Source organism: Phoenix dactylifera, chromosome 10 (genome assembly GCF_009389715.1).
Source record: "Phoenix dactylifera cultivar Barhee BC4 chromosome 10, palm_55x_up_171113_PBpolish2nd_filt_p, whole genome shotgun sequence".
Taxonomy (NCBI): Eukaryota; Viridiplantae; Streptophyta; class Magnoliopsida; order Arecales; family Arecaceae; genus Phoenix; species Phoenix dactylifera.
This window is the reverse complement of record NC_052401.1, coordinates 12,361,853-12,433,941: the sequence shown is the minus strand read 5'-3', so window position 1 is coordinate 12,433,941 and position 72,089 is coordinate 12,361,853. Positions and strand designations below refer to the sequence as shown.

General features: G+C 42.4%; 1 protein-coding gene across 1 annotated transcript; it reads right to left on the bottom strand.

Annotated features, from left to right (window-relative positions):
- Positions 1-28,334: 28,334 nt before the first annotated feature.
- Positions 28,335-66,016, bottom strand: LOC103697481 (L10-interacting MYB domain-containing protein-like). The gene is made up of 4 exons (XM_039131026.1): positions 65,951-66,016; positions 62,525-62,532; positions 29,225-29,554; positions 28,335-29,127 (listed from the first exon to the last, which is right to left on the bottom strand). Exons 3-4 carry the CDS (start codon positions 29,489-29,491, stop codon positions 28,615-28,617), a joined length of 780 nt encoding a protein of 259 aa, XP_038986954.1. The 5' UTR covers positions 29,492-29,554; positions 62,525-62,532; positions 65,951-66,016; the 3' UTR covers positions 28,335-28,614.
- Between the last annotated feature and the right edge of the window lie 6,073 nt (positions 66,017-72,089).

Here is a 72,089-nt window from a genome sequence, read left to right as displayed (position 1 = left end):
ACAAGCAATCACAAACACAAAGCTTTTATAGTGGTTCGGAGCTAACCCTTGCTCCTACGTCCACTCCCCAAGTCTCTCTTGGGAATTCACTATAACCCCTTGGATTACAGCCGGTTGTTTTCCAAGCTCACAACCAAACTTGTTGTTTTACGAGCTCACAACGAACTCGGTCGGTTTTCCCAGGCTCACCGACTAGAACCACCCCGATTGTTTTCTCGAGATCACAATCGAACCCTTACACACGTTGGTTTTACACTCGGCTCACCAACCAACCTCAATCCCCTTGATTCAATCCCCCGATTGAACCAAGCAAATACAATGTGTAAATAAAAAGAAGAAACAGAAAAATACAGCTTCTCAAAAGCAGATAAAAGACAATATGAACAATAAATGAAGTTAAGAAGCCTCAAACGCTTTTAGGTTGGAGAAGAGGAATGGCTTCTTAAACTTCTGGTCTCCTCTTGAGTGAGTAGTCGACTTGAATACAGGAGGAGAAGGCTTTAATTGCTGGGAAGATGTAGGTGGATGCAGTAAATGCAGATCTTCCTCTTTTTCGTTGAAGAACACGTTGCAGAGCTTGAATGCTTGATTAGTTGGAGTGGAATGGTTCTTCTCTGCCTTGCTACAGTCTTCTGTGGCTATTTAAACCAACCCCCACGTAAACTAGCCGTTAGAGAGCTTTTTCTGCCCGTTCTGCACACTCTGCGCAGCCTGACAATGTGTCCGTTGGTGGGTTAGAGTCGACTCGCGCGATCAGGAGTCGACTCGGCTGTAGCGGGAGTCGACTCAAGCTTTTCCGGAGTCGACTCGGCAACTGTTCCAAATTTGAATTAAAGTTGCCTTCACGACTGGGAGTCGACTCGTCTTGACCTGGAGTCGACTCGCCAACTTCTGGAGCTGACTTGGCAATTTCGGAGTCGGCTCATCCACTGAAGTCCGTGGATCCAATTTTGAATTTGATCCACTCGAGTCGACTCGACTATCCTGGGAGTCGACTCGAATCTCAGAGCCCGAACTCCCGATTCTCTGTCTTTTGGCTCGTCCAGTCTTGGAGTCGACTCGAACTTCCTCGGAGTCGACTCGGCTCTCAGTTTCCGAAACTTGGTCTTCTGCCTTTTTGATGTGAAGCTGTCTTGGAGTCGACTCGAGCTGTCTGGGAGTCGACTCGAATCTCAGAGGCAGTAACTTGGTCTTCTGTCTGTTGATGGTCGCGGAGTCTTGGAGTCGACTCTCATATTGCGGGAGTCGACTCGAATCTCAGAGTCCGAAAATTGCTCTCTGACTTTTTCTTGTGTTCTTCTGAGAGTCGACTCTCACCTTCTTTGGAGTCGACTTGCTATCCATCGGAGTCGACTCGCGTTTCACTGGAGTCGACTCGAATCTCAGACCCGAAAACTGCTCTCTGACTTTTTCTTTGTGTTCCTCTTGGAGTCGACTCTTACTATCCTGGAGTCGACTCGGTGAACATCGGAGTCGACTCGCGCACTTTGGGAGTCGACTCGTTGACAGGTTCTGAGTTGAAGCTTTCTGTTCTTCTGTCTGTTCTCAGTCGGAGTCGACTCGTACAGATCTGGAGTCGACTCGAGCCCGTGCCAGTGAACTTGATACGCTTGGAGTCGACTCGTGATACTCTGGAGTCGACTCGAGTCTCAGACTTTGGTTCAAGCTGACTTCTTAACTTATCCAAAAATTATGAACCAAGTCTTGAGACACTTAGACAAGATTTTCACTGAAACACTTAATTGAATTCATTAGTAAACAAGAAATATACTCAAATGCTTTGAGCTCATCAAAATCAAATAGGGTTTTAATCAATCACTCCACAGGTCAGTCGGTTGGTCTCAAGAATACGGGTCAAAGTGTTTGAGGCTGACATTGTGATCTGCAGAGAGTAAAGATTCTAGCTAGATTTTTGTACTTGATCCTAATTTATTCTAGAATCTTTTTAGAACAAATGTACCTCCTACTAATTTCTCGAATTCCTCACACTCTCCTGGTAGGAAAATAGAAATCCTACGCGACTAGGGTTTCTAGTGGGTACTGTTGGGAACCCGCCCATGCCGCAGAAAATTTAAAAAAATTCAGATGGTAGCGGAAGAGGCATAAGCGGGATCAATCGTTCATCACATGAACGTTGTTCAAATACCGTTCGTAGATAGATTAGAATTAAAAAATTTTAAAACAATTATGAAGATTAGATCTTCACCTTGTGCGGGTAGATGATCACCGCAAACTAATGATCGTGGTTTTGGAAGAAGGCTCGCTTGAAGCCGCACACGCGTCCGGCCTCTACGGGTATCCACACGAAGCAGAGAACCGATCTAGGCTTCTTTGTCTCCCCGGGGTGCTAGCTCCCTTGCAGAGACTTCTTTTAATGGCTGATGTCCTCCCTTTGAATCAACTCTTGATTGTGCTTGAGAGGAGGAAGAAGAAGGATGAAGATTTGAAGAAGAATCAAACCAACTTGCAGCCCTTTTGGATCCCTTGCGTTGGATGAACCAAGGAGGAGGGAGGAGGCCGCCAAGCTTTCTTTCTTTCTTCCCTTGCTTGCGGCTGAAACCAAGAGGAGAAAAGGGGGTTGTCATTTTGATCCAATGTGGGAAGATCCAAATGGGGTTGTCATTTTGATCTTTTACTCTTAGGGTAAAAGAGTTCCGGCTCTGATACCACTTGTTGCCCAGATAGACAACCCAAGAGGGGGGGTGAATTGGGTTTTAAAATAATTTTGCAATTAAAACGTTTATGGATAACTAATTAATACTTTTGCAAGATGATTAATTAGTTGCTATGTGCTGTGAGTGAAATGAGAGTAAGAGAGAGAGACACAAGCAATCACAAACACAATATTTTTATAGTGGTTCGGAGCTAACCCTTGCTCCTACGTCCACTCCCCAAGTCTCACTTGGGAATTCACTATAACCCCTCGGATTACAGCCGGTTGTTTTACAAGCTCACAACCCAACTTGTTGTTTTACGAGGTCACAACGAACTCGGTCGGTTTTCCCAGGCTCACCGACTAGAACCACCCGATTGTTTTTCCAGGATCACAATCGAACCCTTACACTTTGGTTTTACCCTCGGCTCACCAACCAACCTCTACACCCTTGATTCAATTCTCCGATTGAATCAAGTGACAAGAAAACAGTTTATAAAGAATACAGGAATAGCTTCTTGAAAAGCAAATATAAACAATATAACTAAAGAAGAGTTAGAAGCCCTCAAACAGATTTTTAGATTTGAGGAAGGAGGCTTCTCGAACTCTGCAATCTCCTCGTGAGTGGGAAGAAGATTTGCTATCAGATGAGGAGCCTTGAATGCGAAGAAGACGTTGGGAGTATGGACTTCAATGCACTTCTTCCTTCTTTCTCTTGTATTTACTCTGGAGAGGCTTTGGTAGGTGAAAATCACTTTAGCTTTGAATGGAGTCTCTCGTTTTTTTCTTGCTACAGTCCTCTGTGGCTATTTAAGCCATTCCCCACGGAAACTAGCCGTTAGACACACTTTTCTAGCCGTTCTGCACATTCTGCACATCCTGACAATGTGTCTGTTGGGATCGGAGTCGACTCGCGCGATCTGGAGTCGACTCGACTGTAGCAGGAGTCGACTCATGCTTTTCTGGAGTCGGCTCGGCAACTGTTCCAGATTTGAATTAAAGTGGTTTTCTCGACTGGGAGTCGACTCGACTTAACCCGGAGTCGACTCCCCAAAGTCTGGAGCTGACTTGGCATTTTTGGAGTCGGCTCATGCCAAGGAATCCATGGATGTATTCTTCAACTTGGCTCACTCGAGTCGACTCGTGAATTCTGGGAGTCGACTCGGTGCCCAGAGCCCGAACTCCCGATCTTCTGTCTTTTGGCTCGTACAGTCTTGGAGTCGACTCGAACTGTTCCGGAGTCGACTCGGCTCTCAGTATCAGGAAAACAGTTCTCTGTCTTTTTGGAGTAGCGCTGCCTTGGAGTCGACTCGAACTTTCTTGGAGTCGACTCGCGTCTCAGAGACACAAATACTGTCTTCTGTCTTTTTGAGGTCGCGCTGTCTCGGAGTCGACTCGGCCCTCAGTGTCCGAAAGTTGCTCTCTGACTTTTGCCTTGTATTACACTGAGAGTCGACTCTTACTTTCTTTGGAGTCGACCTGCCAACCATCGGAGTCGACTCGCGTTCCTCAGGAGTCGACTCGGCTCTCAGGATCCGAAAACTGCTCTCTGACTTTTTGTCTGTAAATCCCTGAAGTCGACTCATACTACCCTGGAGTCGACTCGGCTAGCATCGGAGTCGACTCGCGCACTTCAGGAGTCGACTCGCTGACAGGTTCTGAGTTGGGTCTTTCTGTTTGTCTGTCTGTTCTTAGTCGGAGTCTGTTGCCCAGATAGACAACCCAAGAGGGGGGGGTGAATTGGGTTTTTAAAATAATTTGGCTAATTAAAACTTTGTGGATGATTAATTAAAAACTATAGCAAGTTATTTAATTAAAGCCTAGTGCTGTGAGTAATGTGCGGGGAAGAAGATGAGAGACAATGCACTACAAACACAAAGTTTTATAGTGGTTCGGAGCTAACCCTTGCTCCTACGTCCACTCTCCAAGTCTCACTTGGGAATTTCACTATAACCCCCTTGGATTACAGCCGGTTGTTTTGCAAGCTCACAACCAAACTTGTTGTTTTACGAGCTCACAACGAACTCGGTCGATTTTCCCAGGCTCACCGACTAGAACCAACCCCGATTGTTTTTCCGGGCTCACAATCAAACCCTTACACACGTTGGTTTTAACTTGGCTCACCAACCAACCTTAAACCCCTTGATTCAATCCCCCGATTGAATCAAGTAAATACAAGAGATAGAAGAAAACAGAAAATAGCTTCTCAAAAAGCAGATTTAAAACAATATAATCGTAAAGGAGTTAGAAGCCCTCAAACGCCTTTAAGCTGGTGAAGAGGTATGGCTTCTGGAACTCCGGTCTCCTCTTGAAAGAGTCGTCGACTTGAATGCAGGAGGAGGAAGCTTTGATTGTTGGGAAGAAGTTGTTGGAGCAGTAAATGCAGATCTCCCCTTTTTCGTTTAAGAGCACTTGGAGAGCTTAAAAACTTGAATGCTTGGAGTGGAATATCTGTTCTCTGCCTTGCTATAGTCCTCTGTGGCTATTTAAGCCAACCCCCACGGAAACTAGCCGTTACTCTGCTTTTTCTGGCCGTTCTGCACACTCTGCGCAGCCTGACAATATGACCGTTGGTGGGTTGGAGTCGACTCGCGCGATCAGGAGTCGACTCGGCTGTAGCAGGAGTCGACTCACACTTTTTCGGAGTCGACTCGGCAACTGTTCCAAAATTGAATTAAAGTTGCCGTCTTGACTGGGAGTCGACTCGCCAACTTCTGGAGCTGACCTGGCAATTTTGGAGTCGGCTCATCCACTGAAGTCCGTGGATCCAATTTTGAATTTTGTCCACTCGAGTCGACTCGACTGTCCTGGGAGTCGACTCGAATCTCAGAGCCCGAACTCCCGATTCTCTGTCTTTTGGCTCATCCAGTCTTGGAGTCGACTCGAACTTCCTTGGAGTCGACTCGGCTCTCAGTTTCCGAAAGTTGGTCTTCTGCCTTTTGACGTGAAGCTTGTCTCGGAGTCGACTCGAGCTGTCTGTGAGTCGACTCGAATCTCAGAGTCCGAAAATCGTTCTCTGACTTTTCTGCCTGTGACTGCTTGGAGTCAACTCTTACTTTTCTGGAGTCGACTCGGTGAACATTGGAGTCGACTCGCGCACTTCAGGAGTCGACTCGTTGACAGGTTCTGAGATGAAGCTTTCTGTCCTTCTGTTTGTTCTCAGTCGGAGTCGACTCGTACTGATCTGGAGTCGACTCGAGCTCGTGCCAGTGAACTTGATACGCTTGGAGTCGACTCGTGATACTCGGGAGTCGACTCGAGTCTCAGACTTTGGTTCAGCAGACTTCTTAACTTATCCAAAATACTATGAACCAAATCTAGATACACTTGGACAGGATTTTCACTGAAACACTCAATTGAATTCATTAGTAATCACAAGATATACTCAAATGCTTTGAGCTCATCAAAATCAAATGGGGTTTTAATCAATCACTCCACAATCTCCCCCTTTTTGATGATGACAAAACTTTGAGTATATGTAAAATGACTTGCTCAATAAATAATGAAATAAAATCCATAAATGAATTCAAATGTCTGATAATTTAATTTATCCAAGTTTGAAAGGAGTGAAACAGCAAATTTCGGAGTTAAAGCTCCCCCTTTCATTTGGAATTATATAAGCCTTCATAGTATGCAATCAATTGTTTGGCTTATATGTCATTAATGATTTAGCTTGATTAAAATTCAGATTCTCCCCCTCAACATATGCATTCAACTATGTTTTGATTCTCTGAATTTTCTTTTAATGCTTTGAAGTTTTTGAACTGAATTTTTTGTTTTTAGAGGAAAAATCTGTCAATTTGTTCTTGAGTAGGATTCAGCTAATCTCCGAATATCCCTTGAATAGATTCTGGAGATTACTCCATTAGGAGCCCCAAAAGAGAGATAATGAGCCTCGAGGTACCGAATCCACTTAGAACAAATTTGAGTGTGTTTTTAAGAGTTTATCTTTTTATTTATTTTCATTGATTTCTTTTACATATTTTTTCATATTTCTCCCCTTTTACACATTTTATACATATTTCTCCCCCTTTTTGTCATCATACCAAAAAGGAGGTAATCAACCACAATCAATGGCACAACCAATCATCAAATGGCACATAATTGAAGATAAGATGTCTACTCATTGTATTGATATGAATTGAAGTATATTTGAGCATACAATAAGTAAAGTAAAACAATACAAAACAAAACTCAAACACATCTATGTCCTCCTCGAGGATGAAGCTCCCCCTCTCAAGGATGCATCTCCTCCTCTGGAGGATGAAGCTCCCCCTCTCGAGGATGCATCTCCTCCTCTGGAGGATGTGGCACCTCCTCTCGAGGATGGTGCTCCTCCTCTCAATCGGCTCTGCTCCATGAGGAGGGTGACTGCATCTGTCACATGTCCGAGCTGCATGATAATAGACGTGGTGGCTCTGCTATGTGTAGTGGAGAGCTCTGTCACCGACGCCTGAAGCCCAGTCACCGATGTCTGAAGTGCGTCCAGCTTGTCGATGAGTACATTCGCCAAGCGCTCGGCCCCCTCGGTGGTGGTGTGCATGTCACGACCTATCTCCTCTCGCATCTGTCGAGTGGAGCTCGTGACCTCACTCATGCTGTGGAACTGGGCCTGGACCAAACTCCGGACATTGTAGATCTCTTCCCGTACATGAGCCGTCATGTCAGTCACGGCTGTCAAGGAAGGGACCAACTGAGAAGATACGGGTGCAGGAGTGGGGGCAGGCACCGCACCTCGGAGCTCCCGAAGCAGCTCATCCCTCAGATCTCGGACGATCTCCTGCCGCAGCTCCCGGAGCTGCTCTGTATCAATACGGACCTCCATAGATGGTGGAACTGAGGAGGAAGGTCCGGCAGAGGTGGTAGGAGCAGGAGGAGTGGATGGGAGGTCTGGATGGTCTGGAAGGTCTGGGTAGTCTGAATCTGGCTCAGGACTGGGTGATGGTCTGGTGGTCTGAGCAGTGAGAGTGGACTTCCTAACCCAGATCCCTTCTCTCTTCCGAAACCCCATCCTGTGCATAGTCCCCGTACATAAGCGATCAGTCCATCGCAAGGCACGAGAGGGTTCCCTCTCAGGAATGGGAATCTCGTACTGCCTAAAAAGAAGAGTGAATAACATCCCGTATGGGAGTGAGAGCCTAGGTCTATCTAGGGGCTCACACATATACCTATAAATGAGCTTTGGGAAGTTGATCGGGGTGTCCTGAAGGATATAAGACATAATAGCTAAGTCCCTCTCATTCACAAAATCAAATCTCCCTGTCTTAGGGAAGATGGACCTGGACAGAATGCTCAAAAGGATTCTCACTTCAATAGGAAGTGAGCTAGCAGATACCTCATCTAGGGGGGACTGAGGTGGATGCCCTAAGACGACCGTAAGGGCCGCAACTCTATCCTCAGGGTGTGCGGGAGCCACCCCTACTAATGGAAGGTGAAGGATATGGGCAATGAGGTCCTCTGTGACACGCAACGGGACACCTACTACCGTGCCCTCGATACCTCCATCTCCCCGATGGACGGTACTGTAAAACTCTTGAACTAGGCCAGGATAGGTGGGAAGGTCCAAGGTGAGGAAGTACTCTAGGCCCTGGGCTCTAAGCCTATCGCCTATGGTGAACCCCTCCCGGGAGAGATAGTCGAAATCGACAAACCTCCCGGAGGTGATGGCCTTCCCGGCTAACGGCCTAACGAGAACCACCCTAGGCGGGGAACGATCCGGAGGTGGTTGCCTCGCGGGATCGTGCCGCGCCTTGGAGCGCCGCTCGGGACCGGCCTCGAGACGGGACCTCTTCCTAACGACGGTCTTACGAGGCATCTTGACCTAAACGGGAAGAAAATACCTAGAGGACGGTGAAGGACCGACAGAGGAAGCTCGGGACGGACCGGAAATGACCTAGAAACGAACGAAAACTCAATGTCCGGCGAAAAATCGACGGGAAAAGGGCTTGGAGACGATCGGGGATGACCTAGGAGTCGGCTCTAGGGCTTTGTGAACAGTGGCGGCTTGAGGAAAAGTGTTTGCGAAACGACAAACCTAGGGTTAAAAAGTCGGATCCCGACTGCGAGTCGACTCCCCTGAGTCGCGAGTCGACTCGACCTCGAGTCGACTCCAGAATATGCGCGAGTCGACTCCCGACAGTGTGCGAGTCGACTCCCCCTCAGCTGCCAACTTTGCGAGTCGACTCCCGCAAATGCGCGAGTCGACTCCCCCTTAGGAGCCGGCTCTGAAACTTACTCGAGTCGTCTCTAACCTTGGCACGCACCTAAAAACCATGCCATAATCGTGCCAAATGAGGAAAAATCACCTAATTAAGGACTGATTTGATGATCACTGCATAGAAACTCTATTTTAACCTCATTCTAATCATCAAAATCAATTAATCTAGTGAAAAACCCCACTAGGATGGATCAATCACTCCTAATCCCCTTCTAAGCACACTAAACCTCTCTTCACTTAGGGGTTTTGTAAAAATGTCTGCTAATTGATTATCAGTACACACAAATTGGAGTGACACATCACCATTCAATACATGATCTCTTATGAAGTGATGTCTTATCTCAATGTGTTTAGTTCTTGAGTGTTGAATTGGATTTTTAGTGAGATTTATGGCACTTGTGTTATCACAATTAATGGGGATTTTATCTTGTTTAATGCCATAATCTTCTAATTGTTGTTTAATCCATAAGATTTGAGCACAACAACTCCCGGCTGCAACATATTCAGCTTCTGCAGTGGATAATGCAACCGAGTTTTGTTTCTTGCTAAACCATGAGATTAGATTTTCTCCTAGAAATTGACAGGACCCGCTGGTACTTTTTCTATCAAGCTTACATCCAGCGAAGTCTGAATCTGTGTACCCTATTAAGTTTAGGCTAGATTCTTTAGAGTACCACAGCCCTATGTTCTTAGTTCCAATTAAGTATTTAAAGATTCTCTTAACTGCAGCTAGGTGTGATTCTTTAGGATTAGCCTGATATCTAGCACACATGCACACACTAAACATAATATCAGGCCTACTTGCAGTAAGATACAGTAAAGAACCTATCATACCTCTATAAAGTTTTTGATTTACAGATTTACCTGATTCATCTTGGTCTAACTTACATGATGAGCTCATGGGGGTGCTGATTGACTTGTTTCCCTCCATATCAAACTTCTTGAGCATCTCCTTGATATATTTTGCTTGATTGATGAAGATGCCTCCTTCAGATTGTTTGATTTGAAGCCCGAGGAAGTAGTTCAGCTCTCCCATCATGCTCATCTCAAACTCACTCTGCATCAAATCAGCAAATTCCTCGCAGAGGCGATTGTTAATAGCACCGAAAATGATATCATCAACATAAATCTGTACTAATAACATATTCTTATTTTTCTTTTTCAGAAATAATGTTGTATCTACATTTCCCCTAGAGAATTCATGTTCTAATAGGAATTTACTAAGTCTCTCATACCATGCTCTAGGTGCTTGTTTTAGTCCATAAAGTGCTTTGTTTAGTTTATACACATGATTAGGGTATTGATGATTTTCAAAACCAGGAGGTTGTTCTACATACACCTCCTCATTAATAAACCCATTTAGAAAAGCACTCTTTACATCCATTTGATATAGTTTGAAGTCCTTAGAGCATGCATATGCTAATAGAAGTCTAATTGCCTCAAGTCTAGCTACGGGAGCAAAGGTTTCATCAAAATCTATGCCTTCTTCTTGATTATAACCCTTTGCTACTAGTCTAGCCTTATTCCTTATAACAATTCCATTTTCATCTAGCTTATTTTTATATATCCATTTAGTACCTATAATTGGATATTCAGAAGGTCTCTCCACTAGATCCCAAACCTTGTTTCTAGTAAATTGATTTAGTTCTTCTTGCATTGCATTTATCCAATTTACATCATTTTCGGCTTCTTCTATATGTTTGGGCTCAAAGTGTGAAACAAAAGCTAGATGATTATTCAAATTCCTAAGGGATGCTCTAGTCCTAACCGGTTGTGATGGATCATCTAGAATTAGTTTCTTAGGATGCCCGTGAGCATACCTCCAAGCTTTAGCTAGCCCATGATCCACTATAGGCTCTTGGTTTGACGATTCTCCTTCAATCAACTTTTGATTATCATCTTGTAATCCCATCTCATCTATCTTTTCTTCAAGTATTTCAATATCATCATCAAAATTAACCTTCTTACTAGATGAGATGTCACTAGAGTCATCAAAAACAACATGTATAGATTCTTCTATAACTAGGGTTCTTTTATTAAAGATTCTATAGGCTTTACTAGTTGTAGAATAACCTAGGAATATTCCTTCATCAGATTTAGGATCAAATTTCCCTAGATTATCTTTCCCATTATTATGTAAAAAACACCTACATCCAAAAACATGAAAATAGTTAACTTTTGGTTTTCTGTTTTTCCACAGTTCATAAGGTGTTTTCTTTATAATGGGTCTTAATAAAACTCTATTTAATATATGGCAAGAAGTATTAATGGCTTCTCCCCAAAAGTACTTAGGGAGGTTACTTTCACATAACATCGTTCTAGCCATTTCCTCTAGAGTTCTATTCTTCCTTTCCACAACTCCATTTTGTTGTGGTGTCCTAGGTGCAGAAAAATTATGGGTTATCCCCTTTTTACTACAAAATTCATCAAATAATTGATTTTCGAATTCGGTACCATGGTCACTTCTAATGGCTATGACTGAAGACTCTCTAGCGTTTGTTACTTCCTTATGAAACTTTTTAAACATTGAAAATGCTTGGTCCTTATGTGCTAGAAACATGACCCATGTGTATCTAGAGTAATCATCTACTATGACTAGACCATATTTATTTCCACCTAGGCTTGTTGTTCTAGTTGGACCAAATAGGTCCATGTGTAATAATTCTAGAGGCCTAGAGGTAGAGACACATTTTATGGATTTAAAAGAGTTCCTAGATTGTTTGCCAAATTGACATGCTTCACATATTTTGTTCTTTTCAAATTTTAATTTTGGCAAACCTATCACGGAGTCTCTTTTAACTAATTTAGTTATTGTGTCCATGCTTGCATGACCTAACTTACGGTGCCATAACCAACTAGCATCATTATCTTTAGTTTCATTTACAACTAGACATTGGTTATGTTTTGCAAGATCTTCTAGGTCTACAACATATACATTTCCACGTCTAATCCCTTTAAAAACTAAGCTATTATCATTAGGATTTGTTATAATACGTAGTGATGGTTTAAACATAACATCATATCCTTTATCACATAATTGACTGATGCTTAACAAGTTATGCTTAAGACCATCAACATATCTAACATTATCTATAAAAGTAGAAGGGGTGATTTGAACTTTACCAATACCAATGATGTGACCTTGGTTGTTGTCTCCAAACGTCACAGCACCTCCCTTCTTAGCTTCAAGGGTGAAAAATTGGTCTTTATCACCCGTCATGTGCCTTGAGCAGCCACTATCCAAATACCAGCAATTTTTGTTGACCTTGGCTGCAAGACACTCCTACACAAGCAAATCATGTCATCTTAGGTACCCAAGTTTTCTTGGGTCCTTCATGGTTAGTCAAGTTGGTTCCTTTTGGAACCCATACCCTTTTAATTTTTTTTTTAGTTTTACTTTTCCTAAAATTACATACATTTGCTTTATGGCCTACTGTACCACAACAAAAGCAGGTTATTTTCTTAGTTTTTATTTTTCCAGCTTTAACAAAGAAGTTACTAAGAAGTTTTTGCTTATTCCTTGGTTTATATCCTAAACCGGCTTTATTAAACACTGCACGTTGACTATTTAGTATCATGTTTAATTTTTCAGAACTATAGGTAAATCTTTCAACAAAGGGTTTGTATTTGTTAAGTTCTTTAGTTAGTGTCTGATTTTCGGCTTTTAGATCATTAAGTTCTTTAGTAAGATCCTTATCTAAGGTTTGTTTATATTTTTTAAGTTCTGAAAATTTTTTAGTTAGTTTTTCATTTTCTTTAGTTAAGGTGTTGGTCTTTTGAGTTAAAAGTTGGTTGCTTGTTTTAAGTTCTATATTTTCTTTGGTGATTAAATCCTTATCCTTAACTAATTTATCGTATTTATGTAGGTATGATTGATTGGTTATTTTCAGTTCTTTATTCTTAAGATTTATAGCCTTATATTCTACCATTAATTCATTAAATGCATCATAAAGTTCATCAAAAGAAAAATCAGGATGCGTGTCGGAAGTTACCTCGTTTTCGTTGGCCATGAAACAGAAATTAGCCTTCTCTTCTTGTTCATCATCTGATGAGGAGGATGATGAGTCGGAGTCCGATAGGGTAGTGACAAGTGCCTTTTTCTTCTTGTACTTACTCCCCTTCTTCAGTAAGGGGCACTCCGCTCTTATGTGACCCGGCTTCTTGCACTCGTAACAACCAATCCCCTCATTTTCCCTTTCCTTACCTTTGTCTTTGCGGTAGGAATTTGAGGGGCCTCTCCTTTGATGATAGGACTTCTTGTGGTTGATGAATTTCTTGAACTTGCACACAAGAAGAGCCTCACCACCATCTTCCTCATCTTCTTCTTCTTCACTGCTGCTGCTGCAAGACAAGTCCTTGTTAGAAGAAGTAGATTTAAGGGCTATTACCTTTTTCTTATGGGAGGACTCTTCCTCGTTGTGTTGTTTCATGGTGAGCTCGTGCGTCATGAGGGATCCAAGAAGCTCCTCAAGTGGTAGCTTGTTCAAGTCCTTGGCTTCTTGGATTGCTGTCACTTTAGCTTCCCACGACCTCGGTAGACACCGAAGGATTTTCCTGACAAGCTCACTGTTAGTATAGTTCTTGCCAAGGCTTTTTAGACCATTGACAATATCAGTAAACCTAGTGAACATGGATGTGATTGTTTCATTTGAATCCATTTTAAATAGTTCATATTTATGAACCAAGATGTTTATTTTGGATTCCTTGACTTGATTCGTGCCCTCATGGGTCACTTCAAGTCTGTCCCAAATTTCTTTTGCTGAATTACAAGTTGAAATCCTATTGAATTCATTACGGTCTAAGGCACAATAGAAGACATTCATTGCTTTAGAGTTTAATTGTGCCTTCCTCATGTCATGTTCATCCCAGTCCATTTCTAGTTTAGGTACCTTAACACCATCTACGTAAATGGATGGGATGTATGGCCCATTTACTACAATGGACCACATCTCATAGTCTTGGGCTTGGATGAATATTCTCATCCTAGCCTTCCAGTATGAGTAGTCAGATCCATTGAAGAAAGGGGGTCTTTGGGTGGACTGACCCTCAATGTGAGAAGATCCAAATGGGGTTGTCATTTTGATCTTTTAACTCTTGAGTGGAAGAGTTTTTGGCTCTGATACCACTTGTTGCCCAGATAGACAACCCAAGAGGGGGGGGTGAATTGGGTTTTTAAAATAATTTGGCTAATTAAAACTTTGTGGATGATTAATTAAAAACTATAGCAAGTTATTTAATTAAAGCCTAGTGCTGTGAGTAATGTGCGGGGAAGAAGATGAGAGACAATGCACTACAAACACAAAGTTTTATAGTGGTTCGGAGCTAACCCTTGCTCCTACGTCCACTCCCCAAGTCTCACTTGGGAATTTCACTATAACCCCCTTGGATTACAGCCGGTTGTTTTGCAAGCTCACAACCAAACTTGTTGTTTTACGAGCTCACAATGAACTCGGTCGGTTTTCCCAGGCTCACCGACTAGAACCAACCCCGATTGTTTTCCCGGGCTCACAATCAAACCCTTACACACGTTGGTTTTAACTTGGCTCACCAACCAACCTTAAACTCCTTGATTCAATCCCCCGATTGAATCAAGTAAATACAAGAGATAGAAGAAAACAGAAAATAGCTTCTCAAAAAGCAGATTTAAAACAATATAATCGTAAAGGAGTTAGAAGCCCTCAAACGCTTTTAAGCTGGTGAAGAGGTATGGCTTCTGGAACTCCGGTCTCCTCTTGAAAGAGTGGTCGACTTGAATGCAGGAGGAGGAAGCTTTGATTGTTGGGAAGAAGTTGTTGGAGCAGTAAATGCAGATCTCCCCTTTTTCGTTTAAGAGCACTTGGAGAGCTTAAAAACTTGAATGCTTGGAGTGGAATATCTGTTCTCTGCCTTGCTACAGTCCTCTGTGGCTATTTAAGCCAACCCCCACGGAAACTAGCCGTTACTCTGCTTTTTCTGGCCGTTCTGCACACTCTGCGCAGCCTGACAATATGACCGTTGGTGGGTTGGAGTCGACTCGCGCGATCAGGAGTCGACTCGGCTGTAGCGGGAGTCGACTCAAGCTTTTCCGGAGTCGACTCGGCAACTGTTCCAAATTTGAATTAAAGTTGCCGTCTTGACTGGGAGTCGACTCGCCAACTTCTGGAGCTGACCTGGCAATTTTGGAGTCGGCTCATCCACTGAAGTCCGTGGATCCAATTTTGAATTTTGTCCACTCGAGTCGACTCGACTGTCCTGGGAGTCGACTCGAATCTCAGAGCCCGAACTCCCGATTCTCTGTCTTTTGGCTCATCCAGTCTTGGAGTCGACTCGAACTTCCTTGGAGTCGACTCGGCTCTCAGTTTCCGAAAGTTGGTCTTCTGCCTTTTGACATGAAGCTTGTCTCGGAGTCGACTCGAACTGTCTGTGAGTCGACTCGAATCTCAGAGTCCGAAAATCGTTCTCTGACTTTTCTGCCTGTGACTGCTTGGAGTCGACTCTTACTTTCCTGGAGTCGACTCGGTGAACATTGGAGTCGACTCGTGCACTTCAGGAGTCGACTCGTTGACAGGTTCTGAGATGAAGCTTTCTGTCCTTCTGTTTGTTCTCAGTCGGAGTCGACTCGTACTGATCTGGAGTCGACTCGAGCTCGTGCCAGTGAACTTGATACGCTTGGAGTCGACTCATGATACTCGGGAGTCGACTCGAGTCTCAGACTTTGGTTCAGCAGACTTCTTAACTTATCCAAAATACTATGAACCAAATCTAGATACACTTGGACAGGATTTTCACTGAAACACTCAATTGAATTCATTAGTAATCACAAGATATACTCAAATGCTTTGAGCTCATCAAAATCAAATGGGGTTTTAATCAATCACTCCACAGAGTCGACTCGTAATGTTCCGGAGTCGACTCGAGCCTGTGCCAATGCTTCTGATACGCTTGGAGTCGACTCGTACTTTCCAGGAGTCGACTCGAGTCTCAGACTTTGGTTCATATAGACTTCTTAACTTATCCAAATTGTCTTGAACCAAATCTAGAGACTCTTAACCATAAATTTACAAGATTTTTACTGAAACACTAGATTGAATTCATTAGTAAATATAAGATATACTCAAATGCTTTGAGCTCATCAAAATCAAATAGGGTTACAATCAATCACTCCACAAGAAGGACGAAGATTTGAAGAAGATTTGAAGAAGGCTCGCTTGAAGCCGCACATGCGTCTGGCCTCTACGGGTATCCACACGAAGCAGAGGACCGATCTAGGCTTCTTTGTCTCCCCGGGGTGCAGCTCCCTTGTAGAGACTTCTTTTAATGGCTGATGTCCTCCCTTTGAATCAACTCTTGATTGTGCTTGGGAGGAGGAAGAAGAAGGATGAAGATTTGAAGAAGAATCAAAGCAACTTGCAGCCCTTTTGGATCCCTTGCGTTGGATGAACCAAGGAGGAGGGAGGAGGCCGCCAAGCTTTCTTTCTTTCTTCCCTCGCTTGCGGCTGAAACCAAGAGGAGAAAAGGGGGGCCACGACACAAGGGAGAAGAGGACTTCTTGAATGCCCTAATATAGCCCCACGCCTCCTCTTAAATAGCATGTGGAGCTCCTACTTTGTAGGAGCTCCTTGATTATTTTCCAAGAGGGGCGCCGGCCCCTCTTGTTGTGCCGCACCAAGAAGAAAAAGGAGGAGGGGCATGAGCCCCTCCCTCTTGTGTTGCCCTAGTCCTCCTCTAAGGAGGATTAGGAGGCCCCTATTTGGTTTAGTCATAATCTCATTAGGCTTTAACCAAATCATGAACCATTTAGGTTTAATCTAAGTAAGTCCTAATCCAATTAGAACTCAAATCAATTTTGACTCAATTGAACTCTTCAATCCTAATCCAATTAGGAGTCTTGTTAATTCATTAGATTAATAATTAATTAGGACTTAAGAAATTCTAATCCAATTAGGATTTATTCAATTTTAGTCCTAATCCAATTAGGACTCTAATTTGAATCCAAAGTCCTGATCCAATTAGGACTTCTAGGAATCCTATTCTAAGTAGGAATACAAATTGAATTCAAAATCCTAATTCAATTAGGATTGTAGGAATCCTACTCCAAGTAGGACTCCCAGTCCTACTCCAAGTAGGACTTCCAATCCTAATCCAATTAGGACTCTAGAAATCCTACTCCAAGTAGGATTTGTGTTTAAGTCCAATTAATTAATTTCCATTGTTCCTTCTTCAACTGATTATCAATCGGATTGATTACTCGTGATTCATAATCATATTTCAACCATCGGATCAGTCAATACCTCTAGTGTGTGTGACCTCATAGGTTCTATTCTGACTGGTAGTAAGATATATTGCGATCTCTATCACAATATCATTGAAAACTCCTTTCAATGGGTTGGAACGATTCCAACTCAACTCATTAGGGTTTATCGATCATCTAGATATTTCCTATGAGTCTCACCATCCACCAGTGACACCTAGCAGCATGTAGTGGCTACCCAGCAGAATGGAATGATGAACCTCTAGGTGCAGTTATCGTATGATACAGTTCTTCTATCGTAGATCCCTACAGGACGGAGGTCATGGACAACTCGTCAAACCCCATCGTCTGTCATATGTCAAGATTTATTTGACTTAAGTTCGAGAGTGGAAAACTCTTTCTCCACTATGCATACTGCCCCGGCCGAGGTCTTACGAACTCAGTCTTATAAATCACATAGGATCTCTCCTTATCTATCAAGGTCGATAGATTCCATATAGGTGCATACCCTACTCCTATAGTGAACTTACTGCAGCCAATATTGGGGAGATGCCTTACTTACCGCAGTATATCTACTTAATAGAGTTCCCTCTAAATCCGTTCCTACCACACCGTATGAGATATGGCATGGTAAGAAACCAAGTCTTGGTCATCTCAAGATTTGGGGATGTCCGGCCCACATCAAAAGACTACAGGCGGACAAACTAGAGGCTAGGACCATAAGTGCTCGTTTTTTAGGATATCCTAAAGAGTCATTAGGATACAATTTTTACATCTCAGAGGAGCACAATGTGTTTGTGAGCCGTCATGCCATCTTCTTGGAAAACCAGTTTATCCTTGATAGAGGCAGTGGGAGGAAAATTGAGCTTGAAGAGAAAGTCTCTGAAAAGCAACGAGTCATGGATCCTATCGAACCCATTAATACAGAGCCAGTACACGATGTCCCTCAACCACCTCGTAGATCTAGTAGGGTCTCCCATCCTCCCGACAGATACTTAGGTGTACTAGAAGAGGATACCGAGGAAATGTTCCTAGTGGGAGATAGGGATCACATACAGGATTCCAAAACCTACAACGAGGCGATATCTGATATCGATTCCGAGAAATGGTTGGAAGCTATGAAATCAGAGTTAGACTCCATGCATTCCAACCAAGTCTGGATCCTAGTAGAACCACCAAAAGGTATTGTACCTATTGGATGCAAATAGATCTACAAAAGAAAGATAGGTTCGGATGGAAAGGTAGAGACCTATAAAGCAAGACTAGTGGCGAAAGGGTATAGTCAATGCGAAGGCATTGACTATCAGGAGACCTTTTCACCTGTAGCCATGCTGAAATCCATCCGAACATTGCTTGCCATTGCAGCATTTCATGATTATGAAATCTGGCAGATGGATGTGAAAACTGCTTTCTTGAATGGATATCTTGATGAAGATATCTATATGGAACAGCCTTTGGGTTTCACTTCCAGTGATGGAGATCACAAGGTCTGCAAGCTGCAAAGGTCCATCTATGGACTAAAGCAAGCATCTCGGAGTGGGAACACTCGTTTCGATGACGCAATCAAAACGTTTGATTTCATCAAAAACGAAGAGGAACCGTGTGTTTACAAAAAGGTTAGTGGGAGCGCGGTCGTATTTCTCGTACTGTACGTGGACGACATCCTCCTGATAGGGAATGATATTCCCATGCTAACCTCGGTCAAGGTCTGGTTGTCAAAAGAATTCTCCATGAAAGACCTTGGGGAAGCATCCTATATTTTGGGAATTAAGGTCTATAGAGATAGATCTAAAAGGATGCTTGGCCTATCACAGAAAATGTACATAGAGGAAGTGCTGAAAAGGTTCAGCATGGAAAACTCCAAAAGGGGTCTCTTACCCCTTAGGCATGGAATTCATCTCTCCAAGAAGATGTGCCCCAACACATCTGAAGAGATTCAACGCATGAGCAAGATTCCCTATGCATCAGCAATAGGGAGCCTCATGTATGCCATGCTATGTACACGACCTGATATAGCTCTTGCTGTGAGTGTCACAAGCAGATATCAGTCAAATCCAGGTGAAGAACACTGGACAGCTGTGAAGAATATTCTTAAGTACTTGAGAAGAACTAAAGATTTATTCTTGGTCTTTGGAGGATCATCAGAGTTAAAGGTAGAAGGGTACACAGATTCAGACTTCATGACTGACGTCGATGATAGAAAGTCAACATCTGGATATGTGTTCTTATGCAATTGTGGTACGGTGAATTGGAAGAGTTCTAAACAACCGATCATTGCTGACTCTACTATGGAAGCTGAGTACATCGCCGCCTATGAAGCTGCTAAGGAAGGCTTCTAGTACAAGAAATTCATTGCAGAATTGGATGTAATGTCATCAGATGCCATAACACTACTGCGATAATAATGGCGCCATAGCTCTTGCTAAGGAGCCAAGGTCTCATCAGAAGTCCAAGCATATAGAGCAGCGCTTCCACCTCATACGCGACTATGTTGAGAAGAAGTATGTCGAGGTGCAGAGAGTAGACTCCGCGGACAACGTGGCAGACCCGTTCACTAAGCAACTAAGTCAACAAAAGACTGAAGCTCACCTTGAGAAGATGGGACTAAGATATATGACTGATTGGCTTTAGTGCAAGTGGGAGATTGTTAGATGTATGCCCTAGAAGCCAATTTTGGCTGACACATTATTAATTCTGGGACATAATTTGTACTTGACTTTATTATTATTGAATAAATGAAAGGCATCTTTTTCATTCATATTGTTTATGTGTCTATGAATCGTCCAAGAATTAATAAGATGATGATGCATATTCTTAAGAGTTAAAAATTTGAGCCATGCATCATTGATGATTAATTTTTGAATGCTCCTAATCAATGGATCATCACGAGGACGGTGATCGATCCGATCAGTGCACACATTGCTTTCCTTATGGATGGACGAGACTCGAGTCCACAGTGTGGCGACACTGAAGTAACAGTGCAGGTGCTTGTTAAGAACAAGGGTACTGAGCGTGACCAATACAAGAAGTCACTTGGATGTCTATCCACTCGTCAGTAACTTGCTTGATGTTGCAGTAGTGTGACTGGTCCTTTGACCTGCGGTGCTTCGGCTACTCACAATGAGGTTATTGTAGTTTGACTGCACACATACATGGTCTCTAGCCATATGGGACCATGCAGTGTAGATTGGCTGCAGTAGGTTCACTGTAGGAGTAGGGTATGCACCTATAAGGAATCTATCGACCTTGATAGATAAGGAGAGATCCTATGTAATTTATAAGACTGAGTTCGTAAGACCTCGGCCAGGGCAGATTGCACAGTAGAGAAAGAGTTCTCCGCTCTCGAACTTAAGTCGAATAAATCTTCACATATGATAGACGATGGGGTTTGACGAGTTATCCATGACCTCCGTCCTGTAGGGATCCACGATAGTAGGACTGTATCACATATTGACTGCACCTAGAGGTTCACCATTCTATTTCTGCTGGATAGCCACTACATGCTGCTAGGTGTCACTGGTGGATGGTGGGACTCATAGAGATTGTCTTGATGATCGATAAATCCTAATGAGTTGAGTTGGAATCGTTCCAACCCATTGAAAGGAGTTTTCAATGATATTGTGATAGAGATCACAATATATCTCACTACCAGTCAGAATAGAACCTATGGGGTCACACACACTAGAAGTATTGACCGATCCGATGGTTGAAAAGTGATTATGAATCACGAGTAATCAATTCGATTGATAATAAGTTGAAGAAGGAATGGGAATTGATTAATTGGACTTAAAACACGAATCCTACTTGGAGTAGAATTCCTAGAGTCCTAATTAGAATAGGACTGGGAGTCCTACTTGGAGTAGGATTGGGATTCCTACTTGGAGTAGGATTCCTACAATCCTAATTAGATTAGGATTTTGAATTCAAATTAGATTCCTACTTAGAATAGGATTTCTAGAAGTCCTAATTGGATTAGGACTTCAGATTCAAATCAGAGTCCTAATTGGATTAGGACTAAAATTAAATGAGTCCTAATTGGATTAGGGTTTCTTAAGTCCTAATTAATCATTAATCTAATGGATCAACATGACTCCTAATTGGATTAGGATTGAAGGGTTCAATTGAGTCATGATTCATTCAAGTCCTAATTGGATTAAGACTAGCATTGATTGAACCCAATTGATTCAAGCCTAATTAGATTAGGACTAAACCATGAGAGGGACACCTAATCCTCCTTAGAGGAGGATTAGGTTAACCAAATAAGAGGGGCATGAGCCCCTCTCCTTTTACTTGGTGCGGCATGAAGAGAGGGGGCCGGCGCCCCCTCTTTGGAAACTAGTCTAGGGCTCCTAAATTGTAGGAGCCCTAGATGGCTATAAAAAGGGAGCAAAGGGGCCGGCGCCCTAATGAAGGTGAAGCTCTCTTCCTCCAAGCCGTGGCCACCCCTCTCCCCTCCTTGGTTCAGCCGCAAGCAAAGGGAAGAAAAGAAGAAGCCATAGGCGGCCTTCTCCTCCTCTCTTCCTCCTTCCAATGCAGGAAAAGAAAGAAGGCTGCAGGGGCTTTGATCCTTCTCTGATCTTCATCCTTATTCTTCCTCCTCCCAAGCACAATCAAGAGTTGATCAAAAGGAAGGAGATCAGCCACCAAAAAAAAGTCTCTGCAAGGGAGCTAGCACCCCGGGGAGACAAGGAAACCTTGATCGGTCCTCTACTTCGTGTGGATACCCGTAGAGGCCGGACGCTTGTGCGGCTTCAAGTGAATCTTATTCCGAAACCACGAACTTTAGTTTGCGGTGATCATCTACCCGCACAAGGTGAAGATATGATCTTCCTAAAGGTTTTAAAAGTTTTAATCCTTATCTAACTACGAACGGTTCATGAAACAACGTTCATGAGATGAACGTCGATCCCGCACATGCCGATTCCGCTGCCATCTGATTTTGTTTTGAATTATCAGCGGCATGGGCGGGGTTTCCAACAACAACATCTCATGTCAATAGAGAGGTCCAGCCCCCCGATGAAACTTGCCCACTGTGTCCAGCCGAGACAAACCAACACCAGAAAGACCTTAGCAACTATACTACGGTGGAAGACCTGTGGACTTAATATTGGTTAATCATGTCTTAGTGTTTGCAACCTTGAGCTCTTCATAATTAAGTAACCACCTTTCATGCTTTCCTAGACACCAATTAGATCAATTAATCTAATATGACTCGCTTATGTTGGTTCACTCTTGACTGATTGAGGAGGTTTTAGTTTAGGTCTCAGTGGGATTGCTCTACTAGTTTGCATCATATGTAAATCTATCTATCCCGCATACATTCGCATCACATGCAAACAGCACATCGCAGGCAGTCAAAATCGCAGCAATAAATAAAAGCTGAATTTTAAATAGGTGATGATCATGGATTCTAATTAGGTCATATTACAAGCACATGCACGTCAGTCGATCAACTGGTCTTCAACTCTTGAATTGGTCCTAAGCCTCCTTGATTCGATCCTCGATCAACTCTTGATCCAATCGCCATCAACTGCTCAGATCGCCGTTCATCTCATGTACTATCTTCGACTGATCGTTGACGTACATTACATCACAGAAATACAACCAGATATAAAATAAATTACATCTCTTTTAGGAGGCACAGAGGCCCCTCAAAACATCAAATAAGATGCATGCAAGCATCTGAAAGTATTACATAACATTACAGATCACATCGCAGGTCTTTACATTTGATACCAAAAGGGTTTGAATCCTATGATCATCACCACATGCATCTTATGCATGATTTTATCTAATCTGATTTTAATTTTATTATGCAACCATCTGAGATCCAGATCATGCAATACCTTAATTTTAAACATCATAATCATATCAGAATTTTAAAACTAACATCGCATGATCGATCTAACAAAATCAGCATGCTGAAAATTTCAGCAATCACGAAATTTCAGCATGCAGAATTTTTCAGCATGCATAATAATTATAAAATCAGAACTAATTCATAATCAATTAATTATTATCTTAATTGGTTCCCCAAAAACCATGCTCTGATACCACTGATTGGTTCACCCCACAGCGGCGCGACGATCGCGGCGGAATCCGCATGCCGGGCCCGGTGCATCGCATACGCCGGAACAGGATCGGGTGGATTTCAAAAAATTTTTGAATCAGAACGATTCAGAACCCTTTTGAATTCAGATGGGGACTAAACTAAGATCTAATAATTAATTATGAATTGTTAAACTACCAGCAAATCAGAAATCTAAAAATTCAAATGAAGATCTCATCTTCACCTTTGTGCGGGTAGAAGAACACCGCAACCGATGATCGTGGTTTGGTTCCTTGTAGCCGCACAAACGTCCGGCCTCTATAAGTATCCACATGAGGTTGCTGAAAATCAGAGATGGGGCTTCACCGGGGTGCTAGCTCCTTGCAAAAGCCTCTTTTGGATGTCGAAGAAGAAGGAAGAAGAAATCACAAAGATCCCACCTTGTGCAGCCTTCAAAGGAAGAAGAAACTTTTTTTTTTGTTTTGATTCTCTTCTCTCCTTTTTCATTGCTGATTTAAATATCCCAAAAATTCCTCCTTGCTGCCCCACGCCTGGGAGAAGAAGTCTTGAAAAACTTGGGGTGTGGGGCTCCTTTTTTATAGGGTTCAAAACCCTAGGCGCCAAGGGTCCTAGTCCCACTAGGATTCCTTGGCGCCTCCTTTTTTTAATTGGCTGGCCCCTTGATTCTTGGAAAGAATCAAGGGGTGCCGGCTCCCAGCAAAGAAGGAGAGAGGGCCACGCCCCTCCTTGCCCTCTTGGCTGCCCCCTCTTGCTTATTTTGACTCCTCAAAATAAGGCATCAAGAGGGAGGCTCTTCAGGGAAAAAAAGTTGAATTAAGCAGGGTTTTTAGGGACTCGATCTAGCCAACTCTTGACTAGGATTTGAGTCAAATTTTTTTGGGTCAGACCCAACATAATTTGACTCAATTAATCAGCAATAAAAGACTTAATTATAATCTAATTATAATTATTTAATTCTTTTATTTAACTCACTAACTCTTAGTGGGTTATTTCAAACATCAATCTTATTAACAATTGACATTGTGATTCCAAATCACAATTCGACAATCCTAATAATCAGAACCTCTAATGTGTGTGACCTTATAGGTTCTAATCTGACTGGTAATGAGACATATTGAGATCTCCATCTTAATATCACTGAAACACCTTTCAGTGGACTGAAACACTTTCAATTCTACTCGTCAGGGTTTACCGATCATCAGGTAAATGCCCGTGAGTCCCAACATCCACAAGTGACACCTAGCAGTATGTAGTGGCAACCCAGTAGAATAGAACAATGAACCTCTAGGTGCGTTATCGTATGATACAGTCCTTCTATCGTGGATTCCTATAGGACGGAGGTCATGAACAACTCATCAAACCCCATCGTCTGTCATATGTCAAGATTTATTCGACTTAAGATTGAGAGTGAAAAACTCTTTCTCCACTGTGTATACTGCCCCGGCCGAGGTCTTATGAACTTAGTCTTATAAATCACATAGGATATCTCCTTATCTATCAAGGTCGACATATACCATATAGGTGCATACCCTACTCCTACAGTGAACCTACTGCAGCCAATCTACACTGCATGGATCCATATATCTAGAGACCATGTATTCGTACAGTCAAACTATAATAACCTCACTATGAGTAGCCGAAGCACCGCAGGTCAAAGAACCAATCACACTACTGCAACATCAAGCAAGTTACTGACGAGTGAATAGACATCCAAGTGACTTCTTGTCTTGGTCACGCTCAGTACCCTTGTTCTCTAACAAGCACCTGCACTATTACTTCAGTGTCCCCACACCGTGGACTCGAGTCTCGTCCATCCTCAAGAAAAGTAATGTGTGCACTGATCTCATCGGATCGATCACCGTCCTCGTGATGATCCATCGATCAGGAGCATTTAGAAATTAATTACCAATGATACATGGCTCAAATTCTCAACTCTTGAGAATATGCATCATTAACCTATTAATTCTTTAGACGATTCATAGACACATAAACAATATGACTGAAAAAGATGCCTTTTATTTATTCAATAATAATAAAGTCAAGTACAAAATTATGTCCCAGAATTAACAATGTGTCAGCCAGATTGGCTTCTAGGGCATACATCTAACAATTTGAACGTCTAAGACATTGCATAATTCATGGGTTAGCTAAATCAAATCCAATTGATTTGGTCTCAATGGTTGAAATCAAACTTGGTAGAGTAGTTGATCTAATCTAATTAAAGTTGTTTCTTAGATTGGGTCAAGATTACTCTTAATCTTTGCAATAGTTGTAGTTGATCAAGTCCATGTCTCTGATTAGACCAAATGGATGTTGATTTAGGCTTCGTGGTTGAGCTTGAGTTATGATATTGATCGAATTGAAATTGATAAACCAGTTGGTGCCAAAGGCAACTGTAATCAGTAGGTTTTTAATTGGGAGCTACTTGCTTGGTTTCGGTCCAGTCAAGTTAATGGCATACCCTTCCGCTGATCTCACTTACCTAGCCATCTTGGTGAATCTCTTTTGATCAGATCTCTGATTGACTCTAATTAACCCATGCCTGTAAGAAAATCAGTTGGACTGATTTAGGTGCATTGACTTGAATCTATTTCCTATGATACCTGACTTATGAAGTCAGTGGGAGGATTTGGATTGAGTCAACTTTTTATTATAAAAATCCTCTAAATTATTAGGTCCATAAAATGATATGGTTAATGGAGATGACCACGTCATAGCCTCCCATTAGTTGTGTGATAATGAGTCCAATGCGTCTATATACATTGGAGGCGCGTGCGCGCACTGGTGCGTATCAACCATTGGAATTGTCATACAATAATGATGAGTCAGTTGCAACTATTGGAATGGGTGGTCCGGTTGGATACCGGCCAAAGTCGGGTTGGAATATTTTTCAACTTTACAAATCCTGTGACTCCTCACAAGGATTATCCTAGCCAAGATTTTGCTAAATTGAACACAAAGGCATTATCTCCTATCACCAGAAGGGGTCAATTCTATCTTGACTCACACACCGACTTCGCAAGTACTTGACTGCACCCAGTAACCTTCCATCACTAAATTAGAAACTTAGATAGTCTGGTACCAAAGTACAGTGAGTTGCTTGCTAGTCATCGTGGTGATCTCAGGTCAGAGGGACACATACACCCATATCCACTCGAAACATCTCTTGACAGCAGAGCATTCTGGAACTGGTCATGTTCAGTGAAATGTATTCCTACACTTCACCTGTGTGGCATATCAGTGTCTCGACACTTCTTAGTTAAAAAGACAACCAATGACTCATAGACGTATTCTTGATAATACTATTGCCCTAGTAATAGCATATCGTTTGGTCGCGAACAGGTTTAAGGACTCATAGACAAATCCTCCTTTATCTTTTAAAAGAGTCCTACGGACTTCATCACATTACTAGAGTTCAAGAAGATGTACAAAATATATGCGATGAATAATGCCAAATAACCTTTTATTAATTTATTAATTCATATATAATTCAATCATCAACAGGCTGACGATTGACTTTTAGGACACAAATCCTAACACCTACTACTGTCAATCTGCATCACAAGGATCGATATGGCTAGAGACCATATATATGTGCAGTCAAACTACAACAACCTCACTGTGAATAGCCGAGGCACCATAGGTCAAAGGACCAGTCATACTACTGCAACATCAAGTAAGTCACTAACGAGTGGATAGACATCCAAGTGACTTCTTGCTTTGGTCACGCTCGGTACCCTTGTTCTCTAATAAGCACCTGCACTATCACTCCAGTGTCCCTACACTGTGGACTCGAGACTTGTCCATCCAAAAAAAAGCGATCTATGCACTAATCTCATTGGATCAATCACCGTCCCCATGATAATCCATCGATCAGGAGCATTTAGAAGTTAATCACCAATAACACATGGCTCAAATTCTCAACACTTGAGAATATGTATCATCATCTTATTAATTCTTTGGACGATTTATGGACACATATATAACATGAATGAAAAAAGATGTCCAATATTATTAAATAATAACAAAGTCAAGTACAAAACTATATCGCAGAATAAATAATGTATCAGTCAGATTGGCTTCTAGGGCATACATCTAACATCAACAACCTAGAGTTATGCTGTAACTATTTGGGATTGCACTGTATTTAGATAGAACGATCTTTTTCATATGGTGGAAAAATCGGCTGCCAAGGTAAGAGGGCCTAGATCGGCTTAGGATAGATGCCTAGCTGAGAAATATCCATCTGGGCTATATTTTTCTCATTAGGTGACATATGATCTTGGGGTCTATGGGTTTGTTCATCCTGCTATCACCAAGATAGACTTGGTCCGGCTAGGCAGGATACCATATGAGTTATGACTTGGACCAATTCGGTCGTGTTATGCCATCAAACTCATTTTCCACTATAACAATTTTCAGGGGAGCCACCCTAGTTAGAGAATGACCTGCACTACAAGCAATTCAACAGACTTTCATGAATGACAAAATTGTTAGATCTTGCCACTAGTAGATCAATAGTGATGCGGTCTTAATCTCTTGTTTGTGAGATATTACATTCATGGAGCAGTTTTCTCATAATGGAAGAAAAAACAGAAAGATACAGGGAATTAAAAAGCTATCATGTCCCAGGTAAGTCATTGTCTTTAGCATTGTCTCACTAAGATACATCACAAAGCAATCAAGTTGTTCTTGAATGCTCACAACTATGTCAACCTTACAATATTGCATTTGTCTCGGATGGAGTAACATTTCTTTTCTTTTTTCAAGCACAGAGTTATCTAAATTTAAACTAGTTTGCACTAAAATGCTTGCACGGGTACCATGGACATTTGTTTGGAAATTAGAGACCAGTACTCTGCTCAGAATTTATATAGAACTGTTCAGAAATATACAACTTGGGCACTTCAGCGTGGCATGAACCGTACAGTTCAGAACAAGGAAATACAGGCAAGTTATTGTCATGATGTCATTGCTAATCCAGCTTAATTACACCCTCTGTTAGGGGTTTCATTAAAAATACCAGTAATAACATTTTGCACGTTGAAGGACTTCATATGAAAATGCCCCTATGTATAGCAGCATGAACTCATTCATCCCCCCTTAATTGCACATAGATGGGGAGGCCTCCAAAACTCCCCCTCCCGAAAAGTTCAATTGTCAATTTTGCAGACTGACCCAGATTTCATCCTCATATATAATCAAATCAAAACGATCCAAAGCATAAATTACAAATTGAGTGCAAAAATAACTTGGAACTAGAAGTAGGACGATAATAAAATGGCAAATTAAGACATCACGAAATTTGAAGTTGACATTCCACCATCCAGTGTGGTGAACTATACATAACTGAAAAACAAAAACTTTGTCAAAATCAAAGAGTCTCCCGTCTTTAAGGGGTAGTAAGTTTCGCAGCATTGCTGCTTGTGGTCTGACCAGAACCACTAAGGTGACTGCTGCTGGGAGGGTACTACCACCTGGACTGCTGATATGGAGTGCTTAGCAACCTGCCTATCGATCCACATGTTAAGCAACGGTCCATGAAGTCGCATAAAAATGGACCTATCATGCTCGTCCTTGAAAGCCTCGCAGGCAGAAAGGAATGCTTCGGAGGAGATGTTAGGCAGTGTTTCCAACTTGTCAATGCAATCTTCAATCGAATACACCCTCGGTCCAGCAACATTTGCACAGCTGATTTGTTCTTTAGTTATCTTTGGTCGCCTCCTTCTTGTCTGCACAGGATCTGGTATAGCTTTTGCCACAGCAGTCCTTTTTCTTTTTCTGGGATTTGAGGAACTAGAGACTTCACGGGATGTGTTAGAGCTAGTATCCCTGTCATTTGCATCTAGAGCCGTTTTATCCTGATGCTTCGCAATTGATGTGTTTGCACAAAGCAACTCAAGGATCGCAAAAGCTGGGAAAGGTCTGTCCTTGCACTTGGCATATTGTGGATTTGCCTATTTTAAAAAAGAACACCAAATAAAATGGATGGTAAAAAGGATGCATAGATTGAACCACACTACTAGCTGGACAACTTAAGAAATAAACACCTACCTCTATCATGTCTTCCCAGTCTGAAAGATCTCCAATTATCAGCATATTTTTATCTGGATCCCATCCCCATCCACTTTTGGTTGCAAGGGTATGGTACAATGAGAATGACTTCTTTAAGACCTTCAAACGATTCTTGATATGGGCCTTAGTGTAAGTTAAGCCCGTCTGAAGATTAAACGTTGAGACTATTTGTGTCCAGGCATCATTTGTGAATTGTCCCCCAACATAGTTTCCTAGCATGTACTCCTGTTTCAATATCCTCAGCATGGTCTCATCAAGTGCATTGGTCCAATTAGAAGTGCGTTCCCTAACAGACTTTGCAGCAACTCTCTTTGTTGGCATGTCTAACATCAAATATTCAGATACAACAGATACAAGAAGAAGTAACCATAGCAGCATTATATAGCAGCAAAAGTAAAATGTATGATAAATCAATCAACATAGAACAAAGATACTAGCTAAACCTCAGGCAGATCTCTCTCTCTCTCTCTCTCGCTCTCTCTCTGTCTCTCTCTCTTTTCCTAAAGGAAAGAATGGAAGACCTAGACAGGGCTCCAAATTTTAATAGTATATATAGCAAAGTATGTTACCAGATTACAGCAAACTGAATTTCATATTTTGCAAAATACAGGAAAATACTTGATCACTAGTCAAGCAGCACAATAAGTGGTAAACTAGCATAAATAGCAGGCTTAGATTGAGTCACAAATAAAATAAATAAATAAATTAAACCAAAGATGTAGAACATTATCAGAATGAAAAAAATGGCAAGGGTATACAATAGATGTGACCATGGATGACATACAAGAATATTCACAACTTCGTAGCATATATAACATAAAACCATGACCACCATAAACAAATTATGTAATGGTATATATTCTCGTAGCACCATGTGGAGATTCTCACATCTGAATTTCACATCACCACATATGAAAACAGCAGAGATACAAAAAATGGTTAGGGTGAGCCCATATAAATGAGGCTGCAATCAAGACTTAGATCAAGCCAATTCTCATTTCCAGCATGGGAACTGGAAATGAGCAATATAAATGAGTTCAAACCACAAAATCTGACAGCCAAAAGTGAACATAAGAGAAGTGTAGATTGAACACAATATTGAGGCTTGGGCTGGGAAAAAAATAAGAATTAAGGCCTGAATTGAATATAAATGAGTTCACAGCACAAAATCTGATAGCTGCAGATGAATATAATAGAGGTGTAGATTGAACACAAAATTGAGGCTTGCATTGGGGAAAATAAGAATTAACGCGTGAAAGAACCAGTTCCTCAAATAAGAACAAAGAAATTCTTTTTCTAGTAGAAAAAAAAAAAAGCAAAAACAAAAGAATAGGATTCCATTGATGCTAAAGCTGAAATGAACAACATAAACAAGGCCAATTCTATTCTCAAAACATAGCAAGGGTGACATTAAGCACTACATTTAGACAGCATGAAAAATTAGACCAGATCTAAGCAAGACCAGAACTTGCTCCCATCCACCCACACTATAGTCACCAAACTTAACTATAAAGAGACAAATGGACATAAATTAGCAGGGAACAGAGTGAGATGACCACTATCTTCCCAGACACGTACATGGTCTTCTCCAATCCCACCTCCAACAGTAAATTTTATTTTGCTGTACATACTGTCATAATGATGCAAATTTTCAACAGCACCAATCATTCTAGCATCTAATAGTCCCAGACCTTTGCATGCACTAATTTAACATATTAGCACTAGAAGACCATATTTCCAGACAAGCTTTCACCATAGAAAATTATAAATAAACCAATTTTCAGCAAGAACAACTCTAAACAGTCTGTGTTAAAACACTCAGCCTATATTAGATTGAATATCATGATCAAAAACTATATTAAAAAAACTAAAATCAGTCAAAAAAGAAACAAAATAAAAAAACCACAGGCTGTAACAGTTCTAACCAAGGTCTGCTGAACCGGTACCGAGATCCGTACTGATCGGCGGATGGGTCGGTACAGTACCGAACATCCATTTTTTTGAAAGTTTTTCAAGTTGATGTCATTGGTAATCAATCTTTTTGAACATTTTCAATGATTTTAAATCTAATTTGATGTTCTTTTGATTTTTTTTACGTTTCTATGATCTCGGTTTAACCTAAATGATGCATCTTATTGTTTTCAAATGAAACAAAATATAAAATGATTAGTGAGATATTGCATGCTACAAAAAGCAACGTAAAATATTCTCAAATCAAGTAGCGAAATAAAAAATATAAAATAATATAATCAATTATATATATTTAAAATACAACATACATACCGATATTTAAAATCTCATTGAGTGGTGATACCTCTCGTAAATATATGGATCATTACCATAGTCAGAAGGCACATCAGCCCATCTCCCTAACCAAGCAGCGTTGTAGTCTTGTATGTTCATCCCATAAAGAACGTGTTCCAAGTTATAAGCACTCTCAAATCTCTCGCTGAAGCTCTAGCTCTGAAAAGTATCTTCTGGTTAATAAACTGACCAATAAAATGGTTGTGAAGGGGCACATCCAAATAAGCCGGCAGCAAAATCCGATCCATAAGATGCTCTAAGCTGCGTAGGATAATAGCCACCGGAAGATGCCTCAGACATACTATATCTATATCCGTATTCGTATGGGTCATAGGTTGTCTGTGGCTGCAGGTAATAGGATCCAATATACGACTCGAAATCTGATACGTCTATGGATTCTACTCCACGTACGAGATCATCTGCAGCTGCATCGTGTCTTCCTAAATGACCTCGAGGAACGCGTCTACTATATGCAATCAGATCCTCGCAGGCTCCACCAAATCATGCACCGTAATCTCCATCCTATGTATGATGCATAAACTGAGACTTACCAGTGAATTGAAGACCATCCTGCAGCTGTCTCATAAATGGTCTCATGTTCACTTTTTTTTGGCCAACAAATCTATGACCACCAGAACTGCTGCTTCTGGTCTTTGAATCTAAGTGAACTACTCGACACTCTCCATTGGGGCTACAGGTGCCTTTTGTTTTTTCTTTCTTGGTGCACTGGCCAGCTACCTTCTTACCCTTCGTGGCCTTCGTTGTCTACTTACCCTTCGTGCCCCTCTATTTGGCTATGTTGGGAGGATGTATGTCGCCCTTCTGACCGACCGAGTTGATTGAGTCGACTGAGTAGCGTAGTGGCCTCGTCTAAGCATCTCTCGATCATATCTCTGAGAGAAAGTCTCGGACAAGAAGTCATATGGTGACTGGCTCTCCTATGGCTGTGGTTAATCAGCTGGAAGGATGTGTAGAATATTATTTTCTACCCATTGCCTTGCATCAACCTTAGCCTTGCAGGCTATGAAACTGGCCAATCGTAGAGGCGATCCTCGCTCATCAAGCTTGAGCTCCTGCTGCTGGCCCACAAGCCATCCGATTGTAGGATCATTCTCATCATCAACGAAAGCACAATGGATCGGATCTATATACTTTAGCACCAATTTCTTCTGAATGCACTTTAGCCTCAACCTCAGATTGTAGTGAACATATACAAGATCGTTGAGGTGCTTCTATGTCAAATGGTTTCTCTGCTTGCTGTGGATGAGGGCGAAGGTGGACGAGTTGCGCTCATAATCACTCGAGAAGACCGTTTAAGAAAGAATTCGAATAGCTAAACGCTTAAGATTTATCGTGGACAAACCAAAATAAATCCACCATTCAACTACAAAAATATTAAAAAAAATATTTATAAAATAGTACCATATTAGTAACCATCTAATTAAGATAAATGTCCTCTTGATGTGTAATATATCTGGATTCATACTTTTCTTACTTACAACAGCTGTCGAGACTCCAAAGCTCTCGGTGCCCTCTCTAAATATTTTAGTCTATGCAAAAAATCGTCTTGTAATATGTTAATAATTGAAGATACCAATTAACTTCCACATCACTTAAGTTACTTACATCTTTTAGACATAGGGCCACGACTTCTGGATCAGGCTCAATCTTATAAATCACATTACGCAGAGCGGCCAGAAGTTCGTCATCCATATCGATCCAGCTATGGTGCACTGAAACCAAGGGTTCAAATAGTATGCTCCAAATAGAGTTCGTTATTGTTTTAGTAAAATTACACAAAGTACAGAAGCAGTCTAATTTTCAGTGTTCTTGCTTACCTGCTAGATGCAAGTCTCTACTCATCTGGTAGTTCCACCGTCGCTCAATGATGTCGATGTACTCCTAGGCATACAATGGATCTGCCTTCATGATCTGAATCTTTGCCATCTCCATCATGTGATACAAGCCCATCTGAAAGTATCTCTCGTTGTCCACGATCCGAAATACTTCATACAATGGTCTAATAGCCTTCACTATCGTAAAGACCCGCTGCGAGAATGTCTATCTCATCACCAAGTCCGTAACAATGCTCCCTTAAGTGTCGGCCCTTGCATATTTACTTTACTACCACTCGAGACTGACAAATATCTGAGTAAGGCTGCTTTTTTCTCCAGAAGACTATCGAGTGCAACGTAGTTGGTAGCAAATCATATGACTCCTAGTCTTAAGATTTCTCTCCCTACATACCTCCTCATCAGTGAAAGGACCCATGCATGGTTATAAATATATCTGGTGATGGTTTTGAACGTCTCCATTGTCTGTTGCACCCTACGAATCTTCGCAATGTCTATCAACATAAATTCGATACAATATGCAGCACATGGGGTCCAAAAAATATATAGCTGCTGCTCCATCAAGATCTGCCCAATGGCCTTATATTGTGGCCCATTATTAGTGATGACCTGCACGATATTTTTCTTTTCTACTTGATCAATCACCTCCTCCATCAATTTCTCTTTGTATCACAATATATCAAAAAGTTGATAATGCTCTATCTAGTAGGACCGGTCCAACCATCACACATCACCGTCATTCCATATATGGGCCACTTGCTCTTGTATGAGGCAATCTATTTTTCTAGCTCATTATTTTCAAGAAGCTCATCGTAGATGTTTTTCGAGCCTGGAGAATACGTATTGTCTGCCAAATTCGCTAAGATGTGGCTGAAGTAAAATCAAGATCCAATAGCTCACCACATATCCTTCTTTTTATCCTTCTTCAGCATTGTGTCAACCCTCTGCTGCTTCAAATCTCTGTTGGAAAAGTCATATGGATCTAAATATGGATTATTGCTTCTGGTGGAATCTCTTTGGATGACTTCTTTTTACTACTAAAAGTCTCTAGCATAGATACAATACGACCACCGCATCTATTGACGTCCTCCTTGACTGAGAAGGTTCTCTGAAACTCTGGATCCGCCCTGCCGCTCGTAGAACCAGAGCCCGACTCGTATTATAAAGGCCCAAATTGAGCCCATTCCTGGCCACCTTATCTTGTTGTCAATGATCATCCAGGCTCACCTATATAACAGCTTGAATCTGTGCCTCCTCGTCATTTAGAGCAGACGCTTCTTCTGACTTCCTAGAGTGATAGGAAGATGGCTCTGCTGCTCGGTGGTCCACCTCCGCCTTCTTTCTGGAAATCCTCTCCTTCGCTGTTCTAAAATCAGCAAAGTACTTCATCAGCTGTCGAGCCTTCTGTGGCCATTTTCGGCAAATAAATATATTGGGGTAACCACCAACTAAAATCCTCTTTTGAACTCTATGTTGCACTTTCAATAGTGCTAATCCGAGAGCATTTACCTATGATCCCAACCAATATCACGCTCTAGCTTCTTTTCTCTTGATGGCTCTATTCATGCAGATTTATCAAATACGTCATTTTATCAATTATTTAAAGATAGAAAAATTTTATTACAATAAAGATAATTTTTTTACGTCAGAAAGTATATCTGATTTATCTAATATATAATATTAATTTTTTATTTTTATTTATTTATATATTTTCAATAAATTTAAATTTAAAAAGATGTTTAAATATTATTGTTGGGGGAATAAGATTTTTCCCCCAAGTGACACGAATGCCCCCAAGAAGCCGCACAATCGCCGAACCTGAACAGCCGAAGTCGGCATCCGACCTCAGAACGCCCGACCTCAAGACATCCGACCTAGAAAAATCTTGATGCTCAAGGTCTACCCTTGTCAGCCACCTACTACGGCCGTACTCCTCCGAGGTCCAACTGAGGACCATACCCTGCCACTGCTTCAGCATTTATTGCGCATGGCCGCTGTAACCCTCCGGTTCACTCTACAATTAATGTGGATCTCCGGCTTACTCCACCATTAATGCGGATCTCCGGCTTACTCGACAATTAATGCGGATCTCCGGCTTACTCCACAATTAATGCGCATGGCTTCTGACATCTACGGATCCTCGGCTCTCCACGGCAAGTTAGCCCAGCAGAGTTTAGTCAACCATGATAAGTCCCCGATCTCGGCCATACCTCCGACACCGATGCAATAATTCGCCTGGCAGCGCCCCAATTCAGGTCGTACGACGACCTCACCGCCGACATCGATGTAATAATTCGCCTGACCGTGCGCCGACCTGGACAACATGCCAAGCCGTACTACGGCCTCGCCCCGTTACATCACAGGTACACCGACCCCCGCCTATAAAAGGGAACCTTGGCTTCTCAGGCGGGGGGAGAAAAAAATTACACGCTCTACAAACACTTTATCTCCTCTTTAACATTATTTGCCCCCTCCCTGACTTGAGCGTCGGAGGGCCGGCGCCGGAAGACCCGGCCACCGGCTTGTTTGCAGGCACACCAAACGGAGGACGCCGCTCGCCGACGGATCGCCGCCCCGCCGTGAGGACCCCCAGCTCCCTCTCTCCGGCAACCCCAAGCGGAGGACGCCGCCCCGCCGTGGTGACCCGCTGCTCCCTCTCACTCGACCGAAGATTGCCCCGGGGTCCAATTTCCAGCAACAGTTGGCGCTAGAGGAAGGGACCGAGTAGCAGTCATGAAGTTGAGAAGGGAGCCTCCAACATCTCCCGGCGTCCCCCGCAAAGTCCTGGACGCTCCGTCCAGAATTCTCCAACTCCGGCTGACCCAATTCCTCAGGTCCAGCCGGAACAGTTCAACGCCTTAGTACAGCAAGTCCAGGCCCTGGCCGCCGCCGTTCAGGGCCTGCGACGCGAGGAAGCTTTACCAACGCTTCCCCCGCGGGCCCAGTTCCCGCCGGAATTTCCTCCCAACGGCCCGGTTCTCCCCGGCCAGAATTTACATGGCTCCTCCAGAGCCAATAACGAGGAGCGGACTTCCCCCCAGAGAGAGCTGCCGGGGGAAGATCTCGACAGAAGACTCCAGCCTTCTGAGGCTGAGTCAGCTCCGGACCGCCGTGAGCCGGTGCAAACCACGGCAACAATTCCGCAGGCAGGGGAGCTCGACCGAAAAGTTGAGCATCTGGAGCGCCAGATCGCGGCACTCCACAGCAAGAAGGCGAGGCAAGAGGGAGACTTTGAGTTCACTACCAAGTCCCCCTTCTCCAGCCGGATCGAGGATGAGCCGGTTCCCGCGAGGTTCAAAATGCCTCAGATGGAGCCCTACAGCGGAATCACCGACCCTCTCGACCACTTGGAGAGCTATCGGGCCCTCATGGCCCTACAAGGGTCCTCGGAGGCCATACTTTGCAAGGCCTTCCCAGCAACCCTCCGAGGGACCGCTCGGCTTTGGTTTTCTGGACTGAAGCCGAACACGGTGTCCTCTTTTGAGCAACTCGGCAGGCAGTTCGCCACCAACTTTGCTGCCAGCCGGCGCCAGCCTCCCTCGTCACACCCCTCGGCCTAGGCGCGCGCAAGGCGTGCGCAAAGGGGGCTGGTCCTGCGCTGTCCATATGCAGGAGGCGCAGCAGGGCCAGGCCTGAGGTGCGCGCTGCCTGTGGACAGCCCCCAACCCATGTGCGGAGGCGGGCAGGGGCGCTGCCATTTTAGCAGGGGCCGCGCGCACGCAGCAAGCGCGGCCAGGCGAGGCCGAGGACCGCGCGCTACAGCACGCGCGGCCGAGCGTGGCACGATGGCTGCGCGCAGGCGGGCGCGCAGCCCGGCGACGCAGGTGACCAGGGCGCATGGCCCGGCGGACATCCGAGCGCAGGCGCGCGCACGAACCCGGAGGGCCGGGTGCTGCGGGCGCGCAAGCGGCGCGCACCGTAGGCCCTTGCGCGCGAGGAGGCGCGCGACATGGCAAATGGCAGCAGTGCCATGACTCGGTGCAAGACAGCACCAAGCCATGAAACTGTGTGCGAAGTGATCGCACACTAAGGAGAGACCCCGCATGGCGTAGGCGTGCGCATGCGGGACCTTGCGCGCAGGGAGGCGCGCACTCATTTGGACCGTGCGCAGCTTGGGCGCACAGCCAGGCACTCGGCGGTGCCGCGCGGCAGGGCGCGCGCGGATGTCACAGCGCGTGGGCGTGCGCGCATGGACACAGGCCAGGCGGTGGCTGGCCAAGTCAGCCAACAGTGGCACATGGGCTGCCAGGCAGCTGGGCGCCAGCCGGGCTCCAGCGTGGCTGCCAAGTCACTTGGGCGGTTGACCAGGTGGCAAAACAGTTGGCCATGTGGCTGGGTAGTTGGCCTGGTGGTTATGCAGTTAGCCAACCAGCAAGGTGATTGGCTGGGAGGTTGGGCAGTTGCTGCCAGCAAGGCAAGAATCAGTTGAACAGCAGCCAATGGCAAGCTGACATTTGGACTGTGAGCTGCCACTTGGGCAGGCTATAAATAGGCTGCATCAAGGCCAAAGTGGCAGAGCTCAGTGGTACATTTCTCCCATCCGGAAGAGAAGAAGTCTGGAGTCCATTCCACCGAGAGGGAGTTCTTGGGGGCTGGGCCGAAGGGGATTTCATGGGAGAAAGAGCTGAGTGTATGCAGTGAGGTATTGGGTCATTCGGCCATTGTAAGGGGAGTGATCCATTCAGCCAAAAGGGGCTTGGCTGAGCTACCTGTGTGTGGGTGGCGTGGGGGTTTTGAGAAGGGCTGATTGCAAGGCTATGTTCCTCGGCTTGTGAGGGATTTTCGTTGGAGGGTTCAATGAAGCTTCTTTCCCCATATTCTTGAGCGTATGTGTGTACATTGCTGAGAAGGAATTGGTGAGGCATTGTTATGCCAAACCAAGGTGCACTTGGGCATGATCCTGGCCCGAGAGAGTGCAAGGTAGGCTGACTTGCTGTTTTGCAGGAAAACAGTCAAGTGCCGCACGCCGGGAGGAGGAAGACTCGAGAAAAATTTCGGTGTTTCCATTCCGCTCTCCCAAAGGTGTGACAGGAGGTATCAGAGCAGCGTTCTTGCTGTTCTTGGGGAGTTCTTGAAGTGATCTTGGTGTGCTCTCAGCACCATGACGTTGGCGGAACGAGTTACCCGGCTAGAAGAGATAGTGGGTAACCCGGGTGAAGATGAGTTCCCTGATTTGCTTTCCATCTCCACCGAGCACCAAGAGAGGCTGGCTACATTGGAGGCTTCTCATCAAGATCTGGTCCAAGATGTGGAGGTCCGGTCCGAACACCAAAAGGCTAAGCAAGCCGGTTTGGTGGAGAGCATGTCGAACCGAATACATTCCTTGGAGGAGGTAAGCTTGCTGAAGCGTTACATGCTCAATGCCCCAGCAGCGTCCTCTTCCCATGCAGATCATGGAGGAAGGGTTAAGGTGTCAGAACCCAAACCCTTCGGTGGTGCAAGAAATGCTAAGGAATTGGAGAACTTCCTATGGGATCTTGAAAACTATTTCAAGGCTGCAAAGGTACCCGACTGTGACCAGGTGAATATGGCCACCATGTTCTTGCATGGTGATGCAAAACTATGGTGGACTCGGGTGGCAGATGACCTGAGTGCTGGACGCCCTCATGTGGAGTCATGGAATGCCTTGAAGAAAGACCTTCGTGATCAATTTCTTCCTTGCAATACTTCTTGGATTGCAAGGGAAAGTCTCAAGAAGCTTCGCCATACGGGAGCCGTTCGTGAGTATGTCAAGGAGTTCTCTTCCCTTATGCTTGACATCACGAATATGTCCGAGGAAGACAAGCTCTTCAATTTTCTGTCGGGCTTGCAGCCATGGGCGCAGACGGAGCTTCGACGCCAAGGGGTTCGGGATATCCCCTCGGCAATGGCTGCTGCGGAAGCTTTGGTGGACTACCGCACCAACAATCAAGGTGCTGGACTGAAGGCTAAGCCCAAGCCTTCGGATGCCAAGCCGGCAAAGGGAGGATGGCCGAAGAGAAGAAAGACAAATGGCGATCCAAAGAAGAAGAAGCCTGCTGTTCTACAGTCCAAGAAGCAACAGCAAGAGAAGGGCAAGAGTTCTTGGGGGTGTTTCATATGTGGTGAACCCCATCTTGCCCGAAATTGCCCAAAGAAAAAGACCCTTAATGTGCTGCCGGTGCAGGAAACTGCAGCACATGATGGGGAGGAAGGGGGCACAACTCGTGTCAATCCTTTGCAAATGATAAGTGCAATGGCTGCAGAGCCAAAGATCCCTCCTCTCTACACGGGGCTGATGTATACCATGGTACGAGTCAACAAGGAAGGAGTGCGGGCAATGCTGGACACGGGTGCAACTAATAATTTCATGTCAAGCTGAGCGCATGCGTTTGAAGGTGTCCAATTGCCCAAGCAAGATCAAGGCTGTCAACTCCGGGGCCACACCAGTGAATGGAGTTGCTGACGTTTCCCTTGAGTTTGGCTCCTAGAGAGGTAAATGTACTCTCATGATTGTACTTCTTGATGACTTTGATTTGATATTAGGTATGGAGTTCTTTGTGGCTGCCAAGGTGAGCCTTATGCCTTTCTTGGGTGGGATCTTGATTGGAGATGAAAGATCCCCATGTTTTGTGAAGACCGAAGCAAGTGCTCCTAAGCCTAAGGGCAAGGGGGTGATGATGACGGCCAAACAGGCCAGCAAGGGGCTGAAGTATGGGGAAAACACTTTCCTTGCTGCTGTCAGGGAGATTCAGCCCGATGTACAGCAGGAAATTCCCCAACCAGTGCAGAAATTGTTGGCTGATTTCTTGGACATTATGCCGCCAAGAGAGCTTCCACCTAGAAGACCGGTAGACCATCAGATTGAGCTGCTGCCAGGCTCATTACCACCAGCAAAAGCACCATACCGTATGGCACCCTTAGAGCTGGCTGAGTTGCGCAAGCAATTGGATGAGCTCTTGGAGGCTGGACTGATCCGACCTTCCAAGGCACCCTTTGGAGCACCGGTGTTGTTCCAAAGGAAGAAGGATGGATCCCTTCGAATGTGTATTGATTACCGGGCTCTTAACAAGGTAACGGTCAAGAACCGATATCCTATACCTAATGCTTCAAATCTCTTTGACAGATTGGCAGGGGCATCATACTTTACAAAGCTTGATTTGAGGTCGAGCTATTGGCAAGTAAGGATTGCTGAAGGAGATGAGGCCAAGACTACATGCATTACGAGGTATGGCTCATTTGAGTTCTTGGTTATGCCCTTCGGGCTTACTAATGCCCCGGCTACATTTTGCAACCTCATGAATGATGTTCTTTATCCTTTCCTAGACAAGTTTGTTGTTGTATACCTAGATGATATTGTTATCTTTAGCAATAGTCTTGAAGATCATCTAGAACATCTAAGACTTGTATTCTCATCCTTAAGAACCAACAAGTTGTACATCAAAAAAGAGAAGTGTCAATTTTGCCAAGAAGAGATATCCTTTTTGGGTCATCTCATAAGCCATGGCCGAATCCATATGGAGAAGGACAAGGTGAAGGCAATTCAAGATTGGCCGATCCCTACCAAAGTTGGTGAATTGCGGGCCTTTTTAGGTCTAGCAAATTACTATAGAAGATTCATAAAGGGGTACTCAAGGATTGCAAGTCCCCTTACTGATCTCTTGAAGAAAGACAAGTCATGGGAATGGACTGCGGTATGCAGTGAGGCATTCACTGATTTGAAGACCTCAATTGCAACCGAACCCGTACTCAAGCTACCAGATTTTGATCATCCTTTTGAAGTGCATACTGATGCTTCTAACACTGCCATTGGAGGGGTATTGTCACAGAGTGGACATCCGGTTGCATTTGAGAGCAGAAAACTCAATGCTACCGAACAGCGATATTCAGTCCATGAGAAGGAAATGACTGCAGTTCTTCATTGCTTGGAGAAGTGGCGCCATTACTTGCTGGGTACACACTTCAGAGTTGTCACTGATAATGTGGCCAATACCTACTTCTCTACTCAAAAGAAGTTGTCCCCAAAGCAAGCGAGATGGCAGGAATTCCTTGCTGAATTTTCCTTTGACTGGGTGCACCGACCGGGCAAGCAAAACTTGGTGGCTGATGCACTGAGTAGGAAGACTGTTGAAGGCTATGTTGCTGCCTTAACTTCTTTCCAAAGCACTTTCCTAGCTAAACTCAAAGATTTTGCTGCTAATGATAAAGAGTATGCAAGAATTCTGCAGGATGTGCAGGGAGGTGTAACGCGCAGATTTTGGGCTGAAGAGGATGGACTGTTATATGCACGTGGAAGGAGGCTGTTTGTACCAAAGGGAGGAGGTCTTCGGCAGTCCCTTTTGAAAGAGAGTCATGACCCACAGTGGGCTGGTCATCCGAGGGCTGAACGCATGATGGCTTTGTTGTCAAGAAGCTATTATTGGCCGAAGATGGAGGAGGACATCGAACTCTACGTCAAGACTTGTCACATTTGCCAAATGGACAAGGTTGAACGCAGAAAGGTGGCAGGGCTGCTGCAGCCTCTGCCCATCCCTGAGAGGCCATGGACATCCCTTTCCATGGATTTCATCACTGGTTTGCCGGAGGTGAAAGGGATGCGTTCGGTGTATGTGATCGTGGACCGGTTTTCTATGTATGCTGTCTTCATGGCAGCACCATTCCCTTGTCCAGCAGAGAAGGCTGCAGACCTGTTTTTCAGTGGGATAGTGAAGCATTTTGGAGTCCCAGCTGATGTGGTTTGTGACAGGGATCCACGGTTCACTGGTAAATTCTGGACTCATCTTTTTAAACTAATGGGTTCGGAATTGCTGTTTTCCACAGCATACCATCCACAAACCGATGGGCAAACGGAAAGGATCAATGGGTTACTTGAAGAATTTCTGCGGCACTATGTGACAGCGAGCCAAAGAAATTGGGTAGATTTGCTGGAAGTGGCTCAATTCTCTTATAATGTCCATAGATCCTCTTCCACCGGCATGAGTCCAGCAGAGCTTAGCATGGGGTTTCAGCCCATGTCACCTTTGGAGGTTGCACTCCAGGGAGATGGGGACACATGCCCGGCTGCCCACCGTTTGCTCCGGGAGAAGGAGGAACTCATTGAAGAGGCCAAAGAGAGTCTTGCAAAGGCTGTCAGCCGCATGAAGAAATTTGCAGATCGCAAGAGGAGGCCCTTGGAGTTCCGAGTGGGTGATCTTGTTTTGCTAAAGATCACACCACAACTATGGAAGAAGATGGGGAAGATTAAGCTCCATCGGGGGCTAATGCCAAAGTATGATGGGCCCTTCAAGGTACTAGCAAGGTGGGACTGTGGCGTACCGGCTAGAGTTGCCGGAGAGGTTGAAGATTTTTCCTACATTCCATGTGAGTTTCTTGCGCCCCTACTATGAGTCGGAGGATGCAAGTAGACCGGTGCCAAGGAGGGCACCACCCACCATCAGCAAGGAGTACTCTAAGAAAGTCCAAAGAGTACTTGGGAGGCGCAAGGTGGGGAGAACCAATGAATTTTTGATTCAATGGGAAGGCGAGGAAGTGGCGGACGCTACTTGGGAGCAAGCAGCAAATCTGTGGCAATTTGAGGATCAGATCCTCTCATATGTGCAGGAGGAGTCGACGAGGGCGTCGACATCTTCGGCCGGGGGAGGATTGTCACACCCCTCGGCCTAGGCGCGCGCAAGGCGTGCGCAAAGGGGGCTGGTCCTGCGCTGTCCATGTGCAGGAGGCGCAGCAGGGCCAGGCCTGAGGTGCGCGCAGGCAGCGCGCACCCTGTGGACAGCCCCCAACCCATGTGCGGAGGCGGGCTGGGGCGCTGCCATTTCAGCAGGGGCCGCGCGCACGCAGCAAGCACGGCCAGGCGAGGCCGAGGACCGCGCGCTACAGCACGCTCGGCCGAGCGTGGCACGATGGCTGCGCGCAGGCCGGCGACGCAGGTGACCAGGGCGCATGGCCCGGCGGACATCCGAGCGCAGGGGTGTGCGCGCGCAGGCGGCGCGCGCACGAACCCGTGCGCACGGCCGCGCGCAGGCGCGCGCGCGGCCAGCTGACCAGGAGGGCCGGGTGCTGCGGGCGCGCAAGCGGCGCGCACCGTAGGCCCTTGCGCGCGAGGAGGCGCGCGACATGGCAAATGGCAGCAGTGCCATGACTCGGTGCAAGACAGCACCAAGCCATGAAACTGTGTGCGAAGTGATCACACACTAAGGAGAGACCCCGCATGGCGTAGGCGTGCGCATGCGGGACCTTGCGCGCAGGGAGGCGCGCACTCATTTGGACCGTGCGCAGCTTGGGCGCACAGCCAGGCACTCGGCGGTGCCGCGCGGCAGGGCGCGCGTGGGCGTGCGCGCATGGACACAGGCCAGGCGGTGGCTGGCCAAGTCAGCCAACAGTGGCACATGGGCTGCCGGGCAGCTGGGCGCCAGCCGGGCTCCAGCGTGGCTGCCAAGGCACTTGGGCGGTTGACCAGGTGGCAAAACAGTTGGCCATGTGGCTGGGTAGTTGGCCTGGTGGTTATGCAGTTAGCCAACCAGCAAGGTGATTGGCTGGGAGGTTGGGCAGTTGCTGCCAGCAAGGCAAGAATCAGTTGAACAGAAGCCAATGGCAAGCTGACATTTGGACTGTGAGCTGCCACTTGGGCAGGCTATAAATAGGCTGCATCAAGGCCAAAGTGGCAGAGCTCAGTGGGTACATTTCTCCCATCCGGAAGAGCTGAAGTCTGGAGTCCATTCCACCGAGAGGGAGTTCTTGGGGGCTGGGCCGAAGGGGATTTCATGGGAGAAAGAGCTGAGTGTATGCAGTGAGGTATTGGGTCATTCGGCCATTGTAAGGGGAGTGATCCATTCAGCCAAAAGGGGCTTGGCTGAGCTACCTGTGTGTGGGTGGCGTGGGGGTTTTGAGAAGGGCTGATTGCAAGGCTATGTTCCTCGGCTTGTGAGGGATTTTCGTTGGAGGGTTCAATGAAGCTTCTTTCCCCATATTCTTGAGCGTATGTGTGTACATTGCTGAGAAGGAATTGGTGAGGCATTGTTATGCCAAACCAAGGTGCACTTGGGCATGATCCTGGCCCGAGAGAGTGCAAGGTAGGCTGACTTGCTGTTTTGCAGGAAAACAGTCAAGTGCCGCACGCCGGGAGGAGGAAGACTCGAGAAAAATTTCGGTGTTTCCATTCCGCTCTCCCAAAGGTGTGACAGGAGGTATCAGAGCAGCGTTCTTGCTGTTCTTGGGGAGTTCTTGAAGTGATCTTGGTGTGCTCTCAGCACCATGACGTTGGCGGAACGAGTTACCCGGCTAGAAGAGATAGTGGGTAACCCGGGTGAAGATGAGTTCCCTGATTTGCTTTCCATCTCCACCGAGCACCAAGAGAGGCTGGCTACATTGGAGGCTTCTCATCAAGATCTGGTCCAAGATGTGGAGGTCCGGTCCGAACACCAAAGGGCTAAGCAAGCCGGTTTGGTGGAGAGCATGTCGAACCGAATACATTCCTTGGAGGAGGTAAGCTTGCTGAAGCGTTACATGCTCAATGCCCCAGCAGCGTCCTCTTCCCATGCAGATCATGGAGGAAGGGTTAAGGTGTCAGAACCCAAACCCTTCGGTGGTGCAAGAAATGCTAAGGAATTGGAGAACTTCCTATGGGATCTTGAAAACTATTTCAAGGCTGCAAAGGTACCCGACTGTGACCAGGTGAATATGGCCACCATGTTCTTGCATGGTGATGCAAAACTATGGTGGAGGACTCGGGTGGCAGATGACCTGAGTGCTGGACGCCCTCATGTGGAGTCATGGAATGCCTTGAAGAAAGACCTTCGTGATCAATTTCTTCCTTGCAATACTTCGTGATCAACATGCCAAGCCGTACTACGGCCTCGCCCCGTTACATCACAGGTACACCGACCCCCGCCTATAAAAGGAAACCTTGGCTTCTCAGGCGGGGGGGGGGGGAAATTACACGCTCTACAAACACTTTATCTCCTCTTTAACATTATTTGCCCCCTTCCTGACTTGAGCGTCGGAGGGCCGGCGCCGGAAGACCCGGCCACCGGCTTGTTTGCAGGCACACCAAACGGAGGACGCCGCTCGCCGACGGATCGCCGCCCCGCCGTGAGGACCCCCAGCTCCCTCTCTCCGGCAACCCCAAGCGGAGGACGCCGCCCGCCGACTGGTCGCCGCCCCGCCATGGTGACCCGCTGCTCCCTCTCACTCGACCGAAGATTGCCCCCGGGTCCAATTTCCAGCAACAATTATAAATTCAGAAAAATATGTTTTCTACTTCAGAAATTACTTCTGAATTATGCAATACGTACTACTAATTTTTCATAATTTTTTGTATTAGTTATATTTTTAATTATTTTTTAAAATTTAAAAATAATTTTTGAATATTAATATTTTAAAAAATTAATTTTAGCTCAGATCCATATAGAACTTAATAATGAATGCTACATATATTTTTTTAGGCCTACGGACATGCATCAAAGGCTACTTATTTCTTCATTCTTTTTCAAATTTAGGCCTAGGCCACTATGCGCATGACCGCATACTTGAATAAATGGACACCAAATTTTTCTAAAGAGTAGCTTGTATTTTTCTAAATACGCTTCTAATTTTATATTTTTATGATATATATTTTTTCTCCATTTTTCATTCCAAAATATATTTTTAATTTTTAAAAATTATATATAATCCAAAAATTAAAAATTTTTACGTCATCATGCATCCATAAATCTACAACATATAATAAAATCAATTCTAAATCAAAAATTTTGGCATGATCTCCACTTATTTTGCAAATTTCGAGCTATTTTTTCAAGCCCAAAAAAATAAAGAAAATGAGATAGGAAGAGGAAGTACACATTATTTAATCATGCTGAATCGATGTGATTTTTGCCGTAAGAGGAATAAGGAATGCTCTTCAATTTAGAAACACAATAAAGGCTTTCCTAACATCCTTTTGTAACAAAACAAAGAAAGGGGGAAGAGGCCCGATTCTGAACCAGGTCGACTCAGTAGGAACCGAATGGTTTGCACTGAGTTCGAATGGACCTAGCCAGTTCCGAACGATTTCGGCCTTTTTCGGTCGGCTCGGAACCTTCCGAACGATTTGAGGTCAGAACCGACTCCAATAAGCAAACCAACTCGATTTTCTACCAGGTCGACTCGGTACAGGCCGAACCGAGCGGGTCGGTCCAGTTCGGCCTACCAGAACGTCTAACCAACCCAAGGCTATAGACAATTTCTAATTAGATAAAGGAAATGAACAAACAAATAGAGGAACCGTTACTTGCAAGGTTGGCATGAGGATGATAGTGTTATTTCGATGATTGACACAACCATTCAGAAAATATCAAATTAATAATACAATTTAACGTGATACATCACTAATGAATACGACACCCTCGATAGATTAAGAGAATGAGATCAAGATGTCTTCCAATGATTAACAACGAGATAAAATTTGTACTAAAAAAGAGATAGAGAATTCTTAATTCTAATTGAGCAAAATTTCAAGTGAAATATACTCTTAAAGGGAAAACAGTGATTTTCATTGTTAAGAGTATGTAGCACTACCGTGGTATATACTCAAAATTGCTTGAAATATATTTCATTTATTATATGGATTAGTCTAACCTTAAGATGCAGCAAAATGTGGAATGAGTCGACCCCAACATAAGTAGAGTCGACCCTGGCACATCATGGAACCATCTGGCACACCCCTGCAAAAATGACACAGATGAACAGTAAGTGGAGTCGACCCCATGTATGCTTGAGTCGACCCAGGAGTGGAACCGACCCCAAAGAACCTTGAGTCGACCCCAGCTTCAAGCTTCAAGAAAACAACTCTCTAGAATTTACTGAGAGGGCCGACCCCAAGCTTCCTTGAGCCGACCCCAGCTGGAGCCGACCCCAGGAATACTTGAGCCGACCCCAATGGAGCCGACCCCAACTAAACATGAGCCGACCCCAAGGATATATGCTTAAAAACCATGTCTCTGGAATCCCTGAGAGGGTCGACCCCAATGAAGTTTGAGTCGACCCCACTGTAGCATGGGTCGACCCCAAGATAGGTTGAGTCAACCCCAGTGAGAACAGCCGGAAATACAAGGTTCTATGATTCCTGAGAAGGCCGACCCCATTGTAGCAGGAGTCGACCCCATCACGGGCAGAGGCATAACGGCTAGTTCTGTAGAAGTACTTTTTGACCTCCCAACGGCTAGTAACGGATAGTTTTTCAAATCTGACCAATGGGAAGTGACCAAAAGATGTGGGAAAGTATTTAAAGTGACACTATTCATCAGAGAAAAGTATCTTTTGCAAACAAATCAAAGTTCATTTAAAAAAAAGCAAGCCCTAGCATTCTTCAATCAAATGCTTCATTCAAAGAGCTAAAAGAAAGTGGTTGAGCAGATTCTAAGAGGCATTAAGAGCTCCACCAACCCTTGAAGAGTGAAGCAATCTTGACAAAGAAGAGAAGAGTCTTATCAAAGCGATAACTATATTCTAAACTCTTTTTTGTAGCTCATAATTGTTATATTTGCTCATCTAAGAGTTTCAACTCTCTTCCTCTTAATCAATTTGTAAGGTTTGTTGGTGAGCCCGTAAAACCAACGGTGTAGGTTTGTTGGTGAACCCGTAAAACCAACGGTGAGGGTTTGTTGGTGAGACCGTAAAACCAATATAGATTTTTGGTGATCCCGAAAAACCAAAGTGTAAAGGTTTTTGGATTGTGAGCCCCAAAATCAATCCAACTGTAATCCACGGAATTATAGTGAATTCTCAAAGGATCGCTTGGGGAGTGGACGTAGGTGCTTAGGAGAGCACCGAACCACTATACTTCTTGTGTGTTTGCATTGTGTATTGTTCTAACTTCACTACAATCACTCACTCATCAATTAACTCAATTAAGAAATTAAAAATTTAGAAAAACTAATTCACCCCCCCTTTGGCTTGTCACCTTGGGCAACAAGTGGTATCAGAGCAAGGTGCTCTCATAATATTTGTTGATCTCACAATCAAGAGTCAAAGATCATGACAACCCAAGTAGGATGTTCTATGAACAAGGGGCAATCCGCAAATAGACCTCCTCTGTTTAATGGCACTAATTACACATATTGAAAAGCTAGGATGAGGATATTCATTCAAGCTCTAGATTATGACTTGTGGAATATCATAACTAGAGGACCACACACACCCACAATTAGTATAGAGGGCACAATCATTCCTAAACCAGAAATGGATTGGAATGAGAGTGATAGAAGACTAGCACAATTAAATGCTAAAGCAATTAATGTACTTTACTGCTCACTACATGTAACTGAATTTAATAGAATATCTACATGCATCTCCGCGAAAAAAATTTGGGATAAACTAGAGATCACACATAAAGGAACTAATCAAGTCAAAGAGTCAAAAATAAAAATATTAGTACATAAGTATGAATTGTTTAAAATGGAATCCACTGAGTCCATAACTGAAATGTTCACTCGATTCACGAAAATCATAAATGGACTAAAGAGTTTAGGAAAGTCTTATACTAACTCTGAACTAGTGCGAAAAATTCTCAGGTCTCTACCAAGAGTTTGGAAAGCCAAGGTAACTGCAATTCAAGAAGCAAAGGACCTTAATACACTACAATTGGAAGAACTTCTAGGATCACTCATGACCCATGAGTTGACCATGAAGCAAAATTCAGAAGATGAGGTCAAGAAAAGGAAGACCATTGCCTTGAAGACAACTCCAAAACAGAAAATTGAATCAGAAGAATCTAATGATGAGGAGGAATATGATGAAGAAGGAATGGCTATGCTCGCACGAAAATTCAGAAAATTTATGAGAGGAAAGAAGAAATTTCATAAAAGGAAGCCCTTCCTCAAAGGTAGCTCGAGCAAGGAAAAGGGAAAGGACAAAGAAAAAGAAAGGAAAACGCCAATTTGCTATGAGTGTAACAAGCCCGGGCATTTCAAGATAGATTGTCCAGAATTGAAATGGATGGCAAGAAAGCTTAAAAAGAGGAACCTCATGGCTGATTGGAGTGAAAGTGAAAAGTCAAGTTCGGAAGAGGAAGATCAACAAGAGACGGCCCAAATCTGCTACATGGCCAATGACGATGAGGTAAATTCTGAACTTGAATGTGATTTTACAGTAGAAGAGTTACATGATACATTTTTAGAACTCATGGAAGAACACAAGAAGCTAATCAATAAAAATAAAATTCTAAAAGATGAAAATCAATCTCTTATCAAAGAAAAGCTGAAACTATCTAATGACTATGAAACATTAAGTAGGAGGTTCACTAATAAAACCAAAAGTCTAATTGTTGAAAATATCAAGCTAAAAAAAGATGCAGAAAAATACAAATCCTTAGTGGACAAGTTTACACTTAGCTCAACTAAATTAAATATAATTCTTGATAGTCAAAAGGCTGTATATGATAAAGCTGGATTGGGATATAAAACAAATAGGAAGCAAAAATACTTAAAGAACATATTTGTGAAAGCCAAAACTGAAAATATAACTTGTCATTGCTGCAATAAAGCAGGACACAAAGCATATGAATGCAATTTTAGAAAGTCTAGCTATAACAAATTGAGTGATAAGAGTAAGCTAAAATCCAAGAAAATTTAGGTTCCAAAAGGAACATCAAGTACTAACCTTAAAGGACCCAACATGGTTTGGGTACCTAAAGCACATTTTTGACTTTGATTGCAGGAGTATCTTACAGCTAATAAGAGGGATAAACGATGGTATCTAGATAGCGGCTGTTCAAGACACATGACAGGTGACATAGAACAATTTGTCACTTTGGAATCTAAGAAGGGTGGAGTGGTAACCTATGGAGACAATGGAAAAGGACTTATCATTGGAAAGGGTAAAATCTATATTACTCCATCCACTTTTATAGAAAATATTTTATTAGTTAATGGTCTAAAACATAACTTACTTAGCATAAGTCAATTTTGTGATAAAGATTTTAAAGTCACATTTGAAGCCTCAGTATGCCTAATTACAAATCCTAAAGATAATAGCATTGTACTTATGGGACATAGGCATGGAAACATTTATATGATAGATCTTCATGATGTAGGCAAGAAAAATGGATTATGCTTAATCACTAATGAAGAAAGGAAAAGTGAAACAAGTTGGCTTTGGCACCGTAGACTAGGACATGCTAGTATGGACTTAATATCAAAACTAGTCAAGAAGGATTTGATAAAAGATGTGCCAAAATTGATCTTTGAAAAAGACAAAATCTGTGGACCATGCTCATTAGGAAAGCAAACAAAATCATCCTTCAAATCAAAGAATATAGTATCAACCACTAGGCCTTTTGAACTCATACACATGAATCTATTTGGGCCTACTAGAACTGCAAGTTTAGGAGGAAAAAAGTATGGACTAGTTATAGTAGATGATTTCTCAAGATATACATGGGTTTCATTTCTTGCACATAAGAATGAAGCATTTTCAGCATTCTTGAAATATTATAAAAATATCATAACTGAAAAGAAGCTCACCTTAATTGCAATTCGAAGTGATCATGGAACCGAATTTAAAAATCAACACTTTGAAGAATTCTGTAATGAAAATGGTATTTTCCATCAATTTTCAGCACCTAAAATGCCTCAACAAAATGGGGTTGTTGAAAGAAAAAATAGGACCTTAGCAGAAATGGCACGCACAATGTTGTGTGAGTCAAATCTCCCAAAGTACTTTTGGGTTGAAGCTATAAGTACTACTTGCTAGATTCTAAATCGTGTTTTAATACGACCTATAACCAAGAAAACTCCTTATGAACTTTGGAAGAATAAGAAACCAACTGCTAAATATTTTAGAGTATTTGGATGTAGATGTTTCATTTTAAACAATGGCAAGAAGGATCTAAGTAAATTTGATGCCAAGTCAGATGAAGGTATCTTCTTAGAATACTCTACATCTAGCAGGGCATACAAAGTGTTCAACAAAAGAACTCTTGTAGTTGAAGAGTCAATTAATATCATTTTTGATGAGTCTGATAGTGAGTCTCCTAGAAGAGAAAATACTTTTGATGATGATACAGAAATTATTGAGTTTGAAAAATTGAATCTTAATGACGTGCCAAATCAAGAAAAGAAAGATCGTGTGCCACCACAATCTCAAAACTTGCCAAAGGAATGGAGGTACGCACATGGACATCCTAAAAACCTAATTATTGGTGATCCATCTCAAGGGGTAAGAACTCGATCCTCTCTTAGAAATTTAAATGACTATCTTGCTTTTGTTTCACAAATAGAACCTAAAACTTATGAAGAAGCTGAAAATGACATAAATTGGATTAATGCTATGCAAAAGGAATTAAATCAATTCAAAAAAAGCAATGTATGGACATTAATTGAAAGACTAAAGCATAATTCTGTAATTGGAACAAAATGGATTTTTACAAATAAATTAGATGAAAATGGGGTTATTATAAGAAATAAAGCTAGACTTGTAGCTAAGGGATACAATCAAGAAGAAGGAATAGATTTTGAAGAAACATTTGCTCCCGTGGCTAGATTAGAAGCTATTAGATTACTTCTAGCTTTTGCATGCTTCATGGACTTCAAATTATATCAAATGGATGTAAAAAGTGCCTTCTTAAATGGCTATATAGAAGAAGTGTATGTAGAGCAACCTCCTGATTTTGAGAATCATGAATTCCCTAATCATGTATTTAGATTACATAAGGCACTATATGGATTGAAACAAGCACCTAGGGCATGGTATGATCGACTAAGCAAATTTCTGTTAAATAATAATTTCAGTAGAGAAAATGTAGATAAAACACTTTTTCTCAAGAGAAAAGACAAAAATTTGCTAGTAGTACAAATATATGTAGATGACATAATTTTCGGTGCCACTAATGACAGTCTTTGCAAAGAATTTGCTGAATTAATGCAAGAAGAATTCGAGATGAGTATGATGGAAGAACTGAATTTCTTTCTCGGATTGCAAATCAAGCAAACTAAGGAAGGCATCTTTATTCATCAAACTAAGTAGACAAAGGAAATATTAAAGAAATTTGGAAATGAAAATCACAAGGGAATAGGCACCCCAATGAACCCCACTAGTAAACTAGACAAAGATGAAAAAGAAAAAAGTGTAGATATGAAGCTCTACAAAGGCTTAATTGGATCTTTGCTTTATCTCACTGCTAGTAGGCCAGACATAGTATTTAGTATGGGAATATGTGCTAGATACCAATCAGATCCTAAGGAGTCACATCTAAATGCTGTCAAAAAAATCCTTAGATATTTGAGAGGAACCACAAACATAGGATTATGGTACTCTAGAGACTCCTGTCTAGATTTGCTTGCATATTCTGATGCAGATTTTGCTAGATGCAAATTAGATAGGAAAAGCACTAGTGGAACATGTCAATTCTTAGGGAATAACTTAGTATCATGGTTTAGCAAAAAGCAGAATTCAGTAGCATTGTCAACGGCTGAGGCCGAATATATAGCTACCGGGAGTTGCTGTGCTCAAGTACTATGGCTCAAGCAACAACTAGAGGACTATGGAATTAAACTAGATAACATTCCTATAAAGTGTGATAACACTAGTGCCATTAACCTTACCAAAAATCCGGTTCAGCACTCTAAAGCCAAACATATTGAAATAAAGTATCATTTCATTAGAGATCATGTACAAAATGGGAATATATGTATTGAACATGTATGTACCGAGAAACAATTAGCTGACATATTTACAAAACCTCTAAATGAAGATAGATTCTGTATGCTTAGGAGGAAATTATGTATATGTGATCTCTTTGATTGAAAACAAATGAAAAGAACAACTTGTCACATGATACTCTCCTCCCATTTTGAAAATTCCATGAAACATGAGTAAAATTATTCATTTATAGATTCCTTACTCACATATAAATGTCCCACAGAGATTTGGTAAGGATCAGAAAGGAGAAATTAAAAAAAAAAAAATTGGCTTGAACTGGGGCCGACCCGAGCCAGAATGGGGTCGACCCCTCCTTGAGTCGACCCAAGAAAAATCTGGGGTCGACCCAACGGCGGGACCCGTTTTTAAAAGAAAACCCGTGAGCCATTCTAGGGCACTGTTTCTCCTTGTCCTCTTCCTAAAATCCTATTTTCCACTTTCCAATCCCTTCCAATCATCTCCAAACAGTACTAGATTGCTTCTCTAAGCCGTTAGATCAAGACCTAAGGAAGGACTTGGTGAAAATGGGACCCAAGCGAGCCGTTGCTAAGCGATCCGGGAGAGTCTCACGGCCAACCATTGTTGATAGGCATGCTAGGGATTCGTCTACAGTGCCTCCACAAGGTGAGACATGTGCAGAGCCTCCTCCACCTCCTTCCCCTTCAGTTCAACTTGCTAAATATGCGGGAAGACCGGTAACCACGGGAAGAAGGATCCATTCTGAGTTTTTGGATCAAGAAGGGTTTCGGTTGGGTGGTTGGATCCGAAGGCAAGGATGGGAGTATCTTGCTCCCTAGATTTGGTGACCTACCCGGGCTTAGTTCGTGAGTTCTATGCCTTCCTAAAAGTTGGATCGGGAGGGCTTGTGTCTGAGGTCCGAGGAGTGCGGGTTCGTGTCTCCGAAGAAAGCCTAAGTGAGTTGCTTCATCTCTCCTGCGAAGGAGCCACACCAGAAAGCAAGTTGAGGGCTCTACAGATAATCTTTGAGAGAGATAACTTTGACTACTCCAAAAATGTGATAGCTAGCTCTCTATCAGCTGAGATGAGATTGTTGCACAACTTCATAGGTCGGATTTTGTTTCCGAAGAGTGGAAGATTTGATCACATATCTGAGAGAGACATGGTCATTATGGAGCATGTCATTTAGGATATTTCCTTGAATCTTCCAGCTATGATGATCAGGCAGATGAGAGAGGCCATTTGCAAATCGAGAGTTTCCTTGCCCTACGGTATGATACTCTGATATTCCGACAGCATGACATATCTATGGAGGGAGAGATATCCAGGCATCTGCTATTTACTGACACTTACACTGCACAGTCCTTAGTTCGCATGGGTTATGAGAAGGTGGATGGTCAGTGGGTGCGTGGAGGTGCAGGGATACATGCACCGGAGGGTGATGCACCAGAGATTGGAGACTCTGTCCCTGAGCATGAGATACCTGTGGATCATCCTACAATACCTTCAGAGGCTGGACCTTCGTCATCCATACCTACAGGATGTAGAGAGGAGTTTTGGAGTAGGATGACTGAGCTTGTGTCAGCTCAGGTGAGGACTCTCTGATGGGATGATAAGCAGGGTGGATATTATGACTGCTGAGATTAGAGATCTCAGAGACCAGGTGGGAGCATTACAGAGAGAGAGAGAGGCTCATGGTCCATCTGTGCCCCGAGCAGTTGAGTCGGAGGTTTCGGCACAGAGTCACCCAGCTCACCAAGGTCCACGCCAAACTCAGTCCCATCAGACTCGACCTTCCCTCGCCACTTATGCTAGGAGGATGAGGACTAGATCACAGCCATTAGATTCCCCCTAGGTCCGATGTTAGCACTACATGAGTCTATCATGACTAGTACCTAGGATTTATCTAGTTCTCATACATATTTTACTTGGTTGATGTACTTTGCACCTTAATTGAAGAACATTGTACTTTTGGCATTAATGTACTACAATGTTCCATTTTGATCAATGAAATTTGAATTTTTATCATTTACTGCTTCTACTTATCTATTGCTATACACTCGTTTGATGATAACAAAAAGGGGGAGAAGTAAGAAAAGAAAGAAGTTGCAATATAGAGAGAGAAATAAGTTTGAAAAATATAGGAAGAGATAATATTCACTTAAGAGGGAGCAATATGTAACAATGAAAATTTTTAAAACAAGAAAGTCTGAATTTTCAATCAAAATTTCTGAATTTGGCACATATTTCTCATGCCTCGATACATAACCTGAAACTCTTGCTTTATCTCAAATTTTTGAAGTTTCATCCTTAATAAAATACAAAAGAAAGGAGGAGAAAATCAAAAATTCTAATTAGCAATATTTGGATGAAAGAGGGGGAGTCTTCACTTTCAAATTTGAAAAGCTGAAATTCAGCAACTTGAGCTCTTTCTAAAACAAAACTCCTAATTTTAATATAAGTATCAATCTGTTCATACTCAATGTTTTGTAATCATCAAAAAGGAGAAGATTGAGGATGATAGTGTTATTTCGATGATTGACACAACCATTAAGAAAATATCAAATTAATATTACAATTTAACGTGATACATCACTAATGAATACGACACCCTCGATACATTAAGAGAATGAGATCAAGATGTCTTCCAATGATTAACCACGAGATAAAATTTGTACTAGAAAAGAGATAGAGAATTCTTAATTCTAATTCAGCAAGATTTCAAGTGAAATATACTCTTAAAGGGAAAACAGTGATTTTCATTGTTAAGAGTATGTAGCACTACCGTGGTATATACTCAAAATTGCTTGAAATATATTTTATTTATTATATGGATTAGTCTAACCTTAAGATGCAGCAAAATGTGGAATGAGTCGACCCCAACATAAGTGGAGTCGACCCTGGCACATCATGGAACCATCTAGCACACCCCTGCAAAAATGACACAGATGAACCGTAAGTGGAGTCGACCCCATGTATGCTTGAGTCGACCCCAGGAGTGGAGCCGACCCCAAAGAACCTTGAGTCGACCCCAGCTTCAAGCTTCAAGAAAACAACTCTCTAGAATTTACTAAGAGGGCCGACCCCAAGCTTCCTTGAGCCGACCCCAGCTGGAGCCGACCCCAGGAATACTTGAGCCGATCCCAATGGAGCCGACCCCAACTGAACATGAGCTGATCCCAAGAATATATGCTCAAAAACCATGTCTCTGGAATTCCTGAGAGGGTCGACCCCAATGGAGTTTGAGTCGACCCCACTGTAGCATGGGTCGACCCCAAGATAGGTTGAGTCGACCCCAGTGAGAACAGCCGGAAATACAATGTTCTATGATTCCTGAGAAGGCCGACCCCACTGTAGTAGGGGTCGACCCCAGTGAAAGTTGGATCGATCCCAGAGGAAGTTGAGTCGACCCCAAGTCTGATGAACAGTAAGTTGAGTCGACCCCAAGTCTAATGAACAGTAAGTTGAGTCGACCCCAGGAAAGCTTGGGTCGACCCCAGCACGGGCAGAGGCATAACGGCTAGTTCTGCAGAAGTACTTTTTGACCTCCCAACGGCTAGTAATGGATAGTTTTTCAAATCTGACCAATGGGGAGTGACCAAAAGATGTGGGAAAGTATTTAAAGTGACACTATTCATCAGAGAAAAGTATCTTTTGCAAACAAATCAAAGTTCATTCAAGAAAAAACAAGCCCTAGCATTCTTCAATCAAGTGCTTCATTCAAAGAGCTAAAAGAAAGTGGTTGAGCAGATTCTAAGAGGCATTAAGAGCTCCACCAACCCTTAAAGAGTGAAGCAATCTTGACAAAGAAGAGAAGAGCCTTATCAAAGCGATAACTATATTCTAAACTCTTCTTTGTAGCTCATAATTGTTATATTTGCTCATCTAGGAGTTTCAACTCTCTTCCTCTTAATCAATTTGTAAGGTTTGTTGGTGAGCCCGTAAAACCAACGGTGTAGGTTTGTTGGTGAACCCGTAAAACCAACGATGAAGGTTTGTTGGTGAGCCCGTAAAACCAACATAGGTTTTTGGTGATCCCGGAAAACCAAAATGTAAAGATTTTTGGATTGTGAGCCCGAAAAATAATCCAACTGTAATCCGCGGGATTATAGTGAATTCCCAAGAGGTCGCTTGGGAAGTGGACGTAGGTGCTTAGGAGAGCACCGAACCACTATACTTCTTGTGTGTTTGCATTGTGTATTGTTCTAACTTCACTACAATCACTCACTCATCAATTAACTCAATAAAGGAATTAAAAATTTAGAAAAACCAATTCACCCCCCCTCTTGGCTTGTCACCTTGGGTTGTCACCTGGGTTTCAAACTCGAGACCTATAACTCTGATACCAATTGTCAGGATCAAGCGCTACTATTACACCAAAACCCGCAGGTTTTAGTGAAGGCGCAACTTTATTTCCTTAAACTAGCGCAGGGGCTCATAGCGCCACAAGTCGACTCCGACCAAGCCTCGCCCGACTCCGGACTCCGACAGGGCCTCACCAGTGGGTTCAGGGACCCCCTAGTGGTATAACCCATCCTACTCCAGCGCAACCACGTTGGCAGGCGGCAGGACTGACTCGGCCCTTCAGGCCTCCGCCAACGTTGACTCGGCCCCTCAGGCCTCCGCCAACAATCCCCCCCCAACGTGATGCCTGGGTTTCGAACTCGAGATCTATGGCTCTGATACCAATTGCCAGGATCAAGCGCTACCATTACCCGCAGGTTTTAGTGAAGGCGCAACTTTATTTTCTTAAACTAGCGCAGGGGCCCATAGCGCCACGAGTCGACTCCGACCAAGCCTCGCCCGACTCCGGACTCCGACAGGGCCTCGCTAGTGGGTTCAGGGACCCCCTAGTGGTATAACCCACCCTACTCCTCCAGCGCAACCACGTTGGCAGGCGGCAGGACTGACTCGGCCCTTCAGGCCTCCGCCAACGTTGACTCGGCCCCTCAGGCCTCCGCCAACATGGCAGCAACAAGGGAAGGCAGATTGAGGAGAACGGCAGCCGCAGTGGATATTCTTAGAGAAGGTATGAAAAGAATAGGGATAAGGAGGAACGAGGAATTGGGATTGTGATGAGAGCTCAAGAGGCCATGGGAAAGAAGGCAAGGGTCAGGGCCAAGGATAGTCGTCCTGCCCCAAACTACTCGGTTCAGGATGTACCAAATTGTTCCATCTCAAAAGTCAGGGTGGGATGTCCTTGATTTTGCTTGGGTTGGGTCATTTCAAGCCGGTTCAAGGCCTGTCTTGCCCTTAATAATAGAGGGGAGACGTGAAGAAGGCATCTTGTACCTTCTCAACCCTCCCACTCATTTTGCTTTTCAATGCAAAAATACTGGCTTTCCAAATCTTCGCAGATTTCATCCGAAATCAACTCTTAATGGGAAAATTTCTCTCTTCCCTTTTCTCTCCCATGTTGTGTTTTTATTTTTGAATCCTAAAATAGGTAGAAAAGGAGGAATATAAGGGTAGATCATGCAAAAATTTGGTATTTTGGCATGATTTCGTGACATACTATAAATCTAAGGATGATCTACACAATACTAAATAAATCACAATTCTTTGTTCATCATATAATTTTTTTATATTAAAAATATATTTTTGGATTAAAAATAATAAAAAATAAAATAACATTCAAAAAAATTCTACAAATCAATAGCATACTTAAGGGTATCTCAATTTGATAGCAATTTATTTAAATTTGGACAAGAACATGGCTACACGAATGTAACCCTAAATTTAAATAAATTCAAAAAATATGTTGTGATTAGTGGATTCCCATGGAGTGAGAATATATATATATAGCACCCTATGTTGGGTGCTATAACTAAAACTAATTTTCTAGATATTTTATAGTTGAATATTAATTTATTAATTAAAAATTAACTAAAAATATTGAAAGTTTACAAAAATATTTCATAATTAGTGGATACCCATGGATTGAGAATATATATGTAGTACCTTTTGAAGCAATTCAACCATTTTTTGCATTACAATATAAATTACATAATTTTTAAATAATTATTCAAATAATTATTATTTTAAATAAAAAAATATATGATACGTGTTCGTCAAAAACTTGCAGAAATAGATCCATGAAAGACAAAGCAGGCAGAGCGTGACATAAATTGAGAGCACAAGCTAATGATTTTAGGCCGGCACTACTAGAGATGCAAGTGATGCAATGTGCAGTGGAGAGGGGAGTGACGAGGTTGAAGCAACATCTAGTTGGCAGTGACCCCAACATAATTGCTTATAGAAAATATCCAGAAGAGGTCTGTCAAATGTTTAAAAAGCACTCAGCTCATTTCAAGGAAAGCAAGCACAAGTGTTGAGAAATTAGCGAAAATCAAATGACGCACAGCTGAGTTACCTTCATACTACTTTAGGGATCTAGAGGACTATGAGGCATTGAATTGGGATGATATGGAGAAGGTGCAAATTCAAGCTGCTATACAAGAGATCCTAAATTATCAATGGTAGAGGAAGGAGGTCGCCAAGCATAGGGCTCGGTTTGAGCCATCACAATTCAAGTTGGATGCTGGCTCCATATCCACCAGGGCAAATCCTAGCTAAAGGAAGAGCCAGTCAGTCAAAGAGGTAGGAAAAGGTGGCAGCCAAATTGCATCTATGTTTGAGACCTTCTAAGCAAACAAGGAAAAGTCCTGGGATATACCAAAAAAGGGCCACCATTAATGACGTAGATTCATATGCCTTACTTTGCAAAAATTATAAGCAACGGAGGATAGATACTATGCTTGTGAAGGGCAATAAAATGGACATGTGGATTTAACTATCGCTTCCTAGTTTCACTTCAGCCACATCCCTACCAATGCCACAAACTACATGTATTATCAATATGCTATTAGCCATATATGTGTAGATCCTCCTGGTTCAAAGGATATATATGGTGAGTTGCTAGATCGTAATAAGAAGCTAGAGAGATGGATAGCCACCCACCAAAGCAAGTGGGACACCTGACTTTAATATGTGATGGTTAGAAAGGGCCCAACAGGTGAAGCATCATTAATTTCTTGACATATTGTGATATGATCTTTTTTTCATAAGTTAGTTGATGCTTAGATAAGGTGTAAAATGCTCATTACATCTTCAACTTGATGAAGTAATTGTTAAAAGATAGAAGAACAGCATGTTATGTATGTGGTTACGGATAATCGACCATAGTACAAGGTCATTGGAGATATTCTGATGATCAAGAGGCCATATATTTTTTGGACTTCATGTACTGCCTACTACATAAATCTGATTTTGATAGACATAAGCAACATCCATAAGGTGAAGCAGGTTGTGGAGACAGATCAATCCAATATAAAATTCATATATAAGAACATATGATTCTGTCTTTAATGAGCAAGTGCACTAAGGGTGAGATATTGAAGCTAGCAGTCGCTTTGCTACGTACTATATTGCACTCAATAGCCTTATTAAAAAGAAGGCAAGCCCGTGTCGGAAGTTCATGAGTACTGAATGGCAGGAGAGCAAATATGCCCATACTAGCACGAAAGGCAGTCACATGAAGGGCTTAATACCAAGCCAAAGCAAGCCCAAAAAATAGTTAAGGCTAATGTATCATTATATCAAGAGCTCAAGGTTGTGGATGGCAAGAGATACCCAAAAACGGGCTTTTTGTACCATATGATGAAGGTTGCTAAAGCCGAGATCAGGCATGCATATCTAAGGCATGCCGATGAATACATTAAGACGGAGCAAAATGGGATTACCAAATAGGTAAGGACTTACATCTAGCAAGTAATCATTTGTTTATTCTTAATAACCAAGTAATTTCTTATGGTTCTTTATTCTTATAAAATAAAAGCTAAGTTCAATATCTTGTTTGTTAATTGAATCAATTACAAATATCTTGGTTGTCTACTACCTAAACCCAAAGTTCCAATATGGTGTCCTAAGAATAGACATGGGCAAGAAATTTTTGACCACCCTGTGCAATATCTGTAAGATGGAGCTTCATCCGACCATTGTCGCTCATTGTCTGAAGGATGTAAGTTAGTTTTAACGGGATGCAAGATCATCATTTGTCAATTCAAGTAGATCATTAACATCATATATTGTGTGTTTTACAGGTTAAAGCACTTATGGAGGGTTCTCATAGCTTCAGTGAAAGAGTAACTATGGCAAGCAAAGATAACATGAATCTAGATATTTCTCAACATTGATAAACTGATCTAATATTTTATGATAAATAGAATTTGATAGGCAATTTACTTGAATCCATTCGTGGCTAAATGGTGATTTCACTTTAGCCCATAATCGAAATATCTTAGAAGGCATGTGATCCGGATCCCCTAGCAGATGGTCTCATCCAGTGGTTGTGAGAGCAACTAGTCAACATTTGCCCTAATTCACAACAAACAAAAAAATCGCTTGATGCAGAAGAGGTTAAATGATTCGATATATGTCCATTACAATTTAAGATTCTGATAAAGTGCATAAAAGAAGTGGAGATGAAGTATGATGGTTTACTTCATAATGAGTTTGTATATGATGAGGATCTGATGATTGGTTGGTTGAGGATATGTAATAGTAATCAGAGCTTAATGAGCTAGGATTGCCTCCTCGACCGGCTAGTTTCATAGCAAACGAAGCTGGGGTGGATACAGAATAATGGGCAAAAATGCACATGCCATGATCACAACCAGCCGAGAAACCACAAAGGTCAAGCGAAAACCAATCATCATGCAAGGCTTTATGTTTGAGATATCCTCCCAAATATTTGATAGAGAAAAATACTAAGAAGACACTACTATGATACTCAGTCTAGTCAGTGAGGTAGGGCCAGTCAATGGTGGACCCATTCAACCACCTAGGAATACTAAACAGGTACGGGCACCTAGGGAAAAAAAGCAATTTCTCATATCAGCAAGAAAGAAAAAGGAAATAGATATACGGACCCGTTGGAAAGAGTGAAAAATGAGCTTGTCCACTTTGACAAAATATGTAATAGGCCTTAGCCTGCTTGCTGTTTGTCATAGTTTATTGCAATGTTCAAGTAGTCTTTCTTATAAAGTTTGAGATGTTGGTTAGTCTTTTCCTTAACTAATGGACTTTATAATAATAAAAGTAAAACACAAACACCTCCAAAAAGATTGACCACACATGTATGAGCTCTCAACTATTCTTCTCAATAAGACCTAGTCAAATCTCAAGTATCAGTCATTTTATGTCCATCTTACTTCTTGTCATGAAAACGTAGATGATGTATTGAAAGTAGGAAATAAAGTAATCCACAAACATATTTGTTAACATCATGCTTTCAAAGGTGAGCAAGCAGTCATGATTTAAGATTATTTTCAATCATAACCTATCAGATTGTGTGGTGTTACCTGATAGCTAGCTATGTGAAAGCAGTTTTAAACACGTAGCAAGTGCATGTAAAAGCAGACTCCCATAATCCAAACTGATCCGAACCAAAATTTCCCACGGGAGACATGGCAGGGGAATAAAAAAAAGAAACTTGAAGAAGTGGCAAGAAGACAACAGAGCTGAGAAAGGACACCTGAAAAGCTGACAACAATAGAAAAACCATGAGGAACACTTCAGTGACTGACAGTAAACAAAAGAAATAATATTCAAATCAGGAAACTAAGTGTGTACACCTCCTTACAGTGACAAATTGAGAAGGCACAACAAACATGCAACTGGAGAATGAAAGGCAGCAAAGACTAAAAAAGGCATATAGAATGAGTGTTCGGAGGTTTTATGGGGGAGACATGGAGGGAGGAATATAGCAGCCAATAACATGAGAAAAAGCTATAACTGGATCCCTAGGATAAAAAATCATTGGCCAAGAGAGCCATGGCGCCACCAAGGTGGTAGCCTGGTAGTAAGGGGGCTTGGACTCTACCTGAGTTGTCCGAGTTCGAAACGCGCGGGCGTCGATTAAATCAGGGGACCGCATGCCCCATGCCCGAATGGCTCTGTGTGAATATGCTTTTCTTCCATCAGTACTGAGGTGGCGCTGGGGTGACGTACTCACACGTGGATGGCCCAGTGGGGTTTTCCACGAGTTGGGGAGGGCACGCGAAAATTTGCGACCCACATCGAACATTCCCTAGTGGAAGGGGGGCCCAGTGGGGGCTGCTATGCAGGTGGGGTTCTACCCCTCCCCCTCCCCTCCTATTTTTCACCAAAAAAAAAAAAAGAGAGCCATAACGGTGCAAGCAGAGTAACCTTGGACATTTACAACAAATAAAATTTGTCTTACTTGTAAATATCTAGAAAGTGAAAGACAACTATGAATGAATGGATCTTATCTGTTCTGTTGAGAAGAGATGTGCAGGAAACTAATTGGTGTATTAGAACAACATAGGAAAAATTTCCCCAACCATACAACAATCTTGCTAAACACAACCGGTGTTTAAAAAGCGGCCATGGTATTCGGGCAGTCAAGAGACTGCATAATGCATATGCCATATACGGGTTGCATACGCAGGTACATATGCAGTTAGTATTTTTTAACTATGTAAAGATAAATAAAGTATATTAAGTACAATAAAAACAGCAATGAAGATAGTAATATTTTTCTGGATAATTAATATCAATATTATTAACATAAACAATTAACACCTAGTATTTATTATTTGGTATAAATACTAACAATAATAGTTACAACATAATCAAACCCCACATTTGACTTGACCATCAGTTTGAACATGTTTCATCCACACAAGCACACATAAGAATGGGACTCATATTTGGTTCCATAATGCAAAGTGGGTCAAATATGTAGCCATACAATGCTAATTGAGCCACACATATAGATGTGATGCTAAATCAACTCGTTTCAGCCCATATGCGGTATGAACGTATATGGTAACTGCATATAAGCAATGCAGGGCAGTCAGGGGACAGCATACACATGCGGTGACATATGTGGTCTTATGCACACCACATTTTAAAACACTGAATACAACAAGCAAAACCCGCATAGTATATTAGCTGCACAACATGTAAACAATGAAGTACTACATAAACATGTGTAATGTGTAACTAGTAAACATATTAGACATCAGGGTCATAACCTCACCAAGAAATTTTGTCAAACAGGCAGAGAGTGTTTTTGGACTGGTGGATCTAGCAATAATAATGCACAAAAAAATGTCAAAAAGCCTTAAGTCCATGGCATGGCTTAATCAAAGAAGAGTACCGAAGACCATTGGCGACTCTAGTGGCAATGATGGGATGAGGTTGGAAGAAGTTGTGGATGTGATGAAGCGAGGAAGTTTGGGTTGTTGATGTTGTGGAGAACAATGACTACAGTCAAGGCAGCGCCACCAAGTCAGCAAAGGGAGGCGTTAGTCAGAGAAGAGACGAGAGGCAAAGGCATTGCCATGAAGTCGGAGGAGATGAATAAAAATGGCAGAAACCTCAAAACAGGCAAACAAGAAAAGAGGAAAGTGGAGCCTTCTAGAGAGGGATCTATTTTTGGAGAACTCGGAAGAAGTGATAGAGGGAGGGATATAACAAAGTCCTCTATAATTTTAGACATGACAATAGAACAATCTCCTGATTTCATCTAAACTGGAGAAAAGAAATTAGGAAAAAGAAAATGATAAACATGGAATGTAAAAAGGTCACACAAAGTTAAGGAACTGCTAGTAGTAGTAGTAGTAGTTGTTGTTGTTGTTGTAGTAGCAGACATACACATACATACATATGTATGTATGTATGTATGTATGAACATATGCATATATATACGTATGTATGTATATATGTACATATGTAAGTACATACATATGTTTGTATGCAATATGAATGTATGTATATATGTATGTATTTATGTATGTGTATATATATATGTTTGTATTTTCATAAGTTTGTATCTATGCCACATGATTTGAAGAAGACAAATGATGGGACATTGATTATGAGAATGCATATGACTGATCATATAACTGATTTGCGAAAAAGGAACAATACAAAAATTAGTTCACAGCACCACACATGATAACAGCACAATATAATGAGTTCACAGCACCACACATGATAACAGCAAAGAGATACAAATAATGGTCAGGTTGAGGACACAAATTAGGCTGCAATCATGGCTCAGATCAAGCCAGTTCTCATTTCCAGAAAGGAACCGGAAATGAGCAATATAAATGAGTTCATAGCACAATATCTGACAGCAGCTGATGAATATAAGGGAAGGGTAGAATGAACACAAAATTGAGGCTTGGGTTGGTAAAAAAATAACTAGGGCTTAAATTGAGCCAGTTCCTCAAATGAAAACTAAGAAATTTCGAAAAAAAATTAATTAAGGCTTATATTGAGTCCTAACATGAAATAAACAACATAAGCAAGGCCAATTTTATTTCAAAATATATAGCAAGGGCGATGTGAAACACCGCGGCTAGACAATACAAAACTAAAGTTAGACCAGCTTTAAATGAGACGTGAACTTGTTCTCTTTCCACCCAGATATAATCATCAAACTTAAATTAGAAAGAGACAATAGGACATAAATTAGCAAAAAAGAGAGCCAAATGACCTATCATCTTCCCAGACACATACATTGTCTTATCCAATCCCATCTCCAACAGTAAATCTTATTTTTCTGTACATGCCCTCCATAATGATGCAAATTTTCAACTGCATCAATCTTTCTAGCCTCTAAATTGTTGCGGTCCTTAAAAGTACTAATCTAACATGCTAGCACTTTCAGGACTAAGTTTCACTATTAAAAAATCATATATTCAACCAATCTTCAGCAAGAACAAGCAAAAAAAAACCACAGTTAATATAACCAGCCTATATTATATTAAGCAAGATTTTAAACTCTAAAAAACTAAAAATTCAGTCAAAAGAGATGAACTGGAAAAAAAAACAAAAATTCAAAGGCTGAAACAGTTCAATCCAACTCAAAGCCATGGAAACTTCTGATTAAATAAATAAAATGACAAATAAGGGGAGGAACCCTTACTTGCAAGGTCGGCGGCGGCGAGGGAAGGCGGGTTGGGGAGAGAAATCGGCGGCCGCTGCGAATATTCTCAGAGAAGGTATGAGGAGAATAACGACGAGAACGGGAGTATGAAGAGAGACTGGATGGGATTAGGGCTCCTCGAGGTGGGAGGAGACCATGGGGGAGGGGAGGGGACGAGGGCTAGGGCACAGGGGAATAGGGGAGGAGAATAGAGATGGGAATTGGTAAAGGTATTTCGCCTTTCATCAATGCTTTTTTGCTGGAATAAACCCAGGATGTGCTAGTTCCACCGTACACTTGGAATTGTTATTCCTGGAACTCGGCCCCCCGTTATGCTTCCCATTTCCACCACCCCGGCAGCAATGCAAATGGGTCCGGCGGACCCAGTAGCAGGCCGGAGCCATGATTTCTCCGCATATAGAAATGGGAGGAGTTATTTTTTTTTTCAAAAAGTTCTAAAAATCACTGCTCCATTCTGCAGTCCGACGTGGAAGTAGGTGATTAGCTAAGCGGTAGGCAGTGTTGTTTTGTGGCCCTAATACTCATTATAGATCAGGGTTCTATTTAATTTGCACATAATTTTGCATGTGAATCCGGCCTTAATATTTGTCAAGCTATTGTCCTTCTATTTCCTCAAACTTAGGGCATAAGATTTTAATTTGTCAATAAGATTTATTATATTCATTACATGATAGATTTCCTTGAAAAGTATTGCCACATGCGACACCACTGACCCACCCGTTCACCATGCTAACCCAAACTGCCACCTCAGCTTAGCAAACTGTGTAGTGATTTGATGGGTGATTGGTCGGGTGATTGCGCTATCAAGTGGAATGAGCTATATGTTTATTAACTAATCTGCCAAGCCAATGGTATTATCCTTATAAATGTATATATAATTTAAATATAATTTATACTATGTTGGCTGCAGGTAGACATGGTTTGGATTATAAATTTGGGGACTTGGGCAGAAACCTCCCATTGGAAGCATGAAAATGAGTTTAAATAAAGGGTTGTTCAACTAGGATTAGAGTGCCTTAGATGTTTATGAACTACACTAACAGGCCAATGGTATTAACCTTATAAATCATTTGTGAATATAATTTCTATATATAATTTAAATGTAATTTAAACTATGTTGGGTCGAGGTTGACATGATCTGAATTTTAAATATGGGGACTTGGGCAAAAACCCCCTATTGAAAGTATGAAAATGAGTTCATATGCTCTCCAAAAAATGAAGGGTAGTTCAACTAGGGTTTATATCTGCTATGTGCTAAACCGAGAATATTTTCACTGCAAAACTAATATCTTGCCCCACTCTATCCCATTGTAGTTCACATGTCTACATGGCCCTCATGTGGCACATTGTGCTTTGACCGCCCACTTTGTAACAATTGCGTTAGCACATCCTTAGTTGCAACAACATTGTCGTGTCGCACGGGGCTGAGCAAAGATTGGAGCCACTATAAAATGACAAATAAAAAAGGCATTGATGAGAAAAAGATGTATAGCTATGATACCTCCATCTAATAAAATAGTTCTATTAATTGTATAACTAGACGAACATAATAATATTATTGATGCCAGATACAAATTGGGTTGAAAGTAGTAAAATGTAAAAAGTAGATTGAGCTAGTAATAGGAGATATGTGGAGATATGAAAATGAGGATATGAAAACACTTGTATTAACATTAGAGACAGATTAGAATCGTAAAGCCAATCCTTGCGGCATGTATGTTTAGCTTGTGAATTCCTTTTGTTTTTTCTCTTGAGAATTCAAAATTTTTACTTGGACTATTGTAAACCTATTGACAATTACAAAAATATGAACATAGTTAAGAAATTAAACTTGGGACAACCCCCACGTGGTGGATGAAGATGACCACTTCAATCCAACTTCCAAAGATTTTTCATTTTTTTTTTTAAAATCATATTATCTTACCACCATAACATTTGAACTTTCAAAGGCCTTTAAAGAATAATTATGTCAGCTTGGTTACTCCACTCTTAGCTAGCTTTTGATTTACACTACCCCAGAAGATAAGAAAATGGACTGTAGGCTAGTCCTGCTTTTGCTGTTTTAATCAATCAAATAATATAGAAAATCTCACATGTGCATCTATCCATCTATCTCTGACTCACATATTTTCAGGCCTCTACATCTAATATTGGATTGGGGAGTGATGTAGGACAAATTATATCCATCACAGTCACAAAGCCTTTGAGTGATCTTTGGACTACCCTTAGACTAGCTAAGGGGAGAATGCATGGTCACACTTGACTCACAAGTTTCCAAAGTGCACAATCTTTTGTTAAATTAGGTTAACTTATAGTATCAAGTATAGTCTAGTGCACATGAGTCTGAAATATGGCTTCATTTTGATTACCATTGATTGAACTTCAATCCAATACTATTAGATCCGAAATCTAGTAGGTTTTCCGATGCTACTCAAATCATCTTGATTGGAGCTTGGATGAAGAAGTTATAGGCAAAATATTGAAGTGGTGTTAGTATAGCCTGCAAGCAAAAATCATACCTAAGGTGTTTGTCATCATATAATTAGACTCTGATCCTTGAGCATCACCATACTTGATTTGCAACACAAATACAGGGAGGATTGGATAAACTCTACTGGCAAGGCTCACTATATTGGGAAGCTGAATCATACACCAAACTTTGGAAGGCCCTACCATGCATGTACGATATTCGATTAAGTTGCTTCTAGTTTTGAAATCATCTAACTTTTTGAGCTCTACAACATTATGCCTATTTACATCACATCTTGACAACATAAAAGATGCCCCGAATGGATACCATGTGGATAAACTAAATGAAAAGAACAACTTATGTTGACCCAAAGGATTGATTTTGTTGATTTCAAATATTACTAATGATTGTGCATTATTGGAGAAATTAGATTCATTTCCATAGGAAGCTTGAGGCAATTGAAAGCTTCGAGAAATATGGAGCAACATATCAGAACGGATCTCAAGTTTGGAGAAGAGTTTGAAGTGCGTCAAGAGGTTCTGCAATGGAGGAGACAGCTCTAGGTTCATAGAAGTCGACCCTTGGATATCCACAGGCTGAAATAGAAAAATATAATTTTGCAAGACTTCAGAAGTCGGCCCTAGATCTAGAGGAGTTGATCTTTGCACTCCAGAAGTCGACCCCAACACATTGGAATTGACTGGCACAGTCTCAGAAGTTGATCCTTGAACTACCATAGAGTGAAAAAGAAGATCTTATTTTTGAAGCATTTCAAAAGCTAACCTGAGTCAAGAAGTCAACCCAAGATGATTAGGAATCGACCCCAGCTAGCCAGGAGTTGATCCTGTTGGGAATTGTGTCCTAAATCCAATCAATTGTTGATTGTAAATGTATTTGAATCAATTATAAATAACATGGTATTTATTCATCACCAGAACATTTTCACAAACTCCGATGTGATGAAGTCCTTAGGACTGCTTTGTGTAATGAAATATGATTTTGTCACATAGGTCCTTAAATGTTCATGACCGTATGATATACTATTAATAGGACGATAGTATTATCGGGCGTAGGTCATTGTGTATCATATTTGTTAGTTATCTTCCAAACCAAAGAATATAGAGATACTAGTATGGTATATAGGTGAATGGTAGTGTATGTTGTCCAATTCCTGTTTACCTAAAAATATGCTAAACAGATCGTTGTTAGAACCGACAAACAAAGTTTAAATTAATTTTACTCTTACCTGTTCTACTCGAAGAATAGTGGTCGTAAGAGGTCGATCCACAGGAAGGCGATTGGAGTTGCATGAAAATTAAAACGTTCACTCGGATTCGAAATCGATTCTTAAATAACAAAAGAAAAACATTACGTCGGGGATGTTGACGAACTCTCTGGTCTATCGGAGAATGTTTTCTACTTGAAATTAACGGAAAGACAAGTGCTTAAATTCGAAAAGCATTTATATATTTAATGAAAAAAAAAAGCTCTAGCATAAAATGGATGAAAACAGTGCTAGAAATATTGAAGACTGGAACATCGATTGCATGAAAGAAATTTTCATGTATTGCATAAAGAAGAAGAAAGATTACAAAATTTGAAGAACAGAAATTAAAAACAACAGAAATTAAAAACTTTAGTATAAATAAAACTCTCTATTAAATTAAAACTAAAAATTCCAAAACAACATGCTCTCAATTAAAATTCAAACTCAAAACACATTGCTCTCAATTAAAATTCAAACTAAAAACAACACATTGCTCTTAATTAAAATAAAACTAAAAAAAATAAAACAAAAAGCTAAAACTCAAAAAAAAAATAAAAACACAATGCTCTGTTTTCAATGAAGTTGAAAACAGAGCAAGGCACTCTCTCTTCTCTCCCCTGTTCCTTCTTGAACCAGCCGACCACCTTCCCCTCCTCTTCTTTTCTCTAAAAACCGAGCTGAAAACCTCCTCTTCCCTGTTCTTTGGCCCAACCGAGCGCCCCCTCCCAGCTCCTCCTCCCCTCTTCTTATAACCCCTTGGAGACACGTTGAAGACGCCGGGAAGCACGGTGATCGCGGACGGGAGAAGAGGCATCCCGACTGGCTGCGTGATCCTTGGCGTGATGCGGAAGAGGATGATGCGGGATGGCAGATTGCGGACGGATGGGGCGGATAGCTGGGATTTTCACCGCATGAAGAACGCTATCGCTGGGATTCCGGGAGGTGGATCCGGATGCGTCGTGGACAATGGGAGAGGCTGGATCGGCTCCAGAAGCTTCGAATGCTGGGATCACGGCTTGAAATCGGACGTGGGAGGCTGAAAGATGGCAAGGATTGATTGCGAAATCTCCCCTGTTTTCGCACAGCTCACGGCTGATGTTTGCTGGGAGACTGATCCGGAAAGGGGCGCTGCGGGATCTTTGCTGGAGGAGACGGTCGTCCGGGTCCACACGGAAGAGGGAGGAGCTGCAGACGCGTGATTTTTGGGAGGAATGAATGCACGGAACGGCTGGATGCTGTTGACGCGTTGTTCCTCCCCTGTTTTCGCATGGGATGAGATGGGAAAAGAGAATAGAAGATTGGGACGTTGCTGTGAACGTGCTGGGAGGCTGGGAATGCGGTGTCTTGGACACGGAGGATCGCTCGCGGAATCGCTGTTGAAGTTGGAGAACCTGGGAGCGCGGGAGGAAGAAGAACAACAGTGAAAAAAAAAGTTTTATATCATAACACTGTTCATAGGAACAGTGTCTTCACGTAACACTGTTTATATGAAAGTGTCTTCACGTAATACTGTTTATATGAACAGTATCTTCACGTAACACTATTCATATGAATAGTAATTTCAGCCATGAACAGGAATGAATAGTATTTTCAGCTATTCTTCATGAGATTGGAGGTTAAAAAGATCTTTTTCTTTGTGATGAAGTGAGAGTGAAAATCTCTATTCCGAAAGAGTGCGAGTGCTAATCCGGAAAGGAGGGAACGCGAGGATCACTGGGAGATCGCACGCGGGCTCGGATGTTTGGGTGCAAATGTGCTCGATCAGATCATGGCAGGATTGGGCCCGTGCGGTTTGGGGCCATATGCATCCCTCTAAACCTTACCAAATGCGCATTTAAACTTTAATTTATACCAACCTGTGCCAAACAAAAATATAATATTAACTTAGTGATTTTATCGTTATATGTTAGCAGTAATACTAATTTAAGCAGTGTGTAGATCGCACTTTTGTGCTCTCATCACACCCGCCAAACTAGCTTATTGCTAGTCTCTAGCAATTAACGAGCAAACGATAAAATGAGGGCACAAAAGATGTAGTCTAACCTATGACTTCTTATTGAAGCTAAGTAAATAAAACTGAGATACGTACCCACTTTCGTAGAGCATCATGATTATACTTAGCACGTGCAGCAAGCCTTTAAACTCCTAGGTTATCCTAGTGGACGAGTGTTGTCTCGTGAGGGTTTGCAGTGAAGTTACCCACAAACTTCTTCAGTCAGGGATTTTCAATTTTTAACTCGAAATTTGAACAAGTATTACTGTATGAAATTAGAATTGCAAGGACAATAGAGACTTGTTGCTATCATATTTAAGCAGACTCTAACTCAAGTTTCATTACACCCCATCTATCTGCTAACAAGTCAAGAATGTAGTGAGGTGCA

What these genes read in the sequence shown, in the direction of transcription:
- LOC103697481 (XM_039131026.1), bottom strand. Translation starts at nt 29,491, where the DNA reads ATGCTGAGGATATTGAAACAGGAGTACATGCTAGGAAACTATGTTGGG. An exon ending in ACTGGGAAGACATGATAGAG is followed by an intron (nt 29,128 to 29,224) that starts GTAGGTGTTTAT and finishes TTTTTAAAATAG; the next exon opens with GCAAATCCACAATATGCCAA.